We start from the raw sequence: 72,089 nt of genomic DNA, 5'->3' as shown, positions 1-72,089 counted from the left end.
ATATGATCTGGCTTCTGCAACTTGGTCTTCAGCTGGCAAAAACTTTGATATAGAACTTCTGATTGTGGTTTTTTTTTCCAGCAAAGGGTATGCCTTAATTGGCTGATTGTCGTATTTCATTTAAGTATGTTTATGTTCCACCTTTCTTCCTTCATGGAGCTCGAGGAGGTCATGGGAGCTGCAGTTCAACTCCTACAGAGGACACCAGGTTGAGGATGGTTGTCCTAGGCACTACCCAAATCCAGATCTGCTTAGCTTCAACAAGATAAATTTTGGAAAGATAATAGCCCTTGTGCATGAGCATTTGTTCTTGGGAAAGCACAGGCATAATAGGATATTACCCTGAATTCCCCCACAGCCTCAGTACCCTGGATGGCTGAGATACGGGGGTGCACGGGGGAAGGAGAGTAAGAGGCAATCCCATTGCGCAAAGGAAGCTCCATCACACAAATGGATGTCACCCCAAATAACTATGGTACTTCCGTGATGCAAAACAAAACTTGGGCATCTGAAAAACATTCTAAATGTTACCAAAAGCTGAAATCAAAGAAAAGAATAAGCTATAGCAATGCTTATGATATTGTTATAATCAGTAACAATGATGTGCATTTATGTATTATATAAATAATCTAAAGAGCCGTGTGGCTACGAAACAGTGTCTAAAAGTGCCAGATAAATATCTAATGTGAATTTCAGGGTTGTTACATCTGATAACACATTCCCCAAGAAATCAAGTGCTTGAGCACTTCTCTCTAGAACAGTCACCAGCAGAATAGGTGCTAGTTACCTGTGGTTGCACCAAGGGTGATAAGGGATTGTTTTGCACTGCCACAGTTTGAAACTAGCACCTTGCCTCCGTGCAAGGGGGGGGGCACGGAGGGAAGAAGCACATTTTCCAGCCCAAGTGCACATTTAAAGATACATAGTAATATGATGGCATTTTATAAGCAACATCTGGACCGCTAGACATGGGCTTCTACATCCACTCAAGTCCAATCTGCTCTTACGATGTATCTCTTCTTTCAAAGAGCATCGTAAGATGCCTGGGACCTCCTTCTCCACGAAGCAGTGCCAAGCCATTCAGTACCATGAACAGATAAGATAGGTGCCACATCATCAAAACCAATTCTTTTTTTTATTACCACAGCCATGTTTAAAGAGGGAAAAGGTTGAGCGGCACAAAGAGAAGAGTAACTCTGTACGTATCGTGCAGCGTTTGCCGCAGTAGTAGCCACCCCTCCTTCTGCATGTCTGTGTCACAATCCGGCTGCCTGGTGTCCCCAATTTATTCTGATCTGGAGGCTGTGACAGAGATGAACCCTGCAGCTGCATTGCCCATTTTTCAAGCTCTCCGGTGAGATACAAAGATTACCCAGCCATCCATATATCTAGTCATCTCCTGAATCCAAAGCATATTGTTCAGTATACTCGCCTACCTTCCTCTGAAGTAAAACCTCCACCACAAATGTCCTTTTATTAAGAAAACAAATTGTTGTAGAAGTTAGCAGTTCCGAAATGTGTTTTTGTTTGACTGGTCATAAATTTAAGGATTCAACCTCCCTCTTTTTAATTTTTAAATATTATTTTTGTGGTCAAAACAGTTTTCCTGCTTTAGCTTCCTTTCAGTTTTTTGGTTCTGCCAAGATAATAAATAAAATTCTAGTTCAGATCTGTGCCACGTGTCCTAGGTTTAGCTGTATATAAGCTAGGATTTATTGCTAAAATTTATGAGTTCAATATTGGGTGCTTTTGTAATTTAGTCGTAAACTGTTATTTTTGGACATGTATTTTTACCCAACTCTATAGGCAGTTTAAAATACAGCTGCAAGTTATTTATTGTAGAGTATGTGGAAATTATAAATGTGTATATACTTAGAAATGTATGTGTACAAGTACAGAATATATGTGTACACATATTTCTATGTAAATAAAGTTTGTTAAATCTGTCATTTGTTAGGCCAGGTTTCCTTCTGATTTTTGTCAGTACAGTATGAATATGTTTTCATTAAATATTGGGTCTTATTATGACATCTTATCAAAACTTATCTATTTATTTCATGTTTATATAGCCCAATAGTACAAGGCTCTCTTGGTGGTTAACAAAAACTTAGGAAAAGGCTGCCAATAGGTTTTTAGCTGTAATCCTGTACTCACTTCGCTGGAAGTAAAACCATTGAACTTAATATGACTTACATCTAAATAGATATGTGCAGGTTTGCACAATGTATTCTTGTCTACTCTAAGTAAGCCCTATTAAATTTAATGTGACTTATTTCTGAGTAATTGGGTACCAGATTTGAGTTTTACAACATATGTGCATGTCTAGCTAGAAATAAGCACTATTCATTTCAGTGAAGGTCATTCTCAGGTAAGTGGGTACAGGATTGCAGTCTCAAATTTATTTTCCTGCTCTTTAAAGTAAATTAATTCACTGTTGGCAACTGTTTCTTCTGGAGTATGTCTTCTTGAAAGACATGTGAAATCAACAACAGTGGCAAAATGTCAGAGAATCGTAATTCCCCACTTGGAACCAAACAAGACCAGACTGAGATGCATATAGAAAGAAGCAATTCCATATCTAATGTCCCAATATCCACAGTAGCAGTAGCTATCTCTCTTGCTGCATATCTGGGATGCAACATCTTCCATGTTCCTGCGCAGAAGGCTTCCCAGTTCAAAAAGTTGTAGGAGACATGCATAAAAATATATGGCAATCCTACTCCTAGATTATTTACCATGTATAGAAACAGAGTGAGTCAGAAGGGGTCTCCCAGGCCATCTAGTCTGACCCCCAGCTCCAGCTGCCTCCGCTCACGACATGCCCACCATGTGCAAGAATATGTTCCAAATCAAGTTTATGCAGGCAAAAATAATGTTGCATTCTGTACTTTAATTACATATGGTCATATTTTTTCCTTAGGAAACAAGCACTATCCCTAGGAATGGGGGAAAGTATTGGGTACATTGTCAATGACCCAGCTTGTATGTCAGAACAACCTGGGTTCCAACTCTGGATTGTCTCTTCCAACAACCCAGAGTTGCTAGTTTACACGCTATACTAAATAGCCCTGGATGGGACATCCCTCACACTGAATGTGAGAACGGATCCCACAGTGGATCATTCAGGTTTCAAGAGCCAGCCCTCTCATTCCTGGTCAGTTCACAACAAGCCATTTCTTAACATGCAAACTGGGTGAATACCTGCCTGGCCATGAGATGCTTTAACTTTGGGGATGGGGTGGGGGTGGATTCTATATAGCATTTTTGTCTGCAATATTCCTAAGTCTCCACCAACTTCAGTTTGTAATAAATAGGTACCCATTACCTATTTAATAGCCCACTTAAGAGGGCTAAGCAAACTGGTTAAGCCTGTCTGTACACATGGGTCTTCAACAGAAAAGAACCTCAGAAAGTGCTCTCTCTTGGAGAGGGCAAAACAACAGCAAAGAGAGACTAAAGCACCTTCCCCACTTCCCCAAGCTTGGCTAAATACCTGGAAGCCTGTAGCAAACCTGAGAGATCCCTATTAGCCAATCCCAAGCTAAGTGGGAACAATCTGCCCATTCCTTCTAGGAAAGAAGAAAGTTCCCACCAACATTCATCAACTTGTTCTACCCAATTATTGAGGATTCTACTATGACCTTGCGAGTGTGTGTTGTGTGTGTATGCACAACACATGGAAAGCCTCTTTCATCCATGTGCTATATGAACGAACAAGCTCACAATTTCATAAAAGTTTATATACCGCTAGAATGAGTAAAGAAATGCTGTTTTGGTGGCATCACGCTGCCAATTGTGTTCTGTGCTTAGGAACAGCAAAGAATCAACAGACACAGGTGCAAAACACTCTTCTCAGCTTGGGTGAAGAGACGGCTAAAGAAAACATACCTTTCCCTCAATCCTTAGTGGGGCAGGGAAAATTAGCTGAAGAGCTTATTAGGGGAACTCTTGGGATGGGGGTTATGGGCCATATAAACCATCCCCTGTCTTATTTTTAAATACAATCTTTAGGATAACCCACCTGGTATTTCATTAATTACCAGGAAATTCATTTTCCCAAGAGAAGGTTTGTGGTTTTCTGTGAATCTTTTAGTTGCTCCTAAAACCACAAGATGATACACTTCTGCATGCACAACTGGCCCACCTCCACTCAGAGGGAGATAAAGCACGTGTCCCTAATGACATTTCCTTCACCATCACACGATTCATTCAAAACTGGCAATATGCATTACTAAGTATAGGGAAGCTAATCTTGGCTAATCCTTCCATCTTGGATGTTCCGTCAACTGGTGTCCACACTTCAAGCCAGCCCCGCAGGGCTGCCTGTTTACTTTCATGAAGATGGACTATTCCCAATTCAAAGAAGTTATATAAACGTATAAGAATACATTTATAAAGGATGTGTTGTTTCATGCTTGCCAATTTTCTGAGTGAAAGTTCTAGAGTCAGCTTTATATGTTCAGTCCATTATGCGGAAAAAGCAGAAATTGGAACTTCTTAAAAATATTAATACACAAGAATGAAGCGCAGAAGCAGACAGTACCAGTTCAAAAGCATCAAGCAAGATATCTAGAATGGAGGTAGCTATTTGTTGAAGTAGGAAACAAGCAGCAACACTTAGCAGCTACTAGGAAACTCTTACCGATGCAGCAACTCAAGATTTTGGGTAGGGTTAAGCTGGGGCTGGGATATTTTGATTGGTTTTGTTTTGTTTTCCGTAGAGACACAATCTGTGTTTGTGAAATCTGAGCAAGGCCCTGCCAGGAAAAAAGATAAACAAACAAAAAAGTCTTGTCGGCTCTGGCAACCTTTCTGGGAAAAGCTTTTCCTTTGACAGCTGCCAGCCTTCAAAGCATCGTTTCCTGTGAGAATGGGCTGGGCCCACACTTTCTCACTGTTCCAAGTACCTAGACACTCATAAAAAGGATGGAGAAGTCGGGGTGTGTGAGGTCCACGTTAAAAAGAAGAGGATTTTTCTGCAAAGGAAGTGCCACCCACCTACAAGTCATCCATTTCACGTGATTGGTTGATGCGGCTGTCAGGGAAGGCAAAGTAACTAATTAAGTGTTAACTAATTAAGTATTTGTAGCCTTGTTTTATCACAGTTCACATTGCATCCTGCACTTGGATAGGAGGCACTTCCTGGGACATTGGCAAGGCAAGGCTTTATCTAACTCTGGACCCTGTAAGTGAGCCCTTATAAACGGATTTTTTAAAACTGCAATTTATGCAAACTTAAAGGCCAAACTAAAAATTAAGAATTAAAATGTGCAAATTGTTCCTAGATTCTAGGAAAAAGATCTGACAATTGCCAGAAAGTAATCACTACAGAATTTCATCAAGCTGAAATTAAAGGGAATTATCAACATCAATCATGTCTGTCCTATTTCTTGCCAACCACTAGTTCAGCAGTGGGGATCAGATCCAACTCTCCTGTGGGCCAAATCCAGATCTATGGCTTTCTTCACATAGTCAGCTTTTCTGCATCCGCTTTCCCCAGCCACTAATCTTCTCGTGTTTTTTCTGCTTTTTGGAAGTGTTCCTCCTTTTCAAGAGGTTGGAATGCTTTTTAGTTACTAGGAGTAAAAGCTTTAAGCTACAGTATGCTGGTTCTCTCTCTCTCTCTCTCTCTCTCTCTCTCTCTCTCTCTCTCTCTCTCTCTGTGTGTGTGTGTGTGTGTGTGTGTGTGTGTGTGTGGCCATGCCTACCATTTCACTTGTGGTCTCACTTGCCAATGTGATACAGTCCCTGAGAGCATCTCCAAAAGTATACCCAGCCCTTGGGCTGAAAAAGGTCCTTGGCCCACGCCTGAGATGATTAAGATATCACAAAAATAGCAAACAAAATACCAATGTTGTCTAGTCATATTTGAATTCTATACTTGTTTGTTTGTTGTGAACTTGACTGTACCATCGGCCGTGACTGCTTGGCCGAGATTTTTGGTAGTCACAGAGCCACTCTTGCGCTAATCTTTCGAAAACACATTTGTAGGTGCTGGTTGGTGCTGGATATAAAATGCTGAGCAAACACATCGTGGTCTGAATTGGCAAGGGAGCTCTGTGTATATTTACATCTTTAAGCACTATGAGAGCTTTCAAACTTCCTTCCCCCTTATGTCAGGAGTGTTCTTTAGAACAAAGCATTTGCTGGATTTCAGTCCTGGTAAGGAGCATCAGCACTTTCAAATTACAACATTGTGCTCAATTCTAGTTTTACAGTTTGTCCTTGCGGCTTTGACTTGTGATTTCATACCCTTAGATGCAAATCTAATTTCTACTTCTCTAATATTCTCTTGCCTCATTTTGAAGACTGTCCTCACTCTCTCGTCAGAAGTAAAGGCAATTAAGCTTTGGTTACCTTATCTTAGCAATTCCACATAAGCTGGGGATCTCCCTGAAAGGTGATATGTTGTAATTGGTTTCAAATTGGAAATTGAGCATGTAGAATGTGAGAGATGGTGGGGGCTATTTATACTTCCTCTGAGGAATTTTTTAAAAAGCAGTAGTGGGGGGGAGCAGAGTATCTCCTAGTAATGGAGAACAAGATTAAGATCCTGTGACACAAAGAAAGGTTTTCCATAGGCACCTTAAATTCTCTTTTTACACTCATTTTCTCTCTCCCATTGTTTTTTCTTTGTGTACATGTCCTCCCCTCTTGTTTTGTCACTTGTCAAGTACTGCAATCTACAAACACCATGTAAATATTTTATTTATTTATTTATTTATTTATTCAAAGTTTTTGTATGCCGTTCCCTTGCTATATAGCCTCGGGACAGCTCACACAAATAAATAGAACACAAATACAAATACAGATAAAACACCGGAAACACCCTGGCTGCACAATTAAAACATATAAATATTATATAAATATGAGTGAGTCTGAGTAGATATGAGTTTGCATAACAAGCATTTGCCTTATTACTTGCTTGCTCTCTGTCTCTCTCTCTCTCACACACACACACATACACACCAGCCATGATCTGTCTGATTTGTACATTCAGGGGACATGTGGCACCACCCTCACTGTGTGGCACCAGCTGATCCCACTGTCCCTACGCCACCTTTCTCCAGCCAAGAGCTTCCCAGATTTTTTCCATATACAACTTCCAGCATCCTCCAGCTAGGGTATTCCTTCTTCCCTCCCTTCTGCCCTGCTGGGGTGCGCCACCAGGACTTTGGGTCTGACATATCCTCTACCTTTGCTCCCACCAGAGTTGTTCTAGGAAGCACCTTTAAACAATGCTTGAAATGCAAAATAACACTCATCAGATCATGTTGGTAAACTCCAGCTAACATTTCTACCTTTAGAAACATCCCAGAATCACCATTCATTGAGTTTTTTTTGGTTCCCTCACATTTAGTTTCTTACTTTAAACACTAGTGGCATCTACATATTCTGATTTGGATTTGCTTAGTTATAATTTACAAAGGCACTATCTTTAATTATAAAACACATTTATTCTCCACTACATCATTAACAAAAATGGCTTAATTAAATGGCTCTTTGAATAATATTCAGTCACTAATTCCACATGTTCTTGTCTCTGGATGCTCTGATCCTAGGAGTTTGGGGAAGCTTTATATTTTAAGGGTGGCTGAATTCCAAAACTGGATTTTTGTAAATGAAGACAGAAAAGGCTATTATGAGCAATGAAATTGCCCTCTCAACAGCTGGCCCTCAAGTTTTCCTTTTAACTTTGCATTATTACCCCCTTCAGTCAATTTGCCTTAATTTTTAGGATCATTAAATCTTTGGGATAAAGGCCTCAGAGGTTTCTCTTCCAGGCAGAAGGATGAATTTCAAACTCATCATAAGACATGCTCATCTTCCCCCTGCTGAGAATCTAGAAAACACTGGTGATATCCTTTCGCATCATTTAAAAAGAGAAGCAAAGCTATCCTTCTGTAAGTAACAAATCATACCTTCTTTTATGCCATTCATGTAAGTTACATTTTGAAGGTGAACCTATATGTACTTTTCTCCATTTTCTCATTAAAGTGAAGGGGGCAAAAGAGTGTTTACTAGCATATGATTGCACTTGTCAAGGAACCAAGATTGGGTCCCTTGGAAATGCTATCTCTGACTACCTTCTTTCTTAAGATGGCAGCAGCTCTCACAAGAGACAGAGAGGAGGGTCTTCATGGGTTCTCTTGACACCATTTAAAGACGTAGGCTGAGATCCAAAGGACTGTGCAACACAATCGGAGGGACTTTTGTTCCCTGTGGCCGCTGCCCACGGCACTTGGCCAATCCCTCATGAAACGAAAGGATCGTTGAGTAGCCATTCAACAACAATAGCAGTTCAACAACAAAATTCGATGTGTCGAATGTTGCAGTGCACTCTGTGTGGCACCACTGCCGAAGAAGGTCCAGAAGAAGGTCCAGCAGCAGGACACAGTATCAGGATCCTGCAACCCCTTTCCCAAAAGGTCTGCACTGACTGCTGATCAGGCTCAGTTCAAGGCATTTAAAGGATTAAAAGGCTTGGGACCATTCCCCCAACCCTATTATTTCTATTATATGTTTAAAGCAGGCAGATTTTGACAATGTCCTAGAATAATTAGACTGTTCTTCTACTTATGTGTAAATTACAGCAGACAATGAGCTTGGGGGAAGTGAGTTACCCAGCATGCAAGATACTAAAACAAAAGCTACTTTTTCAGCAACTTGAGACTAGCAGCTCTCTCTCCTGTTGTCTCTCTTGGATTTGGGACCAGAGAGAGCCTCTGTCAATCAGAGTTGGCAATGCCAGGCCAATGTGACCACTGATGAACTCCAGTCCAAATTAAGCTCCATGACAAAATGTATTCTGTACCAAGAAAACCTGTAGCTGTGTACATTGGGAAACTTTACATAGTAGCACTTCTTCTGAAAGCATATCAAAAGCTTGTGTCCACTTATGTGAGGCTCTGGAGCTGAAGCATTGCTCAAATAAATTAAAATGTTCCAAAAAAAAGGAGTGCACTAGCAACATGTTGCATTGACTCCAGCCAATACAGAAAGCCTCGAAACACTTGCTGATACAGCTACAGAGCAAAGTGGCCTCATTTTTTCCCAAGGTTGCTTAGCTGAGCCAGAAGTAGATGGATTAAGTGTATACTAATAACTTATCAGGATTTACTACCCAAGTTGGTCAATGTATTGGGCTGCCTCCAATGGTGTCTTTGCACCAACAGAAAGCAGTTGGATGACTCTTTCCATCTCTTGATGAACAGGAGAGCTGCAATAAGAAACCTAATTGTACACCAGAATCTGGTGATCTGTGGCAGGCAAAACAGTTCTGATGTGCCCTACAAGAGTTTTCCCACCCATCACCTTGGAAGGTTCAATTCAGTGCACATATTCTTCTTTCCTGGTCTGTGACTGTAATGAATGGATGATGATGATGATGATGATGATGATGATGATGATGATAGATCCCTTTTCCACAGAAATGAACAGAATGCAGAAGCAACGCGCACATCTGTCAGAGCATCCACAGGCCTCTCGATGAGGAGCTTTACAGGGAGGAAAGGGAAGCACACAGGAAAGGAGGCGAGCAGGGTGGCTTTCTGGAGTGCGGCGCGTCCCTTCTCTCCTTCCCTCTGTTGCAGGCTACAGCCTGACATGAGGGTGATGGCCCCCGGCTGGGGGCTGGTGGAAGAGGAGCCTGGCTTCTTGCCCTGCTGCACTGCTCACCTGGTGGCATGGCTGCTGCCAGGTGGCTGCAGGACTGTTGGAGTAGGAATTGGTAGGACTTCCACCACCTCGGCGCTGGTGTTGGAGTGGAAGCCCTTTCAAAGGACCACTTCTCACGATGGACATTTGGGCACAGAACTTCCACTTGTTCATCACTACTGTTTCTGCCACCTGCTTTGCCTTTACCATCAACTTCAAACAGCCCCCCCCAGGCCCCCTCCAACCATACAGACCCCGATCTATCAGATAATGCCACTAGGCTGCATAGCGAGCAAGCAAGAGATTGCTGAATGGAGCACACCTTTTTGGTCAGTGCTGATCGGTTGGGACAAACGGGGCCTCTTCCTTGCTCTCCGCTCAGTCCTGGTTTTATCCTGCAGGAAGATATATATCTATCTTCCATTTCGGTAGAACACAACTAATTACAATATGTGCTCCCTACTCCAAGCGTTAATGTCTACATAAAACATCAGGCCATGATGAAGATAATTGAAAGTATGACTTTCATCAATATTTAATTAGCATTTGGCATGAGCTCATTTTTTTCGGTACAAATTTGACATCTTACAGCATTACACATATTTCATTCCAGACCGCTCCTTTTATTGGTGGGGCATGAGCAAATCAAGGCATGCATGCACCTTCCCTGAGGCTTAGAGGACACAGAATATGAACTAGGGAAAAGATGATTGACATTTTAATCTACTGCAGAATATGAAAGCATAATGTACAAAATGCTGGGAAAATGCATTTGGTTTTACAACGGAAGGAAAACACCTCACCAAACAAATATTTTCCATACATTTGCGGTTTTGTGATTATCGTGCTTGATTAGCTATTGAAAGCTACTGATTATTTATACAACTCAGTTCAGTAAAATGTGAAATAAATACACCTGATAGACATTGCAATCAATAAAAGTCAAATATTCCTGGTCATTGGTAGTTTGAAGATGGCTTCAGAGAAAAGCGGGCAGGTTCTCCATGTCAGAAAATTTGCAACGCATGATGAGAAGGGAGAATATTATTTTAATCAAGTTCTGGAAGACATATCAGAGTGGAGAAGGAAGAGAAGTTTAGTATGCATATACTCATGCATAGTTAGACATGACCAAATTCTGTGCCAATAAATATTTATATTCACTGGAAATCTGGCTTCTCTGAAGAATAGGCAGTATTTAGATTTGGAACCGCAGCACCTAATGTTTGTTTCATGTTAGCCCAATTTATTCCTAAATATGCACCTGTGAAGAAGATGGAGTCTATGCACTTAGGCAGCAAGCGCTACAATAAACAGAAAGTTATTACAAAGAAAAGTTTCAGGAGTAATTGAGATCGAATCTGATTTCAAGTTAGTGTAGTAGAAGGGTGAGATTGTTTGACTGGGATGCAAGAGATCTGGGTCTTAATTCCCATTTGGCCAGGAAGCTCATTGGGTGACTCTATACCAGTTGCTGACTCTCAACCTAATCTACCTCACTGGGTTGTTGTGAAGATAAAATAAAAGGAGGAGGAGTTTATGTAAAGCCACTTTGAGTTCCCTGTAGGAAAAAAGCAAAGATATCAATGTAATAAGTAAATCAATAGATTATAATAGCTACGACTAATTTGGAAGTTTTTAATGTTTCATTTTATTCTTTCAACTTTGTATTTTATTCTTTTATTTTTTGTGACCCACTCAAAGAACCTCCGTTATGGGCTGGGTAGAATTCTAGCAAGCAAGGGCTTGTTTAGACAGAAAACAATCCTACAATTCCCAGCATGTCCCAGTCAGCCATGGTTAAAATTTGCATCCTGTAAATAACTACGTATTTGTCCTGCTCCTTAACAAGCACATTCTGCCTAAAAGAGGAGGTAAAGTAAGGATGCATTTACTCCTTTCCTATTTATAAATGTTTATTTTTTAATTTAAAGGTACTCTGTTTCATGCACTGGTAGTCATCACAAATTTCTCTCCTTTTATAAGTAGAAAATGTGGTGCTTCATTCTTTTTGTTCAGTGCTTGAGAAGAGGATCATGCCCATTAAAAGATTATTGTTAAGAACATTTCCTTTCTATTAATTATAAGAAAACTCAATTGTCATTTTCTCACCAAAGCGCTTTAGCACAAATGGCAAATTAGCTCATGCATAATTGAGCAGGTCATGTCTTTCTGACATCAGGAAAACTTGCTTTCCAATTCAGGTAAGCTAGAAGAAACATCTGGACCATGTTAGAAAGACCCATTGTCAGAACAGAGAAATTTTAGGAACAAACCTGGGAAAAGAGGTATCCTGAGTTTTTTCTTCTCCTAATCTATAATCTAAGCTTCATTCATAGGTCCATAGATGGAACCAGGGCTTTTTTTGTCATAGAACGCACCGGAACGCTGTTCCGGCACCTTTTTTTCAATGGATTTTACGAAGTGATTTTGGCTAGCAGATCAGCAGCAAACATCATTAACAGAGTGGCTGCAGGCTGCTATTGTGTCTGCTATTGTGTCTGCAATCTGCTATCTGATAGTGTGAGATGCTGCTCGGCTTGGGATTGGTGTGTGTGCTTACTGCCAGCGGCAACATGGGTTCCGGCACCTTTTTTTTTTTTTTTTTTTACAAAAAAAGCACTGGATGGAACTGAGTTTTGAACATTCAGAGGACATACACAAAGCCTAAAAGATATGACAGCCCCTTCTCACCACCGCACAATAAAGAATTCACAGCACAAATGTTCCAGCAAAACGAACTGTAAGAAGGTAGAGCATGGCTGTAACATTGTCCATCAACAGTTAACATTTGGACCCCAAAACAAGGAGATGCCCTGAGCACAGTGTTCCCCACCACAATGAGAGGCAGCTCTATTTAAATTATAGCTTACCCCCTAAGATTTTACCTACATGTGTAAATAAGCATACACACTTTTTATGCACACTTGTGTCTTTTCTTTTTTATTTTTTTGGTGATAAATTTCTTCCAAGTAAACAAGCTGATCAGACCTTCTTTCTATTAACTACCTGGTCTTCTGGATCTTTAGTACATTTCTTCACCAAACAATTGTAAGATAACACAATGTTCAATGAGATGCAAACTTCTGCATGTGTGCATTTACAGGCACGTTTCAGAGCTGTACCCACCAGTGGTTAGGGCTGGCCCAAGACATTTTGATGCCTCAGGTGAAGAGCAAGATGGCGTCTCCTCTTATTACATGTGCGAAAGCCAAATGGACTGGCACGCGAGTCTGCCCATGTCGACCGTGGAGAATGTCTTTCAGAGAAGCCAAAGGCAGCAGTCTCGCTGAGAGGATGCCGAGCAGACCAGGTCTGTCTCCAACACCTCGCTGCCACCTTCTGCTGTCTGCCACCTGAGCTGCCTGCTCCGTATTGCCTACTGATCGGGCTGGCCCTGCCAGAAGGGGCTGCATTCTGGTTATGGTGCTGCTTGAAGCCGTGGGTCTCAGAGTGAACCACTGAAGTCCCACTGAAAGTAATGCGAGAAGTTGGCCCAGTATTTTTAATGAGACTTCAGCCCAACTAAGCACCAGCCCAACTGGTGCAATCAGGCAAAAGGGACTTTTGACTTCATCTTTCCTCCCTGTTAACTCTCTCCCCCATCATTTACTCCTGTGCATTTCACCCCTAAATTCTAGCCTGTTCGCAGATGCACCACCCTCAAATTTAACACTCTCACAGCAACCTCTGGGAAAGGGGGGGGGCTTGTGGGGGAAAGCATTAAAAAAAGAATTACTGTGCAAAAGTGATTTCATGCTCTATTTACAGTTCACAAGTGTTCAGTGGAGTGTTCCATTTGCATTCTCCGCAACAGACATCACAAATAAATTTGATTATTTCTGTTTAGAAGCCTGAAGTCAGGTAGCATTAGCAAAATTGTTCACATTTGCTTTCATAATTGCTCCCTTTGTAAGGTAGTGGCAAAGTCTGTCTATATAAAGCTGATAGCATTCCCATTGTTGGCACAGAGGCCTCACTCAGAGGCCAGTCTGGACAGATGAACGTTATTACTTTGGTGCCTACTCCCCAGTCACGTCCTTTTTAATCTGTCTTGCTTTCAAACGAAAAGTCAAAAGCAACCATCTTTTAATTTCAAATAGGATGCTCTTATGTAAGGCAGTACGAGAATATAAAGAAGTTCTTTCCAAAATCTTTCTGGAATGAATATATCTATATTAAAGAACCGAATAAGCTGCAGCTGCCCATCCAATTTCAATCTGACATCTGGCACAGAAAGCGTTTGTTCAGAGCTGCATCCAACAGAATTGTGGTGGGAATCTTCCAACACATTGCCTGATCTGTGGCAGGAAGGGGCTCTTCCAAACTGCATTTCACAGGCCTGGCGCTGTGTTTTATTTTACATTTTGTATTGTTAAACCGTCCCAAGACTTTGGTAACGGGACAGTCTAGAAAAGTTTTAAATAAATAAATAAATAAGGAAACGGGAGGTAGTAGAAAGCTCTTGCAGTCCACTTCTCTCAGATTTCCCATTTGCTTTGGGGGATGCACAATGAGCTGCAAAGAAAACAAAACCCAACCCAAGGCATCTTGTGACTTAGGGCAAAGCAAACAATAATTCACACCCACTCAAAAATATACCACAGTTAAGCCAAAGTATTTTGGTACATGAAGACCAAATACCAGAAGGCTGTCTCAGCATCCCCAGTAGCAAAAGACCATAACAACAAATAGATAACCAATCATCTCCTGCCCTTTTATGATACTCCTACCCTGCTATCTTGACGTGGCTGCTTCACTCTGCTTAAGGATTGGGACTACTTTTAGAGCGGACCAGTCTCCATTTGAAGGGCTTTGCAGTCCAGCTTTGGCATAAACATAAAGATCCTTCAGGAGAAAGAACTGGGCCTTGAGGTCTGCCCTGCTTAGCATCTGGACAGCAGAGCAAGAGGAGCACGTAGATCCCCTGCTCACAGCCTCCCAAACTGCCTGTCTTCATGCAACATGACAAGTAACCCTGTCTGGTTACCATGGTTCATGTGTGTGCATTTGGTTTATCATTGCCTACCTGACAGATGAATTGTGGCAAGTTCTTAAAGAGATGGGAGTCCCAGACCATCTTATTTGTCTCTTGAGAAACCTATATGCGGGTCAAGAAGCAACAGTGAGAGCTGGACACAGAACCACTGATTGGTTCAAAATTGAGAAAGGAGTTTGGCAAGGCTGTATACTGTTGCCCTGCCTATTTAACTTATATGCAGAGCACATCATGAGAAAGGCAGGGCTAGATGAATCACAAGTTGGAATTAAGATTGTCAGGAGAAATATCGACAGCCTCAGATATGCAGATGATACCACTCTCATAGCAGAAAGTGAAGAGGAACTAAAGAGCCTCTTGATGCGGGTGAAAGAGGAAATCACAAAAGTTGGCTTGAAACTCAACATTAGGAAAACTAAGATCATGGCGTCTGGTCCTATCACTTCCTGGTAAACAGATGGGGAAGAAATGGAGGTAGTGACAGATTTTATTTTCCTGGGCTCCAAGATCACCGCAGACGGGGATTGCATCCAAGAAATTAAAGGATACTTGCTGCTTGGGAGGAAAGCTATGGAAAAATCTAGACAGCATACTAAAAAGCAGAGACATCACCCTGCCGACAAAAGTGCATAGAGTCAAGGCTATGGTTTTCCCAGTTGCAATGTATGGCTGTGAAAGCTGGACCATAAGGAAGGCTGAGCGCCGAAGGACTGAAGCCTTTGAATTGTGGTGCTGGAGGAGACTCCTGCGAGTCCCTTGGACCGCAAGGCGATCAAATCGGTCAGTCCTTGAGGAGATCAACCCTGACTGCTCTTTAGAAGGCCAGATCCTGAAGATGAACTCAAATACTTTGGCCACCTAGTGAGAAGGAAGGACTCCCCGGAGAAGAGCCTAATGCTGGGAACAATTGATGGCAAGAGAAGAAGAGGACGGCAGAGAATGAGGTGGCTAGATGGAGTCACTGAAGCAGTCGGCATGAGCTTAAGTGGACTTCAGGGGATGGAGGAGGACAGGAAGGCCTGGAGGAATGTTGTCCATGGGGTTGTGATGGGTCGTACGTGACTTCGCAACTAACAACAACCAGACAGATGATCAAGTGGTTTTTATCTTATTGTGGTTTCTGTTCTGCCCACTCTGTACTCCTGTTGGCATGTAACTCACCAGCCACTGGGCCTGAAGTTCAGTCCCAAGGTGCATCACTCTCTTTCTATGTCACCTACCTCTTCTAATTCATTCACACACAGAGGCTGGATAGCTAGAGTTGTTCCTGCAGTTGCCTTTCTTTCCAGGGGACTCTGTAGTAGCTGCATACCAGGACCATGGAAACCGTGAATCTGGATTCAGACAACATGAGAAGCCATGGTGGTACAGAGAAACCACAGAACAAACCTATGTTGTTTTCTATGTTGTTTTCTGTATCATAGTTTCTAAAGAACCAACTTAACATGCTGAAATACCATGATTGGGTTCCGGCAACATAGCAGACCAGCAATGATGAGAAACCACCATGACTTGTTGAGTTGTCTGAACTAAGCCAATAGGTATGTATGGTATAGTGTTTCTGTTTTAATTATAATATATGCATGTATAGTATTGCTGTTTAAATTATAATATGAATTTCTAAATGTTTGTATGTGTGTGTTAGCATATGCAAATTGTGCAAATATTGTCCTCTTTTTTGGTGATGCTTCTCCTCACTTTTGGCAATTCATTAGTGGCCACTCTAAGACTCGTCCTGAGAGGACAAGATCACTTTGGTATTCATACCACTAGTGCCAATATTGGGCATCTTTATCAACTTTGACCAGCAATAGTTTCCAAGGGATCTCTTAGCTCTAGCACCCAGACTAACACTCGTGGGCTTCCAGGTGCAATCTCTGCAGTTCTGCCCATAAAGGATGAGTTTGGTTACTAAGCTTTAGGTGTTTTCTTCTCTTTATAAGTAGACTTTTGATTAGCATCAACCTTTCATACACAATGCAGTTAAAATATATTTTTTCATCTTCTCCATGTGTACTTCAAGTAATAACAATGCGGACTGCGCAGAAATGGATAGATTGACTTTATCATTGACGGAGAAAGAGGATACTGACTTCTATTGAACTTGGGACTCTTTCTATAATTGGCTGGAGAAACGGGACTTAGCGTAATTTGAATTTGATTTTAGAATGTTAAAAAAATGTGTGTGTGTGTGTGTATGTAGTAGGGGCTTGACCTAGTGAATCCGATGTATGTGATATTTGATGTTTTTATTAGTGTTAGTTTAAAACTTTTAATAATATATATATATAAAGTGATAACAATGCCAGTTAAATCTATTGCAATTCCAGGGTACACTATGCCAAAATGTGGACAAGCCAAGGGGTGTGTGTGTGTGTGTGTGTGTGTGCAAACACGCATGTGTATATGAACATGTACGTGTGTGCATTACTCCTGGAAGGTGCTAAAGATATAAGATCAAGCCCTCATTTGCCTACATATAGAAACGGGCTTAAGTCCAAATAATATGATGAGTTCCAACACTAAGTAAATTGCTAATCAAGAAAGTATGCTTTGAGTTGGGGGAAAAGGTTGCATTTGAAAATTTAGTAGGCTTATCAATAATGAGCATCAGAGAAGTATGCATTTAAACCATTTTTTATCTCCAAAAAAGAAATTTGACTTGCCCTGACAACAAATCTGTATAGTTTAGACATGCTAGAGTTTGAATATGCAAATTGAAAGAATGTATTAATTATCATTAGACGTTCCTTCACAAAAGACTAGGACTAATTGGAGAAATAATTTGGGAAAATTGAGCTACATGACAGAAAACATTAAGATTCATCAAGTTTCAATTCTCTAATTCTGTCAGCTTGTCAAAAGTAGGAGTCTGCGCTATTAATACCTAAAAGATAGGAAAAGATTTCATCTTCCCCTCCCTTGCTCCTCACCCCTATAGTACAATTTAAGTCCTTTTAAATATTTACTTCAAATTAGCAAGATCTGGCAGGGTATGTTTTTCCCCTCCTTAGTTGAGGGCAGTTATTGAAAATAAGTTTAAGAAATGTCTGTAAAACTTTGCTCAAGATGTAAACTGGAAGCCTCACTTGATAAGCAACTTGGCCAATAGAAATGCCCTAATCTAGAAGATGTATCACAGTAGTATCCATGCTCTGAATCTCAGTACAGCCCATCCTGGAACCTAAGATGAGCTCATGGGAGGACAGTTCCCTGTCTTCCTCTCCTTTGCAGCCCCCTGCATGCTCCCAAAAACCTCTGTGGTGGTGCCTCGGGGGTTCCTACTGAATAATGTGGATGGATGAGTGCTAGAAAAGGGAAATAGTATCATAGTACCCATCTTACACAGCCTAGGAGGCCCTCATCGCCAAGGTTCTACGAGAGTGAGGGGAGGCCACAAAGCCTCCGTAGTGGAGAACTTATCCTGGCCATTGTTTGGTAGGGAGGAATAGTGCTGAAATCTCTCTAGACTATCAGCACCTTCTTATACCATTCATGCAGGCATCTTTCTATCTTGTTTCACTTCACATTAATATGAAGTCATTAGAAGAACTAATCCCGAGTTTAAGTTGCCAGCATTATAAGGACGACAGCCAGCTCTTTTGCTCTTTGCAAAGTTGCGGTTGATGCTCTTGAAGTTTTCCTGACTTCATGGCGGACTGATCGAAGATGTTGGGGAAACCAGCAAAGCTTTCCAATGAGTTTGGATTCCTGTTAGCCTAACTAGGGATTGTGCAGCAGATCGACTTTTTCCAAGTCACACAGGTTCTGTGGACTTGTGGACAGGTTTTTCATGCAGGGGCTGAATTAAGTAGAACAAAATTCTGCTGAAAACCACAAATCTATTAACAGCAGCCAGAACGGAAGATGTTTGACCAGTCTTCTGTACATCCCCAGTCAAGGATAAATAAGCTGCGATTCAATCCAGTAGAAAGATGGAGATGGAGCTGGCCAGTCAGGCTAAGTGCGAACTTGCTCTGGAAGGGGCTGCTCTTCCCCAGAAAGGTCAGTCTAGGGTTAGGGTTTCCATATGTTGGGTTCCATATGTTGTCCCTGGATTTCTAGAAGGCAACATACTGCAGTATGTTAGCTGCAATTTTTGCTGCTCTAATCTGATCTATCATCCATGCCATGGTCACACTGAAGTTAGGGAGGGTTCTACCTAGTGCTACTTTTTAAGAGTAGCCAGTAGCTTCAATAGGGGCAAAATGTGGCAGGGAGTCTGCAAGGCAGTGCAATACTTCTCCAGAACTGATTGCATTCATTATCCACTGTTTTCGGGGCTCATTCCAAGCTTGGCTTTAACTTTTCAAACCCTCAGCGACATAGAGGCTGGCTATCTTAGCCTGCTGACTTGCTACAGCCCTGTCAGGTTATAAAGCTATGCCACAGAGGCCCTTCTGAGAGTATCGTTAGTCAAGAAATGCCACTTGATGGGCATAGGTGGGTTGCTCCCAAACAGTGAGGTGTGGATCCCTCGGCACTGTCCTTGGTCCCCACTGTCTCTCCTTTTATAAAGGTATGTCAAGACACATTTTTACACTTGACCTTTAAAATGGTTTTTAATAGATGTATCATCATTTTAATGGGGGTCTTACTGATCATTTCAATGTTTATATAATTATTGCTTTGAGCTATTGTGCTCTGCCTTGGTTATTTGTACCCTTAAGTCTGGGAAGGACAGCAGCACAATGGCAGAATGTATGCATCACATGCAGAATGCTTCCAGTTAAAAGCCCCATAGGGAAGAACTTTCTCCCAGATCCTTCCGAAAGCTTGGCCAGTTGGAGCAGTGAAAGCTGGGCTAAATGGATGAGGCATCTGATCAGGTTTGAGGCCAATTCCTATGTTTAGCTTAGCATTTAGTGTGTGCCAGACTTAAAAGTAGAGTGACTTTGGGCCAAGCACAGACTCTCAGCCCAACCTACCTCACAGGGTTGCCATTGTGAGAATAAGATTGGGGGGAAGAAGAGAAATATGTATGCCACCTTAAATTCTTCTGAAGAAAAAGGGGCATAATGTAAACTGGATAAACAAATAGCAAATAGAATAGAATAAAGCTCTTGACTGCAGACATAGCATCATGAAAGCATACTTATCCGGAACTGACTTGGCTCACAAATCCTACCACAGGATCTTGAATTGGCCTTTCTGGGTCCCATTCGTTTTGCCCCATTCAGTGCTGCAAGAACCCAGCTTGGTCCCAAAGCATGTCTATGGAAGTCACACAGAGCGGGTTCACCAGTCATCGATGGTTCTGGTTCAGCAGCAGCTACTGATTGCTATTGTTGGTTGTTGTGTTGCCCAAACCCAATCTTAGTGACAAACGGTTGTGGTTGTAACCACAATGAGACACGAGATGGTGTGGAGTTTGTCCCAGCAATAATTGCTTGTTGTGTCATTTGAACTCAGCCACGCAGCCAGCCAGGGACACTGCTGTCAGCTGCCCCCACTTGGGCACAGGTGTCGGAGGTGCCCTGCCTCCTGCTACCTCCTGCCTGTGAGATCTGCTCTTGCGCAGGAAGTAAGAACAGGCAACTGGTACAGTGGGGCTGCCCCATTCTTGGTCTATTTGTTGCTATATACGGTCATTTCCGACTTACGACAACCCTATAAAACTGAGCCCTATAAAATGTCCTCTCCTTGACAGTCCTGCTCACCTCTTGCAAACTCAGGGCTGTGGATTCTTTTATGGGATTGATCCAACTCTTAGTTGCTCTTCTCTTCTTCTGTCTTCAACTTTCCCCAGCATGATTGGCTTCTCCAGGAAGTCTTGCCTTGTCATGATGTGACTTGATATGATCCAGGACTCACTCCAGTATAATAAGAATGGATCTCCAAAGCATGGAATATTATGATGGTGCAAGCAACTTTTGCCAGGTTTGCAAGTCTAAAATACAGGAGACTCTCTCCTCTTTTTAAGAAAGATGGTTGTATTTTTTCATACAGTAATTGCCCATCTAGGAAAGCAGAGGTTTCCAGCACTATAAATGCATTTCCTTATAAAGCTGTGTGTGAACTGATGTTCTCCTAGGAACCTTTGATCACAAACACATATATGCTCCTCTCTCCCACCAATATAACCTTATGAAGCTCATACTGAGTTGAAAGTCTTGTGAATCAATTCAGTCCACTGATGCACAACAACAAAGCTGCTGTGTAGTTTGCATCTGCTTGGTTATCTTTGCAAAGGGGTCCAAGAAAGATAACTGTAAAAAACACATTGCAACATAAAAACCCATACTTTCAGGTGGTGTGAGACTTCCTGGACTGTACTGGAAACAGAAATATCTAGATCTAAATCCAGATCTAGATGTGAGAGTTGGACAGCTGTGCCCTGTCACCATTTTCTCCCTGTAGGACTTCATTCCCTTACTGTGCGGTCTCCTTCCAACCTCTGTTATCACCGACAGTGACTGGGGCGTGCCGACCTGCTGCCATATTTGAGTATGCCTGCCAGCTCTCTTTCACTTAGGCAACAGGCAGGTAGCTCAGACCTCTAGGAAGCTCTGCTTCGTTTCCAGAATTGTCGCTGCAAAGGTTTGCAGAGAGAGACACCCTTCATGTGTAGAGCAACTATTCTTGGGTTGTCCCTTATCATTCTTCCCAAGTCTAATGAAGAAAAACTTGAGGAAAGGTACCAAGAGGATTGCCTGGGTTGCTTCCCTTGTGAGTATAGTGTGTGTGTGTGTGTGGGGGGGGGCTCCTGAAAACCCTTTGCTATCTCATTTTGTATGGGGTTTAACCTGGCATTCAAGAGGTGTAAGAGGGCATGCAGGCTTTGCCAGTAGCTTTCAACACCTTGCTATTCCCTTACCCTTTCTAAAAATACCCTTCCATTTTTCAGTGTCTTTGTACACTGTGCAGTGGCTGCTGCCTCTATGGATTTAGGATATTGCTTTAATGTGTTGCTGCAAAATTCTCCAACTCCCTCTTTCCAACCTTCTGGATTACACCCATGATCGCAAAAGTTAATTCCTTGGTTTTCTGTCAGCTGATTGTTTCTTTTTCTCTGCCTTCTGTGACCCATTCAGCTGAAATAGGCTTCAACTGCCACTGACTAGTATGCTATTGACAAGGCTATAATGTATTGTAAGCTACAGGTCAGGGATTTCGTATATTAATGCCCCCATTCCTTTAGATCAGAAAGTGTGGAAAGCTAGGAGAATTGTTGAGATTCCTCTCCTTCACTTGAGGTTATCTGTGTGGGTCAAAAGAACATTTGACACAAACTTCTGAAGGCAAAAACAATGGAAAACATGCACAAATGTTTCAATTGCCATTTTTCTGGGAAGGGAAGTCTGTAACAAAAATGGCTTGAAGAAATGCGCAAATGCATTAAATTAATTGCAGTTCTTAAACATGCATTTTTAAAATATCAGTCCTAAGACTAGAAAGGAAAATCAGCCTTACATTCAGTAACTGCAGCATCTTGAAAATTTTCCAGAACAGTTTAGTATTTAAAATAGATTTCTATTCATATTAATGTTTGATCTTGAAGGTAACAGTTTGTTGAATATAAATGAAATTGTAGAATATGAATATGCTACAAATGCACAGAAAAAACAAACTGAAAGTGTTAATCACATGGACTCTTACTTCCTGCATATGGTATGGCACCTCAATTTGCTCATATTATTCAGTTTTCCAAGCCTTGCTTTCTCACTGCTGATTAATCTGTTTTTCCATAATTTTTAGGGTCTGTTCAATTTTAAACTAAAACCTTTACTGGATTTTAAATTTATCCCTATTTGCCACACCAGATTTCTGATTCAGATATGAACCCTAGTAATTCTAGAGTAAAAAGAAAAAGATGCAGCTGCTTAGACGCACATTTAAATTGCCTGCTCATGCCCTGAATCGCTATTCTCAAAGCAGTGTCCATCACACTGACTAGGCCATTCAATTTATCCTAGCTGGCAATCAAACTAGCCAAGAAGGACCATGCTGGGAATGACATATTGTGGCCTGGACTTTTCCAATGTCTTGACTCAGGTGAAATTAACTGTAACTCATCTGAACAAATGTGACTAGCAAAACCCAATTTGGCTTGCTTTAATATGTGATTCCTTGCTTTTTATGGGATCCCTTATGCCACTTGCTACAAAGAAACTGATTTTATAATGTGACATACTATCCATCTTTCCAAAACTTGTATGAATGTAAGGTATTTAAAAAAGATGATCTTGGGCACCAGATGTCTACCAAATGATCACTTCCAACTACAAGCAGTTTTCTATTAGGCTGTGAATAAATAAAATGGCAAAGCACACACTGAAAAATGTTATGATTATGTCTGCTGATGTGACTGTATCTCAAGGGAAATTACTTTGCGTGGCAAGATTGGTGTCCAAAAACAAGTTCCACAGAAGTTTTCTGAATAAGTAACAACTTTATTGTAACTTGATGTCCTGAAATGCAAAAATATTTTCAGCAACAAGGTACAAAAAGTATTTCACTGTTAACATCAGGCGGATATAAAAGGCGGGATGGCTTGATGCAAGTGTTTTAACATGATAGGTAATGTGAATAACTTCTAACTAAGACCAGGTTGAAGTTCTTCCAATGCTTAGATTCTAGAACAGGACTCAAAAATAAACCTTCATTCTGACATATCAAAATCCAGAATTAACTAGATTACAGAGTATGATTAACACAAACCACAGCAAACACTGACAAAAATAATGAGTGTCCATTTCAGAGAAAGTCCATTTGCTGCAAGCAGGAAGCAAGGAAACCAATGCAGTTATGTTGTGTACCAAAATAAACTCCTTACAAGTTCATAGGAAGCATAAAGAAGATTCAATCAGCCCAGCCAACAAAAATTTATCTTGGTGTAAACATCCAATATTTTAAGTCATACTTTATAACCTAAAACAAAAATCTCCAAAATGGTTACCCTGACATTTTCTATACGAACTTTACTAGCACAATACATAGCCTTGCCTTAAGGAACTGCTCTTTGATAAGAGGACCAACATGCGGCCTGCACCTTGCATTACTCACTGAAGGCAGACATAATCAAGAAATCACTGCCATCCCACACTTCTAGAATCACCAAAAAGCCACACACAAAAATGAAGTCTTCCTCATGTTAATAACCTTATTTTAGGACCCAGAGTCCACAGGAATGCCTGCAAAGATTCACAAGAAAATCTCTCTCTGAAAAAAAAAAAAAAAGCCTCTGTAGCTTCTGAAGATGAACACATTGATGAACATATACCACTCTATTCTGCATTCAGAACTTCCTTATGTATCAGGTCCTCTAGCTTCCTTGGCAATTTTCAAATCTTCTTCCACCCTCACCTTGCATTTTAAAAAGGCACTATGCATTCATACTCTAGCATGCAGTAAACGGACTGTCAAAATATGGATGACTTACTGGAAAAAATGCTGTCACGTAAGTTATTTAAGTGGAACCTCTTCCACTTAAACAGCAAACTGAGTCCTATTTTTTTTTTAATTGGAAAACAAATCTTTGTTAAAAACCCATTGCACAACACATGCAGGGTGCTCCCTTAGAGAAAAAGTTCGACAGTGATGGCTGATGGGTACTGAGGGGACAGAATTGGCAAGCCAAGTATGGCACTTAGATAATTATGCTGAAAATCCTGTTAAGTGGGCTGTTCCCTAACCCTTCCAAATTTCCAGTTTTCAGCTCAAAAATACATCTGTAAATAGAGTTTTCCACCTGCAGTACATTTACATCTATAATATACTTTATGAGAACAGGGAAAATAAAAGCAACTTGCAGTGACTTGGAGCAAACTGTTCTTGCCATCTCTTTTGGAAATATGAGATCACCATGTGGTTCAACTAAAGGAAAAAGATGAATTAGTGCACCCACTGGATAGACCAACATTTCACTCTTTTTGTGTCTTTTTATAGCCAATGGATAAAATAATACAGTAGATCAACAGTTGTGATCAGCTGGTAATGTCAAAATTAACAAGGTGTCTACCATACAATATAAGTGGCATTTTATAGAGTAGTAGATATTCTTACAGCACGGTGTTTGATATTTTTGGTACAAAATGTGCTATCAAGCTTTTTAAAAACCTTTAAACAAAATGTTTTATGGTGTTCAACGTGATTGCTATATCTACTCATATCAGAACAGGCTGAAATTGGACAATTACAGTATTAAATATTCAAGTCACTTTGTATATTATAGCTGCAACTTTCAAGATGTGAGGTTGCTTATCATTTGTTACATTGCAGCAGAAGTTTCTCTCTCATGGAGGGACACACATTCTTCTACCTTACCTGAAAACATGTGCAAGACCTTAATTTAAGGAGAAACTTCTGATACATGTCAAAAGCTATGATGCATTTCTGGAAAGAATGCCTCTGTACCACTTCGGTTCACTGAATATTTAGGCCCACTGAAACCACCAGGAGTGCAACTGAAATGGCCCATCTAACCATGTCACAAGGATGCCAGTCCAAAGCATGTCCTGACCTCACTGCAAAGAACATGGGTGTGTTTCAAGCTTTTGCACAGTGCTGGCTTGGGGGTATTTCTCTTGTCCCTAATCGTTCTTAAAGATGTTCTTAGTCAAAGTAATAGTTTGGAATAAATATGCTCCGGATCATTCAACATGTCAGGAAAGGTGACATCTTTTGAGAAGCTAAAGAAATCTTTATGGACTAAGTATGTGAAACTAATGGGCCAACTAAAATTTTCAGTTGCAAAATTCAGAGGAATTCCCTTTTCTTGGGACTAAATGCATTTTTCTCACGCAACAGATACAGCACATCACCATACTTAAAATAAAATTCAAACATAGTAAGTCAAGAAACCTTTACAATGTGCACTGCTGCAGACAAATCCTCCCAATTGTAAACAACAATTGCTAGCAAACACACGGGAAGTGGTGGCATTAAAGCTAAGGTCTGTATAATAAAAAGACTGGCCCATTACAAGCAGTTTACAGGTTGTTATATCCTTTTCACATTATGCAGAATTTCAATACCATCCACAATGCTAGTACAATAACGAATGCTAAAAACAGCAAGTCAGTGCTTACAAATACTGACATTTCAGACTTCTATTCTTCCTGCTAAGTGTGTGTCTGTGCAACTTCCACTAGTGTGAACAGGCTTGTGCGTACACACACTAAGGGAACATAGTTAAGCTTGCTCAAAGTGTGAAAATAGAATGGATTCTAACATGAACACTTAAGATATTCACTTTGAATCAACATCTCCAAAGTCATGCTTTCCTTGTTTGCAGTAACAAAACTAAATCCCATGTGGCTGTGGGCATCTTAATGTATTTCAAAAGTTAGGCCACAATTACTGTACCATATTTATCAAAACCAAAATATATATGTACCACACAACATACAAAAGTTACACATTAAAAGTGCATACTGAGAATCCATAATTTGGCCCATTTCTGAAATTTACATTTGGTCATTCTTATGCATCCTTGATCTTCCACGAATCCCACTTGAGAAATAACCATTTTCTCCCCAGCACATTTCACTTAATTCTTCTCCATTCCAACTTTCGTTCTGGTTCAGTACAACGTAAAATAGCAATGGATCACAAAGCAACACAGGCCAAAAGGGTTACTGTGTATGTCTTTTCACACTTGATGGAGACACTCTCATGGTAAGCATTTACAAATTCTAGTAAAATACATTTCTGGGCCAAGACATTGCATATTTCCCTCACTCACCTGAACCAATGAAAAATAAATTATATTCAGAGCAGTATATTGCCACAGCATGTCTGACTGCACCCTCTGAAGGTGGGCAGATGCACTCTTCATACAGTACTTGGACTGGAGTGCTTGTTGACCACTAACACAATTAATGAGAGGCTAGTTGAAACCTTCCAGTTACCACAAGACCAAATGATAATCTTCATTCTGGGATTTAAAAAAAGTAAAGGAAAAGAGGAAGATCCCTTTCAAGAACTGTCTTCATTTATCAGCATTACTGCATTATGGAGCTAGTGCAATCCTACATGGCCGAGTCAAAATGACGAGGCACCATTTAAAAAACAAAAACAAGAAAATCACAAATGAACTAGAGTAGTTGACGTTAAGGCCTTTCAGTGAACTGGAGAGTTATCAGTCTAATTTAAAGCTGATTATTTAAACCATAAAGTATCCATTCTTAAAAGCTTTCAAGTTCTGTTCTGCGGACAGGGGTAGCATATTCTGGCAGATGGTTTGTAAAAACCCCTCTGGACATGAATGAGGAGTTATTAATTTTCTATAGTTCATGGAAGATTTCATGACTGTTTTAGTCGTTTGCGGGGAATGCCAAACTGTGGACACTGTGCAGATGCTAGTGCTCGAAAGGCCTCAGCTACTAAATGGGGATGAGAGTGGATCATCGACTTCCAGCCTGCTGTTTCCATTATGTCTGTTGCTTGGCTGTAAATAAAATAAATTGACAAGAATCAGGTTCATGTTTAAAGCCAAATAAGACAACTGTTTGAGGAAGTAGCTGAGACTGTCTGTGATTGCAAACTTGTACACACTTTGTAAGTGCCAAATAACTGAAGAACTTACTTCTGAGTAAGCATGCTTAGGAATATTAGGTAAGGAACATTTTCCCAAAGGTTTCACAAACAGAATGCTTGGCAGCAAAGGACAATCCAAAAGAGTAATCTATCTCCGTGACCAACAAAACAGAATGAACTGAGAAATGTTTATTGCTGAATTTAGTCTCTTTGCTGTGGCATGATAATTCAAATTATGATTCCAAAAGCTGTCTTTAAGATCTTAGACAGCTGGGAATCTTGTTTAGGATTTCAGCAAATATGTTCTACTGTTCCAGATGAACATTAAAGAAATATCCTTTATGATTATTTGAAACATTACATTTACCATATCAAAATAATAGAAGATATTCTCTGCTAATTTCAGTGTCCTATCTATGAGGAAATAAGTGTCTCAGTTTATCACATAATTGTTTTTTTAATCTGCTTTATAGATATTGATGAGCATTCGAAAGTGGACAAAAAGGGAGAAATCAGTAACTGAATTTTGTCTTTATTTCCCTTGCAACAGAAAAATGGGAGCAAATCCTTATGAATATGGATGCTTATGTGGTAGAAAGCTTTAATTATTGATATTTGGTATTGTTTATTCTGTTTTGTTATAACTCAGAGTCAAGACAACAAACACCTGATTATGCACAGCTTTGATGTGTGACCAGTGTACGTACTTGCTGTTCCAGTTTTTCCCATCTTTACAACCAAGTTGCCTAAGGACACTGCACCTGTAGCACGAGGAAGTATCCAGAGATTAATTCTGGTGAGATCTCAATTCAAAGAATGAAAAAAAAAATTGAAATACGAGAGAATGTGTGCAATCAAGCTGATTACATACCTGTTAATGAAATCTATTGCTTGTGCTTTCAACTGTTCTGCACTGTGCAAATCTGCGAGAATCAAGATGTCTGCAACATTTTCTACTGAGAGGTTACTACACAGAGCTTCTTCACACATGATCTTCAGCCGTTCCAGTGCATACTAATGAAAGAGCGAGAGGGAGGGTGGATGAGGGAGAGAGCTCATTCTTATTCTTTCTCTTTCTATTGTAGTCTCAAAAATAAATGTCATACACCTGCCAGGAACTAGGAAGTACTGGATTCCTCACAAAGTATTGCCAGCAGCTTTCAATTAATGGATCTTGCCAACCACAAACACCTACCTGCTCATTAATGTACAAGAGAAGAGGAAGCAGTGTCAGCTGGCCATGTCTTACAGTGGTCGCATCTGTGGTGTTTAGTATTCAGGAAGAAACCAAGGTCGCTTATATGGTCCTGAATGGCCAAGACTGTGCCTGCCTTTCCTGCAGGAGCAGGCCTGTGATCACGCACACCTTCCCTGCACAAAAACAACTGCGATCGTGGCCATCTCTCCACTCGGGGGGTGGAGGGGAGATGGCTGCGATCTTGGTTGCCACCCAATGTGAGTTCGCGACCCAAGTCAAAATTTAAATGACGCTTTTGTTCGGGACTCGATTTATTTGTGAACCAAGGCGTTCGTGAGCCGAGGTACCACTGTAATAAGGACTCACTTAAAGCAGCCAAATCTCTTCTTTGTATCTTGCCATTGTCTTGAAACTGGCTGGCAAGTAATAGATCGACAGGTATCTAAGACTGGCAGTGTCATGCTGTCATACCAGGAACACTGACTAGTCTTTCTTAATGCAACACCCACTTCTAGAATAGCATAAGTCAGAGAGCTTCCTCCAAGCGCTCTGCTGAGCTGCTCCACTTCTGTGAGAGCTATTTTAACTTTTCCTGGTTGTGCCAGCCAGCACCATTCATTCTGCTTGCAGTCGTTCTAGGTGCACTGCAGCAGGATTGGATAGCCTTCCAAATCAGTGCAGGGAAGTAGCTGTCACTCAGGTTGTAAAGAGGGTCACTCCGCTCTCCAAAGAAACATACCCAGAAGGCTGGAAAAAAACCATTTGGCTAACTGCACAATCGATTTCTGTACAATTCCTCAATCTCATACACTTTAACAAATTACAACTGCATTTAAAATGATGTAACAGTCCAAAATAAGCACCTTCAAAGGTTTTGTTTAAATGAGATGCCAGGCTAAGTACTTACTTTGTCTGCTGCCGCCAACAAGCTGTCAGCCATTTTATCAAGGTTTGGAGCTTTCCCTGTATAAATGAATCTCATCATCTCTTTAAAAACTTCAGGGTCTACATCATTTATTTCTACGCGATTCTGTTACACACAACAGAAACATTTTGTCACAATGCGGAATTAAAATCTACCTATATGGTATTAATTCTGAACACTTTAATGCCAATACATATTTCGGCACCCATTATGATAAGTGAGGATCCTTAACTAACTTGAAGGTTGGTACATTCAAAAATGTGAGACCCCAGCTCTTTCTCTTTATATATAACTGGTTGGTTCTCCAATTCTGCACACATCTCAAAGACATCTCATTTGCAGCATGCTGAACAACAGAAACAGAGATACATGGAACTAAATGCTGCAATCCTAGGCACACAGCATGGTGATAGCTCCCACTGAGTACAGTGTGACTTGGTTCTAAGTAAACACACTTAGGATTGTTCTGTGAGAGTGATACATCTAACGCTTCTGAATGCAGAGGTTATAAATATTCTTCTTTATTCTATGTATCCAGTAAGAAGTTCCTTCTTCCATTCACATTCTAGTGCACCTGCATTTGGCTGAAACACCAGTTTTATTTAAATGTTTCTATAGCATTTTTCAAGACTTGTGGCTAAGAAGAGAAACAAAAGCTTCTGTCCCTTGATTAGTATGGACCCATTAACAGGGACAGTTTCTCCAAGGAAAGATTACTGCCATGGATCAGGAGAAAAAGCCATTATATCCTCCCAAAAAGTCCTGCAAGCTCAGTGAAAGGAGGCTTCTCCCTAAATACCATGGCCTGTTTACAGCCGCTTCTTCATATAGCAGCTCATGTCCAAGTTATGGTAATATGTGCAACATGTTGACTGCCCTTGAAGACTGTTTGGAAAACTTCAAGTGCCAAGGCCAGAACGTAGTTCAACATTACTGTTTCATGCTCCAAGTAACAGTGCTGGGTTTGATTTTTAAATTTCCAAAGGGCTTTGGATGAGAACCACCCAGAGAGCCTTGGCTATTGGGAAGTAGAAAAATGAAATAAATATTGCCGAGCCCTGGGGTCATCCTTGTTTTATGATTTCTATCACTCTCTGTACATATATTGGCATATATAAGACAGGCCTTATTTTGTGTTAGTGCCAAGCCATCATAATGCCCTATCAAAAGACATTTAGCTAGCTTAATCACTGGTCACCTTTCAGTAAGCAGCCAAAATTTATTTTCCAACAAATTTTTAAGGAACACTTCATGTTGATTCCTGACTGCTGCTGTTTTCTACACTGATACTGTCTATTTAACCATAATAATTATTATAATTTGGTACTTTGTCAACCATCTTGAGTATCTTTCAGAAAGCTGTGATTGAAATATGAAAAATAAACCACCTAGAATATGATGCATAATTTGACATGACACCGGAATCAGAAGTCAATCAGGGAACTCCAGTTGATTTCTAGATCTGTCTTAGAGTTAATCATTTTCTGATCTGGACATGCTGACAAATAATGAATAAAAAGAGAAGCAGAGGGCAGGGGGCAGTTTGAGAAGGAAGCAAGTGACCCTTTAGCTCACTTCCAATCCAGTGAAGGACCATGAGGACTGAGCCAGCTAGTACTGTATTATCAGAAGCATGAACGACTTGCACAAATGCTGTTGCTGAAGGACACTGGGGTTATTTCTCAATTAAAGGAAGCCCCGTCAATTGTACTTATTTATATTACTAATATTTTTAATCTGCTCTATAAGCATGGCTCTGAAGCAGCTTATGCATAAAAAGAGAAAATACAATTAAAATTCAACACATATAGAACCACAGTAGGCAGTTAAAATCCAATTTTAAAAAATCGCACAAAACATCAAGGGTTAACCACCTGGGGGAAATCCTGACCTGTGCAAACGAAGTTTTGACATTTTGACAAAAAGAATACAAAGCATCCAGTTAACTGCTTGAGTGCCATCACGGAAAACAATATACATTTTCCTTGGTCTAACTGGATAAATCTTGGCAATAACACCTTGGCAAATGAATAAGAATATTTCATGAGCATAGTCAAACTTTCCAATTTTTACGGATACACAGACAGTGTAGCAGGTGCCATCTTAGAAAAGACTTTCCCTCTTGCAAGAGAGGGAGGAATAATGAAATCCATGCTCAGCCACCATATCATGACACCTACTAGTCTTGTTGCAAATGCAGGCCCTCCTTGGAGAGCATGAAAACAATATGCATTTTTAGTATTTTTGATATAGCACCTACTAGCTACACTAACATTATAAATAAATACATTTTTGAAAAATATTTTCTACTGAAATAAAATATGGGACACTTTTTAGTTAATCTTCAAATCTGAGATCAGTTACCCTAACCAATTAATTGACTAGATGCTGAAGTTGTAATCTACAGAATACCTCAAGGTCTTCTGTAAACAACTCATTAATTGATTACAAGTCTGACAACAACAACATTGACTCACCTTTTTGCTTTCCTCCATTTCATGTTCAAACATTGCATTAAAAACGGGTGAACGAGCTGTAGCAAGGGACATAAGCATTAATACCATACCAAGAACATAATAATTTTATTAAATGAATTATGTAACAGAAATCAAAATACCTGCAAGAACTGATTTATGAGCTTGGAACTCTTGTCCTCCTACATGAAAACTGCAATCCGTAAATCTTGTTGTTTCCCAGAGATTTCCTAGATCTTCTGCAAGCCTGCATTCAGGTACCTTTAATGTGTTTGTACTGGACTGTCCTGATATATTCACTGAGTCTTGGACCACACTCACCTAGCAAAAATAGCAAGGTAATATGCTAATAATCATAATGTCACAGCTCTTATATTTCAATAAGATCTAGGTCAATAAAACATAAAATAGTATTTTGTACTCTCCATTAGTCAAGAAAGGAAGCACAGATGTACCTAATCTCACAAGCTCATAATTGCCTGTTTGACTGCCATAAGCACACAACTTCTAGTACACCGAACATAAAGGAAAAGATAAAAAATAGGAATGGATTATTCTTTGAAATCCACCGCAGATAAAACACAACAACATGCAGGATAACTGGCAGGTTAAATGGTCCTTTTGCTAGTTCATGGATCCAAATATAGACTGCTAGTTAGGTAGTACATTACAAACTAGGAGAGATAAATCTAGAACTAGTTCTGCTAACTAACCTCTTGTAGTATCATATGCAGGTGAAACTAATAAGGTATTTTTCAAAGTGATTGCAAAACAAAATGGAATGCAAGAGGCACAACTAAGTTTAAAAGAAGCTGTTGTGACCATAACAGAACACAAAAGGAAAGGCAGTTTCAAAGCTATTTCATCAGAGGTGCTCAAAATGCTAATGGACTCTTCCTTCTGGAGTCCATGTTGGGGAAGAACTACCCAGTGGCAGCGTGCATGCTTTTCCACAGAAGGACCCCAGATCAATCCCTGACATCTCCAACCGAAATGATCAGATAGTGAGTAAAGTCAAAGGTATCTGCCTGAGACCCTGCAGAGCCGCCAGTAGGCAGGCCAGAGAGTAAGAGCTAGATGAACAAAGAGCTTGCCCTGCTCTTACAGCAGAAGAACAGTTTTATAGTAAAATAATGAAACAAACAAACAAACAACTATGAATTCTATTACAACCGTCGTGACCCCCAAGGGAGTGCATCTTCCCAAATCTATGGATAACCCATGTCAAAGCCAAGGTACAAAGCTAATGATCAGACTTGTTATGCTTTCAAGCAAAATATTTTCAGATACTGACCAACAGTTTCCGAAGAGAAATGTGAAAAAGTGCAAAGATTGATTTCCGAGTCAAGTCACCTGAACCAGTGAAATGCAACATATTTCATTTTTGACAATCCCCTTCCCCCACACCTCCAGCCTTATTAACTATTTCTTATAACACTAGTTTGGTCTATAGAGGAAACTATTTGAATGAAGAATATTTTATACAGTAAGAATCCTTTCAGACCCAGACATGTGTTACATCCACTTACCAACTGGATAATTGTATTCATAACAAATTCATCACACAGCTAATTTAGCCTGTCTATCTAGCTAAAATAAGATGCAATATATTTGCACCATTTAGTCTCAGGGGCCACATTTCAATTATTCTTCCTACACAGCATAATGACACATAATTAAGTTGTAATCTTGCCAAGAAATTTTTGTACACATTTCTTGTAAATACAAAGATCAAAGCAAACTTATTAGCAGTTAGAGCATCTATCATCCTCCTAAGCCACTAATCAGCCCATGGCAGCCATGATAACCTGCCAGTGTATATTTAACACTCACTGCACTGGGATCATAACCTTCTTCACTAGATTCCATTTTTAAGCATCATAAGTAGTCTTACTGGATTTTACTAAGGCAGGTTAGGTTAGTTGCATAATTTACTGTGATTTACATATATTCTTCCCTTAGGCGAAAGATCTATTCTGTCACAGAATCTATATTCATTGTTTTTTTCAACTAATCTAAGAAACCTGCATACTTTCAAAAACTCAAGGGTTGCTACCATTTTGATAAGTGGCTTAAGTATGAAGCACACCATAATGACTTGCTTCTAAATATTGAACACTATCAAGAAACAGTTGTGACAGAAATCTTATCAATAAATGGCAAGTTCCAATGTCTTTTAAGAAAATAAAAGGACTGAGATTATGTGTACAGGACAGAGATTTTATTATATTTTGTAAAGTGGGGCATAAACTTCAATTATTCAATCATCTCTGATTAATTTAAACAGAGAGCCTGGCAAACAAAGCAGAATTTGAATCAGAGGAAGAAGTTTTCCTGCTTTTGGTCCCTATATATACCTTCTTTCCTACCTGGCTTCCCTATATGCAATCTGGTTAGGAAAAGGACAGGTGGGCCAGTGCTAGAGGTGCCATCACAGAGTACTGACCAAGGATATGGCACACTAACCCTGTCTTAAAACATTTTACATCCAGTCCTCTGATCATTTATGCCATCTGTGCTCAATCCAAAGAGTGCTGACTTTTAAATACCACCCTCAAAGAAAGAAACAAAACCTGATAGTTGATGGATGAACATGGCAGAACTGTGTGTTTCAACTGGACAGGAGCAGATCTGCTTATGTAAACACCAAATCAAAAGTAGAATTTGTACATAACTATTGCTTAGAATACCTGCTTAAGCTTTTACACAAATCATGTCTTGTAGGTATTAAGTCCTACATTCAGTCCCTGGTATAACCAGTTAAGAGATCTCAAAACATTGAAATGCTACTGCCAGTCAAAGTAGATTGTATTGGCCTGCATGGCAGAATGCTTTGAATCAGTCTATGACATCTCCTTATTTCACTGTATAATTCTCTTCCAATGTCATGAGATAAAAAACCCTAAGTTACAATACGAACATACAGATGTCTGGGGATGCAATCAAGATACTTCATATTACAATAACTCCTTCTGGTTTCATCACCTTGAAGAAGCTAGGGAAGCCTAAGTATTAATACAAATCATGTTTAAGCTATTTGACTGGATCTTATTTAGACATGTCCTGCTGTGGATTTCAATGCAACGCTGGAGGAAGTGGACCATAAGAATTGTTCAAGTGTTCCATCGCAACCTTCAAAGGCTAAATACATCCATTATGTGCCAACGGGATGAATGTTTTTGCCATTTTATATACATTTGAAGAAATCATCACCTTCTTTCAACCTGAACTCCATAAGACTACTGAAGTTTTTTAAAATCCCCAAATCCTTCTTCAATCTGCCTTTCACTTCAAGCTAAGTAGTGATAGTTGATCTATTTACAGAAAATCGATCTTGTATCAAATACTTAAGAAAACCATTAAACCTTTGATCAGGGTGTTTCTTTAACACAGAGGGGATGAACATAACATTTAAAGCATTATTCATTTCTCATTCATAGCCATGGAAACCAATATTCTATTTTTAAAAGCACTGGTTGATTACTTACCTCACAAAATAATGTAAGCTTATCATCTGGTAAAAGACCATTAGCTTCATCAAGTAAAAAGTCTCTTCGAATGAATTTTTTAAAACCCCAGTCTTTGCCTTGAACAAATCGATATGCTCTTTGGCTTTCTAGTAGCAAACAAATAAAAAGAATATGTTCAATTAAAACAGAGTTAAAGTTTAAAATAGTTGCACATGAGAAATGATATGTAAGAACCGAGCAAGCCCTAGTTTTAAGTCGATGCATTACTATTAATAATGTATGTCTACAAATATCGTTTGCTTTAAAGGACTATTCAAGTTAATAGTTGTTCCAGTTGTTGTGTCATAAACATGACCTAAAAGTTGCCATCAGTGAAGAGAAAATGTATTAGTAACTGAAGATGACTGGTATAGTACCAGGTGTGGCAAACAATGGGTTGGCTAGACGCAACAATGTTCTCCCAGCAGAAGAGAACCACTGGCAGGATGTATTTCCCTTCCCCTTCCAGTCCTTGCATGTCCCTGCCCCCAACTGGAGTTGGGAGAGACTACAGAAGATTTGGTGTTGCAGGACATGTACAAAAGGGAAGAGAGGATGGGGAAGTTTTACTCTACAAGTAGATCGCTGCTTGCACAGTGTTAGTTCCAAGCCTGCATCTTAAAATTATGATTTAAAAAGGAGTTTGCACATCATGCTCTCATCCATGATCCCAAACACTGTGCTGTATAATTTCCTGATGGAAGGGTCTCTTCTGATTGCAGATCTCCTTGCCACTGAAAATAGCTCTTTAATAAATTCAGGAGCAGTTTTTGGCACAGCACATACAGCTGTAGTCAGGAAAGGAAACTCGAGTAGCTCTGGTAGGTGGACAACCTTTTCATCTATTACTGCAATACTGTGAAAACTGGCAAAAATATTCAGTTGTGTAGAATTATTACACTCTTCTCTACATTGTATGAAAAAAGTCTGTTCAGTAAAGAGGTAATACTCACTAAAGAGGACTAGTCAATTCAATTGCTACCACTGCCCAATTATCTCCCTCTGCACTCCTAAAATAGTCATTTCTTAGATATATCTGACCCAAGGAGAGGTTTTATTAGGGGCTATAGTGAGCAAGAAGAGATAAGAAATTTCCCCCTACATTCAGAGCACTGAGTCATTTCTATTATTCTGGTTCTAAGCTGATACATCTAAGGAAAAATTTGTATTTCCTAAAATACCAATAAAAATATTTTGTAAAAACCAAATGCTGGCAGCAATCTAGATCTTTGAAGATACTAGGCTATATCCAACTGTGACTTTGTATTAGAACAGTAGAAATCTTCTGTTCACTTATGTCCACAGTTTCCATTTATTCCCCATCGACACTCCTGCTTCACCTTCTGCAGCTCTTCATTCCATTCCCCAAATTCCAGGAAAAGCTTGGGGGAGAAAACAGTGGAATTGTGGGATAAATCTAGTCTATTAAAGAACCATATAATGAAGGGCACATCAGATCTTACAAAGTAGAAAACAGATTTGATGCAACGTGAGCCTACAGCAAAAGAATAAAGGCCAAAGTTGCTCTGATTCATAGTCTTGTGTGATATATACAGTTGTGTGTGCACACTACAATCTAGATTCACACAAACATGGTTATGAAAATCCCTCAATGAAAGCAGGCAGCAGCTTCCATTTGCTTGTTTGGGATTAAAGTGAGTAGGAAAAAAATCCAACTATGCACACCTATATTCAGTCATAATGCCATCAGGTTACAACAGACAGAAAGATGGAAAGTGTAGCTCTTCCATCTGATCTACTGAGATCAGACCTTCCCTATCTCTGCTTTCTCCGGGAAACTACCCTTCCCTCAGGCTACAGGAAAGAGGGAGAAAGATGGGGGTGGGCAGGATTCCTCCATCAGCTATACCAAACAACCTGAACAACAATCTCTCTACACTGTTTACAACCTGGCTGATCATAAGAATTATAACTATTTTAAGAATGCATGCCTGAGTTTGATTTTTTCCTGTTTATTCCTTACCCCTTTTTTCTTTTCATATCATGTTATTTAGATTGTTAAGTCTGAGGGCAGGGACCATCTTTTTTTTATTCATCTCATGTAAGCTCCTTTGGGAGCTTTTTGGCTAAAATGTGGGATAAAAACGTAAGTGGGGATCTGGGAATGAAAAAAAAATCAGGAAAAATATGTGTAGAGCAGATTTTTAAACCAAATATTACTGCAATTGTAGAACAGTTTTCTTAGAATTTGCTAAAATACAGAATAAATATTCTACCTGGCAACATTTGGATATTCGTCAAAATGTCCTGAAAAAAAATATTCTAAGAAGTTACATCACAAATTTAAAAAATACAATTATTAGAGAGGTAAAGGTAAAGGCTTCCCCTTGACGTTAAGTCCAGTCATGCCTGACTCTAGGGGGCGGTGCTCATCTCCGTTTCCTAGCCGAGGGAGCCAGCGTTTGTCAACAGACAGTCTCCGTGGTCATGTGGCCGGCATGACTAAACACCGAAGTGCACGGAACGCTGTTACCTGCCCACCGAAGTGGTGCCTTTTTACCTACTTGCATTTGCATGCTTTCGAACTGCAAGGTTGGCAGGAATTAGAGAGTTAGAAAACTACAATTATACCATTGCTTTTCACCATTGCTTTTACAATAATAACTATCCAAATGAATGAACAAGCAATAAAACTCATATCTGAATGTAAACAACCACCTTTCCTGCCATTGAGTTTAGACATACAAGCAGCTATCATAATTGAAATTGCACAAAGAAAACATAGATGATATGCAGTGCTGATAAGTATCAAATTTATGAATGAGTAGAAGCCTTTCTTGAAAGGTCTTTTTTGTACGCATGAAATGAGAAGCTTCTAGAGGTATAAAAAGGATAAAAGTTTGGATTATGTCAATTATATCTATTTCTCTTTGGTAAGTAGAAATAGGCAAAATCCAAGAATTTATTCCTTGTTCCATTATTTATATCTGAAAGTTAGCTATTCATGCTTAAGAATTTTAAATACACTTACCCATTGCTTTTGTTTCTTCTCTTTTGGCATTTAAAAGAGAAAATTTAAATTTTGCTCTTACTTCACTTTTTGGACAACTAACTAGAAGTAAATATAATGAAAGGTAATCTTTGCTTTCATCATCTAACCCTTTTGGATTTACCCTCAGGCACCTGAAAAGAAGAATAAGCAAGTCTTAGAAACACTGACTGGGCATCAATGATCTCTAAGGTCCTTCTTGCTTTCTAAGATCCCTAAGCAAAGTTCCCAACAAGTGGCTTATAATTTAAATAAAATTAAATACTATTACATAAAATCACATAAACAGAAGAATACCAAGGCATTTGGCATTCAAAAATCAAACTAGCTAAAACTCTGTGCGTGTGCATGGGTATGTATGGAGAGACGGTGTGCATGATACAGTTAGAATTGTAGCAGTGTACTGAAGTCAAATTGACTGAAGTCAGGGGAGAGCAAAGTAAAAAGAAACATCTTTGCATTCCCTTCTTGCAAATGCCCATGGTAGATACTTCTGGCATTCTGATAGGAGAAACTTTGCAAGACATTGCCCAAACAAGGCTGCCCATTTCAGACCTCCATCAGACTGCATTGCCTACTTGCTCACATCTGAGTTTTTTAAATCAAGATAAAAAAGCATTTTTTGTGCTTAATATTTTTAAGTGGTGAGGTGAACCAGTGACAGTCCCTCCTGTGTGTTGCTTCAGCAGTTTGGAGAGACTGCCACTGAAGGATGCAAACAGTAATCTGCAAAAAAGAAGAGAGGAGACAGAAGCCTGCATAAAGGGCTTGCGATCACAATGAGGAATACCAAGCCAGTGATTGCTCCCTTTGCCAGTGAGGCTTTCAGTGGAATGGCTGTCACTGGTGGCCCAGGTGGGCTTGGCAAGAGCAGTAGTGAAGCAGCAAACCTACTGGAACAACTGCAGAAAGTGTGCCGACATGAAGAGGGTAAATGAGGCTTTCTGCAGCAAAGGCCCATGGGATAAGTACCAGTGGTTGAAACTACAGAGCCTGACTGAGGGATAAGTCATGGCCAACTGCCAAGCAGGTTGTGATCAACTGCTGGGGTAAATGAAAAGCCAGACACCTACTGTGCCTTATTCTCAGGGTGGCTTAGTGTGAGGTGTACATTTGTCCAGTGAGAAAATCACGTGTGATGAGACAACCATGTGAACCATGTGGTTGCTCAGTGGAAAAAATTATATTCAAACCCGTTCCCTCAGTCCAAATCACTGTTCACACCATCACACTACTCTATTATATCACAAATTATGTTTCAAACAGTGAAATCTAAAGCTTCCTGAATTGTGGCCAATAAGCCCTTGCAGTTTTTCACTGATAAAACAGTGAAACTGTTTTAACAATCGAGGAGGGATATAGTACTATGAACTCAACTTGATTCACGATATGTTCATAGAATCACAAGACTGTATATGTAAAGGAAAATGAAATGACTAATACCATCTTACCATTTCATTTTGTCATTCGGCCCTGATGAAAAGGTAGAGCTCTTTAAAACTTCACCCATTTCTTCTCGGCAGAAACTAAAGTTATTAATGGTCCACATATAAGAAAATTTTACAACTTTAACCTGAATAAAAGATGTAGACAATCACATAAACTTGCCAGGTTCACTTTTCTCCAGCTTGTATTTTTTAAGAGCAGTTTCTGAAGAAGAAGGCTCAGCTGCATAATTTAAACTGCTAAATGAAAAACCATTCCCTTGCAGAATTAAGAATCATTTAAATTTATATTGTAGAAATGGTTTAAAAGGCAATGTTTAACAATAAGATTGCATTAGCTCAAGGCTTCCAAACCTTGGTCCCTCCAGATACTTTGGACTACATTTCCCATCATTCCTGACCATTGACCATATCGAATGGAGGCTAATGGGAGCTACAATCAAAAATCTGGAGTATCTCTCTCCAGATACAGGTTGGAAAAGACTAGGTCAGCTACAAATTTGTTTTGTTACATTTGAGCAAGCTGCTTAATTCTTCAGAGGCCCCTTCTTTGCTTCAGGAATATTGTTTTGCTGGTAATTGTGACAGACAACAGGGTCAATAAAACTTTGCAATTACAATATACTCATTCTTGGGAAATTTATGTTGCTGGTCCAGGTTTAATGAATCACAACTGTAACATACAAACAAGGAGGAAGAAGAGGAAGAAAAATAAAAGCTTGAAACAGGTTTGCTATGAAAAGACCCAAACTTTTTATTAACCAAGTATGGCATTTGTCGAAGGAGTAACTTTGGTTCTGAAACTTGAATAGGCAGAGGTAGATTTGTATGTGTATTTTGCGTGTGTCTGTGGTTTTACATGATTTGTTATAAAACAGAATATAACTTCTGTAAATTGTATGTTGCATATATTTTTGTTAGAGCTGTTAACTGCACTTGTCCAAAAACATAGCAGTATGGATTCCTCAAATCATTCATAATGAAATGGCTACATGATGAGGTACTATATGTTTTTCAGGGTCAAGTTAAAGACTTACAGATTTTATGAGCATCATGTTCCTTCTAATATTTTAGCAAACAACAACATTTTATCTCTTGCCTACAGTGATCTATTTAGTGCATTCCCATGCACATTTAGACAGAAAGAAGCCTACAACTCCCAGCATACCCCACCTGCAAGCTATTTCTGTCCAGACTTGCACAGGATTGCCTTTTAATATTTTAATGTGAATCTGTAATTGCACTGGATCCTTATTTTGGTAAACTATGTGCTTTTCTTGGTTTGCTAGCCTTATTTCAATTTTTTAAACCTTCTGATTCTTCTTCTTTTTGTAACCAGAATGGCTGGTCCATTCTTTGGATGATCCTTCCAAGCTTGGCACTACCATTATTGTTAGGGACTATATCTATGATAGTTTTACTTCTTAAAGCTTGTACAAAAGCATTATCTTAGTTTACCTGCGTGTAACACCAGCTTTCAGCTACAGGCCCACTGGACATTTCTCCAGGTGGTAGAGGAGTGGAGACTCTTGACATCCCCACTTTATTGCAGAGTTTAACAGTATAAAGGCAGCAATTTAACCGTCAGTATTCTTCCTACACATGGTCAGACAAGCAAAACATTAGTATTATCTGAAAACAGTTATTATTTAGGTAATAACTACACATAAGCACATGTGAGGACAAATCATTGGTAGAATTGAATAGAGTCATTCCTCTTCTCTTCTGGACAATGGGCCCAAACCTCCTGGGAAAGAACTGTGGGCACTGTCACAAATTAGCTGCCATGGCTAATTCACTACATGACAGTCTTCGTAGCCATGGCCAACAGCCATTTCATTGAAGGCATATTGGTAAGGCTGAAAGACAAATAACATACAAGGCAAGAACAAATACAAGGCAAAGAGTGATGGGAGACTGGGTACCCAAAATCCATAATGAACCCATAGTTATTCAGAGCACAGAACACCCTTTTCACAGAAGGCAATCCAAGTGATTTTTTAAAGTCATCTCTAAATAAAAGTCTTCTAAAATAAGCTTATTCACTCCCTAAACTCATTAGTCAGAGTAGCTGACCATGTTCAGCCAACCATATATATGTTTGATCTTTGCTCTTCTTGGCTTTTGAACTCAATTGACTGCGAACTGGATGCACTGCACACTAAAACCAGAGGCATTATTAGGGAAGACAATTCCTGCAGCAAAAAAGAAAGAAAAAGCCTGTATGGGTGACTGAAGAAACACTGACAATGCAAAAGGTAGGCAAAAAGCAAATGTAAAAGGTGACAAGAGTTAGGTCAGAAACCTGAATGCAACATTTCAATGACTCTCATATACAAAAATAAATACTGCAATGGCCACTGCAAAGAAATAGAAGAGAACAACAAAAGAGAAAAACAAGAGCTTCTCTCAGACAATCTGAAAAATCAAACAAAAATTCCTAAATCAGGAATTCTGAAGGACTAACATACTATCACACAACATATAGTTAAACCTGGAATTCGCAGCCATGGGAGGTGGTGAAGGCTACCCATTTGGATGGCTTTAAAAAGGGACTGGACAGATTCATGGAAGAGGAGGCTATCAGCGGTTATCAGCCTTGCTGACTATGTGCTACCTCCTTTACCAGACATGGTATGAAAGCATACAGAACTTGCTGAGGAGCTTGAACAGGTGGAGATCTTGCACCCATCCTGCTGGAGGATCCTGAGGGAGGATCCTCCCACCATGTGTACAAAGTGCTGGACAGGATGGACCTTTGATCTGAGTCAACATGGCTTTTTATGTTCTAATATTCCATCTGACCAAAATATAATAAAGAGAAGGAAAAACAGTACATGGAAGAACTATACAGAAGGGATAAAAGGATGACAGACTCATTTGAAGAAGAATTATTGGAAGGTGCAAATTACCTTGAGTAATACCTCTGCAGAGACTGAATAATTTTAAACACTAAGAAGAATGTCCCAGCAAATATGGAATGCAAAACAATAGTTCAGATTGAAAATATTCAATCTATATTCCAGCCTCCCAAAAAGGAGATATTAAGGAGTGCAGTAACCTTAGGGCCACTGTACTAATTTATCATGCAAGCAAAAGGATGCCTAGAATGCCCTATAGGCAGGCACCTGCAATCACCAATTCCTAGAAAATTCCAGGGCTACTCTAGGAGCGAGGCTTCCACTGCAGCAACCATACAGTTTCTAGACTGCTCTCCCCACTTCTTGGCAATGACAAATGATTGAGCTTGGGGATACCAGACAAGGCTTGGGATATTATCTGCAGCCTGCACTTGATAAAAACTCTGTGAGATGTCATCTTGGAATGTGGAGTGAGGTGCCATCAATATGTACACTAAGGCATACCTCTCCCTTTCATCTAATACAGGTGAAACAGTTGATGTTCCGAACCAGTGGTTGGAGAAGAGTCTCGACTGGATGAGGGCAAATAAATGGACACCAAATCTGAACTAGCAATAAATGTTATGGAGTACGTTATTTGTCCTGTTAAGGGGCATTCAACTTGTTCTGATGGAGCTTGCATTCTGCCTAAAGGGGCAGGTATATACTTTGGGGGTATTCTTAGAGTTGCAACTGTCACTATAGACTCAGGAGCCTTCTCATCAGCACAGGTCAATATACCAACTAAGATCCCACCTGGACAGAATTAGCCTTTCAACAGTTATGCTCCAGTGATCTTATAATTTTGCAATCTATTATATGTTGCACTGTCCTTGAAAACTGGGTCTAGAAACTTCATGAATGCAAATAGAACATCTAGACTGCTAACTGGGACTGGCTAATGTGATCATATTGTGATGGTTTGGTGGACTTCTTCGAACTGCATATTCTTTACTCATGGGAAGGAAAAGGACTACAGACTGGGAGTAGGCCTGTGATGGCTGGCTAACCAGCAGTGTGCCTATGGCTCTGAGATCTTTTTGGAAGTTGGGAGCAAAACTAAACTTTGGTTTGTTGGGGAAAAACTCTGGAAGATGAGCAACAAATGTAATGTTAGGGCAAAGATGCACAGGCCTATAATTTAACTGAAAAACTGTTACATTACAGAGCCATTACTTTTACGTGTGCCACCTCCCTAAGTGACTGAACACCATCCCTGTTGCACCTACCCCATAAAACCAGCCATTGTGTGTAACTACATGTCAGAATGATTGCTGGAACCCACCAGGGGTTATAACCCACAGTGCTTCTTCATCTGCACTGGCTGCCAGCCAGCTACAATGCCCAATTCAAGGCTGGTTTTAACCTTTAAAGCTCTGAACAACGTATCTTCTCATATGTACCTACCTAGCTAAAAACTTTATATTCTGAGAGATGTTCCTTAGGGTAATGTAGCCCAATGCTATTTAGGGCTCTAAAGCTTAAAACCAACCCTCTAATTGTGAGACACTCACAGAAGAAATGGATCCAGTGTTAACAATTAAACCATAGGCCTACGCAGCTTTAACAGTATGTTAGGCTTTCTTTTTTCAGGACATTTCCCCAACAGTGTCAGAGTTCAGGTTGTTCTAGACTTAACATTGATGCTCTTCTTCTGAGAAACACAGGACACTGGCGCTTCAACCAGCCCTCACAACCCTGCTCCCAGTAAGCAGTCTTTTCTTAAAAACCATCCTTGCTTGCATTTAGCAAGCCCACCCAGCCTAGTAGTTGTCGTGCTAACAAGAATGAGGCAGCTGGGACATTTTCAGCTGTGCAAAAGAAGTCTTGCTGGTTACACTGATTTAGATAAGGTACCTGTGAGGGTTGTGCAGTGCAACTGCAGGTACTCATGGAGGACATCAGTCCCAGTTCAATCCAGCCTTTCACCTAGTTATGAGACTGAATCATTCTTTGTCACCCTGATGGAGGTCCTTTATTTTTTTAGAGGAACAGAGGGAGTGTGATTTTGTTAATCCTACTCAATCTTTCATCAGCTTTCAATACCATCAATGATCAACTCTGTGGCTTCCTAGATCAACTCTGTGGCTGAGGTAATGGGGACACTTTGTTACGGTGCTTCCAGTCTAATCTGTGGTGTCAATTTCAGAAAGTTATGCTGGGCAACTATTCCTCAGGTTCTTGGCAGCGCAGCTACAGGGTTCTGCACATTCCTATCCTGTCCCCAATTAGTGATTTAGGGCCAAATGATATTAGTATACTGATGACATACTACTCTATTTCTGTGGCTACTGAATCTGGTGATGCTGTTCAAGTTCTAGATCACTGTCTGGACCCGGTGATGGGCTAGATGAGAGCAAATAAATTGAAATAGAATCTTGGCAAGATAGAGGCAATGTGAGTGACTGGTTCCTGACTCAGGTTCACTGCTTGTTCTGGATATGGTAGCACTCTCTGAAAGAGCACGTTCGAGGTCTGGGAGTAATCTAAGATCCATCACTGTTGCTGAAGTCCCAAGTGATTGTAGCAACTGAAAATACTTTTTTCCATCTCCATCCATTTTCCATCTCCATTTTTTCCAATACCATCTCCAACTGGCTTGCCAGCTGCAACCTCTCCTGGACATGGTGCAGGATTACTGCAATGTAGTTCAGTTAGGGCTGCCTTAAAACTGATCCAGAGAAAGCTCCAAACAGAACAGAGGGGCCTCAGGTCCAGACATGATCCCCTTTTCTCAGAATGCCGCATTTTAGCACCTGCCAAGGTCCTCAAGTCAGATGCACACACCCCACTGATGGTAGTGTTCCTTTCTGCCAACCCACCCACTACATCCCTGAGGCTAATAGATCATGCCATATCAACATACAATCTGTAGAACCTGTGGTCAAAATTTAGTTAATTAGAAAAGTTAATTTACTATGTATTGTATTACCTGTTATATACAATTCAGAAATGCATTCCTCAGAGACCTTTTTAAAGTGTTACTGGTTTAACAGATTAACAAAATTCAATATTTGCTATTTGTTCAGATAAACATGTCACATGACAGCAATATTTGCAACTATCAAAATAATCAGATGAAAGTGCACACAATTGATCAGTTCTAGTACTCTGACATGAAAACGTGAAGTAAGATTTTAACAATGTTGCTCCTGCAAACATAAACCTTGCTTCAATATTTTTATTTACACAGTTGTTGTAATACCAAGCATGGATCCAATATTCTCTATTTAGACACTGGGCCAAAACTTTATCTACCCAGTTATTTAAAAGTTAGTTTTAATATAAATCTATTCTATTTTAAATCAAGTACTGCTGCCAAGTTCTAATGTATTTCTTTTGTATACCATCTTGATATTTTTTTGAAAATATAAGACAGTATATAAAATAAATAAATAGATAACCAACACTTGGCGTACTTAAAATAGGTTGTGATTTGCAAATTTTGTTTTTAAATCTCAGGCAATTTGTGTGAAGTATTGAAAACAAAAAATTGTACAAATTTCATGAGCTTTAAAAAAAACTTGAATATATCAAAGCCCAGGTTAAAAGCAGAAATCCAAGTGCAACTTTGACTTGTGTCAGACTGAGTCAGCTCTAGTGGGAAAATAAGAGAATCAAAGGGCCCAGTCAGGAACAGAACCCAGAGGGAAAACCCAGAGATGCATCTCCCAAATGGCTTCTCTGCACATTCCTCAGATCTTGCTTCAACCTATCAGTCATGGGCATTTAATTTGCATTTATTAATCTGTTTTTTGTGAGGCAAACTTTAGCAGAAAGGAGCAATATTGGAAAGAGAAAAAAGACAAATTCTCCAATACCCAAATTCCTGTATTTCCATATTTATACATGAAAACTTATCTACTTGCAGTTTCATCACAGAATAGAGATCTAAGTATTGTAAGAAAAGCTTTTTCCCCTTTTCTGCTTTTTTGCTACATCACCTAAAGAAAGTGGTGAGTATAATGGAATAGCACAATTACACAAAAGGTAAAAGACAAAAGGTGGTTCATATGCTTTCTCAAATAATACTGAATTTTTCTTGTTCAAAAAACTCTCTCCAAAAGTGTTGTTTAGAAACAGAAGTAAAACTAGAAGATAATGGTTGTCTGAACAACCTGTAAATAACCATGAGTAAGGGAATGACAAATGCACAGTAAATGCCTCAGGTAAAGGTTTCAGTCATAGTTGCTGGTTGTTAAGACAACTGCTTGATTTTTTCCACTTTATCTTATTTTCTGGTTAGGTCTTATTTTTGGGGAAAACGGTATACCTTTTTATTTGCCCATCATTTTAATTGTTAGGAATTTTAATCAGGTTTTAACTTCACAGTGGCTTTTTGGATTTGATTTTTTTTATTTTTGATCTTGATTTTGTTTTGATTTTCATTTGTGAATTGTTATTGGTTTTGTGTGTATATTTAATTATTGCTACTTGTTAAATTATCTGTTTCTGATTTTTGTAAGCCGCCCTGAGACGCTTTTGTATGTAGGGCGGGGTATAAATATTTTAAATAAAAATAAATAAAAACTGTATACAGGAATATTTTAAAATGAAATCATATAAAACGTGCAGTGTAACAAATAAATGCAATGATCAATTGTAAGACTAAGTGTAAATAACATTCTATTGAGTTAATTAACACGTTTTCATGGTTAAATTTGCACTCCTGTTTAGGAAATATTCCCGCTGATTTAATTCATGCTCGGACAGAACAATCCTGTGGTTGCCCTTGTTCCATCCAACAAGACTTCAAAAACTGCCATGACTTCAAGAAATAGAAATCTGATTGGATCATTTCTTAGCTCCTTGAAACTATGGGTGAATGCATCCCAATGGCTATTTTTTGAGGTTACACAAAGGCAATTCTGGAACTGTTTGGGGAAAGTTAAAAGCAGATGGGATGATGGAGAGGGGAAGCAAAGGGAACTAGGATACTAAGAACTTAGTCTCTGCTTTGCCTATCCTGCGCACATGTTAGTTCAGCTAGATAAGCCCAAAACATGTAACAAAAGAACCCTCAGTCTATTAAGCAGCAATATTTTAGGACTGTGCTCTAAATCATTCATTTAAACAGTCTTTATTTAAATTAATTGACTGTGTTTTACTGCACTAACAGATGGGCTTGACATAAGAGTCCTAGGCATGTGTAAAGCTGAAGAACCTTCTGATTTGCAACTAATTCTGCAGTGCAGTTGTCAATTAAAATCATATCCTGATTAATTTAAGGTCAGGTATTTGTGAACTACTCTTAGTTAACTTCTCTTTGACTTGCTGTATAAGTCTCATTAGATTTGTCTGAGAATTCTGACTTGCAGCATCTCAATTAACCAGATAGATAATATAGAAAACTTGTGTGTGTTCTATTGCTCTAATTTTAGAACAGAAGTGAAACTTCAGAATACAATTTCAGACCACTTCCATTCTGGTGTTCTGTTGAGCTTATGGATTATTGGGGGAATCTGACTCAGTGAGAGATTATCTTTAAACCTGCTAGAGAAGACTAAAATATGGGGAAGTGGCAGTACTGCAGACAAACTAGCCAAAGCATAGAGTGCCGCTGCAAATAAATAGTTCTACACCCTTTACCATACACAAAATACAGCAGTTCTAGGAAAGAAAAACACATGTGCTTGTAATACAAAACTGAACCATATGAAATAAACTAGTAGAGAAGCTAGAAATACAACTTGTTGCACACCATGCAAAACTCTTTTAAATATGTTTAGTGTCATATTATGACGTTAAGACTGCATGTACTCAACCAAGCATTGTGTTACAAAATCCTTAAATCCTGCAAGCAGTTTTGTATATAGCTCTTGAAGCCTTTTCTCATGTGGACATATTTACTGGTAATTTATTTGCTGTGAATCTTTTCATAATGGCAGACAGTGTGCAACTATATATCCAGATTTTATTTTCCTCTATAATTGTTTTATGTTGGATAAATTGCTTGAGCATAATGGTTGTTTGAAGATCTACTCAAGTCTTTTTTTAATATGACACTGTAACAAGAGAAATATTCATTTACTTGTTCCTTCTGTTCCAATCATCTATCTATCTAACATTAGTGAACTGTCAAAATTTAGTCATATATTAATAAACCCGCTGGAGCAGATTTGGATGGTAGATCCATTCCACCAGCAGTGGCCATTCCGCTTGCAGACGGATCAGTTGGATACAATCCCACTTATTTAATTCCTGAGAATTTCCCTTGGATATTATAGTCTCTTGCCAACTTGATATCAATTCCAATTTGGTGGCGTTCTCTTGAAAGATTTGCAATTTTTCCAACAGTCTTGTAACATGTGAAATAGATCTTTATGACTTCATCAATCATCAGTGTATACAATTTTATATATCATGGTGCATGTTCATCTTAATCCTTTTTCTTTTATACTTATATACAATACATTCTCAACAAGAGCAAGAAAATATCTTTAGGTCATTAGACTAGGCCTGCAAAAACCCAGATTCAAATTTCCACTCAGACATGAAGCTCTTGATCTTGGGCCAGTGTCATTGTTTTCAACCTAATGACCTCAACAGAGTTGCTGTGAGGGTAAAAGGGAAGCTAGATTCATGTGTGTCACCCTGAATTCATTGGCAGGAAGGTGGGATAATAAATGATATAATTCATGTATTAATTAATGCTGTGGTATTCACATCCAGTTTTCTATCCTATTCCTGCAATATCTCCTCAAACTTCTCGTATTTTATAATTTATCTTTCAGTTTTTTATTTCATATGAAAGTCTGCTGTATCTATATGTACTCTTCCCCTCTGTTAAATATCTAATTACTAATGACTAGTTGGTTTGTGCCCATCATGCAGAAATATATAGGAGAATTTCTGGATTTGTCTTAAGTTAATGTTTTGATTGTAAATGTACTGCAGGATTTTGCCACTGTTTGTGTTTCTCCTTGAGATCCTCAGATCGATTCTAATTGGCATGGGTTACCTGTAACTGAAGTACTGCTGATAGTGTTAGTAGGATTTGTTTGCAAGGAGTACAGCATTCCTCATTAGAGCAATTTTATTGCAATGTTTAAACCTCTGCTCTTTTTGGGATACCTTTTTGATCAAACTTCACAACAAGCTTCTTCCTGCTCCCAGGGCATTAAAGTGCATTGAAGTAGTTCACTGCAAACATCTGAAAAACAGCTGTTGCATACATCCTCAGATCAGATCCTTCTTTAAAAGCCTCCCTGTGCTGTTCTGTGAACCATGAAAGAAAGCTTGATGGGAGCTGACAATTGTGAAGTACTCTGACAGCTATTCATCTTAATCTCACTGCTACCTTGTACTTTTCTGAGCTTCTGGTGCATGTTGCCTTTGATCATGAGTGGGGAGACATCCGTCTAGTACAATACATAGCACAATGGGACTGCTAAGTATTAATAATGCTAGCACAAATGTTAGGAATTAAGGTAAGAGATCACCTGAGGCCTATTCAGCCCCTTAAGGTTTTGAGTTGTTTCCATAAACAGAAGCTGCTAGTGGTCTCAAGAACTGATAACCCAAACTGAGACTGTGCTTTTGGAAGTCCACTGATTGCACATCAACTGCCATACTCTGATAGTTGCTACAAAGGTAATTCGAAAAAAAAAAAAAAAAAACAGCCTACAAACTACAGGTGGGATTTCAACAGTGCTTTCATATGTTTAGTTAGACCAGCTGTATAAGGAAGCTTTTCTCACACTTCTTGATAATGTTTTTGTCATGATAAACATGGGCACCATTCATCCAAAGTTATGCACTTGTAAACACTATTTATTTTAATGAAAGGCATTTAAACATGTACTTATATTCATCATAGATTTCAATGGGATGTAAGTATTTTAACTTTGACTAAAGAAGGGGTCCCTTTCTGCACCAGTGGGGGTATTAAGTAATTGGAGAAAATTCTGTTGGCACCCTCTACAAAATGCCCAATCAGTGAATCACCACTTTGGCTTTTTTCTCTTGTGTCTATGGGTCTTTGGTTGCATCTTATTCAACACAACCTTTTGCTTTGTGTCTGTTGGACACCACAGTATCTCTTTAACAAGCAACTGCTGGAGAGGCAGTACAGCTTGTTTTCCATTTTTGTCCTTGCTGCCTGTGAATGAGCAACATCTCTGCCAAGTTTCCTTCCTGTTTGGAATATGATTAAACAAGTAAAATTACTACAACTGCAGAGAGGCATATACTTCAACTACACATCAAATTACTACAACAACATATATAAGCAATGTTAGCCATCCTTCTTCATCAAAATACTCCAAATCCATACAGTTGTTTTGCACATACAGTGTGTAGCTTGAAAGCATGTGGTATCCAGACACTAACAATGCAATTTTAATATAGCAGAAAGAGGTATGTCAGGCTGAGACGTTAATGTACAAGGTAGAGATAAGGTACTCTTAGAATGTCAGTGAATGAAAGGGCACTTCCCATTTGCGGAGGATCTGAGATCCAGCAAAAACTCTTCCTTAAGGAAGGCAGGCAGAATGCTTGCCAATTCTCCCAACAGTCCCTGAACCATTTCCGCACATTCTGAGGGTGGCCACCCTCCAGAAAAGCTTTACAAGTGGCTACAAGGGAAAAAAAGGAACTGGCATAAATTGCCTTTTCCTCTTTCCTTTAGCAGAAGTGTCCCATGAGTGTAGTTCTGCTCATAGGAAAGCTGGATCCAAGTTTACAGGACTTGGATGCTGGTCAATTAATTGCTTATTTGATTGGTCAAACACTATTAATCACAAGGACATGTACACTCTTATGAAACCAGCAGAGAACTTTTTGTATGGTTAGATAGCAAATAGCATGCTGGATTACTCACTACTATCTAAACATGTGTGTGTGTGTAGGCCATCTATAACTGCTGATACCCTCCTAGGCGGCTTACAATACAACTTGTAAGCCTTATCCTCTTTCGTACCCCTTTTAAGAACAGGTGCTCTGCAGGGAGGTTTCTTTTATCCTCTTCCCAACTGCAAAAGCTTCTAATAAGCAAGTGGAGGCAGGCTGGAACAGGAGCACTGGGTTTAGGAAGATGAAGGGATCTGCATGATCACTGCAGTCCACCATGGCTAAGCTTTGTGGTAGCTTGTGAGGTATGCTGACAGCTATTTGGAACATTCAACCCGTTGCAAAGGGTTGCCATTATTTGTTGTGTTACCCAAACCTAACAACATATTGTTAACCCTCAACCCATGACTGTAGAGGAGTCTGAGGACTGCTTAACCTTCAAACAATCTCTGTCTGCAGATTCAGATGACATGTCAAACCTTGGCAGCTATTTCCAGGGCCTAAATATTCAAAATGGCTAAAGGGACATACCACAACCCATTGCAGCTTACATTTTTACATGGCTTACAATGGCTTTTTGTGTTATTCTGAAGGGGTCTAAACCATATTGTTTGAGGGAAAGACAACTCAACTAAAAGTGAAAGTAATCAGCCATTGTATACACAATATTGGTGGGAAGAAGGGGAAGAAGAGATGAAAAACACACAACTTCATTTGCACAAATCATGGGAACTGAAAAATAGTAACAAATGATTGCCTTAAAGTCTACTTGATGAGCACAAATCACATAATCCTGGGGGAAAACTGAAATGTAGGTAGTAAACTAAACAAAATTGACAATGACAAGGGTTTTTGTTTTTGTTTTAAATTAGAATGTAGCATAAAGCAGTAAGATGATGAAACTGAAAGGATATTTACCAAGGGAATAGGCTGTATGATAAAATATTAAAAACTGTGTACATAAATGTATTTAAAGTTGTAGTTTCAGACCATCCTCCCAAAATGACAATGTACACACACAGTACCGTGTTTGCATATCTTGCTTCTCAGTGCGCGCAACTATTTAATGCACATTTCTAGTCCCCGATTTTAAAAAAAGTCTGAGGTGATATGTTTCCAATTGCCAGATTGGAAATGCCGCAGAAATCCTTTGGGTTCAAATGAGATTTCCAGGGATTACACATCTCTACTGGGAATCCTACTATAGTATTTAATTTTCAGGAAATAAAAGGAAATGTTTACAGGTAGAGTGTAAACATTCACATTTAAGATATAAGATTTATTCTTCACTTTCATAGAAAACTTCCTTTAATTCTATGTATCTGGTAGTGAACACTGATTTAGTTTAGAGATTGATGTTTATTTAGATTTATTATTAACCATAGTTTTATTTAAAAATAAGGACTAATTGTTCTAAAAATCCTCAAATATTATTCATCTGCAAATTTACCAATGGGTAAATTTCAACAATAAAGTCCCTCTGCAACCCTATGCCACCCCCTCCTCCGGTGTGTGTAAGGCAGGGAGGGAGTGAGTTGTGGGAAGAGAGTAAAGGAGAAGAATGTATGCCTCTAGATTAAGAAGAAAACATAGTAAGGGGCAAGAACAAAGGTTCACTTATTGAGTCATATTAAAGAAGCAAGAAGCAAAGCCAGCAATGTACCCCTTGCAGAAACCCACAATTCATCAGGACATTGTATTCTAAATATCGATCCATTCATCTCAACCTGCACCCTTTATGTGTATACCTGATAATTATGATAAAATAGCTAGTTATTAAAATCAAAGATTAAACAGGTTAACTGCAAGTGTATATATGCAAACTGCAGGGATATTTATTTTGAATGAAGGTTTACATGGCAACCCCCTGAACCTTGTTTACCTTCTACTTTAATAGATCAATCTTTGAAATGCAGATAAAAGACAAGGCCAAGAATATAAACCTGATTAATGCATTATGCAATTTGTTTTATGTAGCCAGAAGCAAAATTTCAGTACATAATTATAAAGATCCTAAAATCCAATTTAAGGTCCTTGTAACTTGCACATCAAACTAATGTTTGGGGAGGCATAAATTTGGAAGGAATAGAATGAGCTAAAGGAGATCTGGGCATTATGGTTTCTGCTAATCTTAGAGCTTTATCACCAAACCAGACCCCTTGCCTCATCTTGCTACCTCCTTAGCTATTAAGTTTAGAGCATTTTGCTTGCTGTTGATAAATGTCTATATACCCCTGCAGCAATAAAAATCTTTGGTTAAGAACAGCTGGTTAGGATTGGAAGAATGTATTAACCAAATGACAGTTTTGTATCCAGAAGCCTCTATGACTGTAGCAGGGGATTTTAATGCCCAAATAGTATATAACAATGATACCCTGTATGCTTTTTTGTAATAAATTCCTGCCAGAAACAGAGGTGACTTATCCACTGCCTCTTAGTCTAAGGATAAGGGCCGTAATTATGCTGGACTTTGTCTTTTACAAATACTAAATAGGCTAGAATTAGTTATTTTAATGGGAGTGTAGAGGGAGATAGCCATGCTGAATTTTTATTTGGTCTTGAAACATCCACAATTGATCATTTCATATTGTTAAATTTGGTGTCCAATTGTAAGATGGGCAAGTGTATTGAAAGTGACCATCTCCCTCTGATGGCAATATATATCGGCAATATATTGATATTTAAATATTGGCAATATATTGACCATGTGACACAGAAATAGATGTTAAACTTAGAGGCAGAAGTAGAAAACTGAAGTGTCAAATGTTAGGTGGTCAGTCAAGTTGAAGAATGCTTTAAAAGAATTACTGTATTGATAAATAAGTCTTTGCAATCATAATGCATTGAGCATTCGGCAAGCATTCCAGAGGACAGGGGACTTGTCATTATTGTCCCAATTTATAAAAGGGGGAAAAATCTGATCCTGCTAATTAGAGACCTATTAGTGTCATGAACATCAGTAGCAAAATATATGCTAGCCATCTCCATGAGAAACTCCAAAATTGGTTGGAGCATGAAAACACAGTGGTAGATGAGCAGGGTGGGTTTAGGAAAAGGAACTGCACAGTTTATCAGGGGCTTGTCGTTTAACATCTTATTGAAAACATATACCTCTCCAATTGCTGGATAGTGCACTTCATGCAGCTTTTATTGATTTGACTCAATTTCTAGAAATAGACTGTGGAAAAAATTGAAGTAACAAATATAGACAAGTGCCTGTTAATACTTATCTGGTGTCTCTACAAAAATACATGCATGAAGATGTGGCAGTTTTGGTCAGTTAACCAGACTTACAGCAACTTTTAATGAAGTACAACAGGACTGCATACTTGCTTCTACACTCTGGTCAAAGATTTAGCGGAGGTAAATTCTCATTCTCCCAGACTGACAAATAGATTTTTGTCAATTCTTCTGTATGCAGATGATGCAGTTATTGTCAGTATTGTCAATTTTGACAATCACTGGCTTGAGCCACCTCCTAAGAGCTTTGGATACTGTCAAAAGGAACTGTTGGTATTTAACTATGCTGAGTCTAAGGTAGTAGTTTTCACTAGGAGGAGGACTAAGCATAGATGGCAGATAAATGAGCACCCCATTGAACAAGTTACAACATATAAATATTTGGGTGTAACTTTTCAGTGGAGGCTCATGGAAAACACAAATCATGTCAGTGTAAACACTCGGAGGAGCTTTAAAAAAATTCCAAAGGGGCAATATTTCCCCTCAGCTTTGCAGGTACTTACAGCAAGGTGCTCAGATGCTACATGGCTCATAGATATGTGTTTATGACAACTATAGCCAATATAAAGTTATACAAACTAAATTTCTGAGAGCCATATTTGGAACTCCAAGCTGCATACCAAACACACTCTTACATCTAGAAGCAGGGCAAGTTTCCATAGAGGCATGGGATGGGTACATTAGATAAATTTCTAACTGAAAATGCTCTTTTTTCCTGAAGAACTGGCCCCATTAATACTAATTGATGGTTTCCAGTCCAAATGGAAAAGAACGTTGAATAAGAAACCACACAATCTAGGATTCTAGATTGCCCGGGTATCTGGTCCAGCACTGCTCACGGCTGGAGGGGAGGGGAGGGGGGGTCGCTTTGGTATACCGAGCCTCCATCTCCCTCACGGGACTTCCGGTCCCTTCGAGACCAGGGCTGGAGTGTCTCTATTTGGTGTTGGGCGACCGAGACAGACTGGGGATTCTGTTGGTGTACCGCGCACCCTTCTGCCCAACAGTCTCCCTGCCTGAGCTGACGGAGACTGTCTCGGACCTGGTGTTGAGGACCCCCAGGATGTTGGTCCTGGGGGACTTCAATCTCCATGCCGAGGCTAGTCTGACCGGGGCGGCTCAGGACTTCATGGCCTCCATGACGGCCATGGGGCTGTCTCAACATGTCACCGGCCCCACCCATGAACGGGGACACACTCTGGACCTGGTTTTCTCGACGGGGCAGGAAGAGGGTGGTCTGAGGGTGAGTAATTTATGCTTGACTCCCCTGTCATGGTCAGATCACTTCCTGGTGAGGTTTATGCTCGAGAGCGACTTCTCCCTCTGTAAGGGTGCGGACCCGATTATGTGGGTCCGCCCCCGGAGCCGGATGGATCCAGAAGGATTCCTGAAGGCCCTGGGGGAGTTTCCGGCTGACAAGACGGGTGCTCCTGTCGAGGCTCTGGTCGAACTGTGGAATGGGGAGATGACCAGGGCTGTAGACACGATCGCTCCTAAGCGTCCTCTCCCACCGGGCAGAGCCCGCTCTTCCCCTTGGTATACTCCTGAATTGAGGGCGATGAAGCAGGTTGGGAGACGACTAGAGCGTAGGTGGAGGAAATCACGAGATGAATCTGACCGAACACACTTAAGAGCCCACTATCGGGCCTATGCTGTGGCGGTGAGGGCGGCAAAAAAGAGATTCTTTTCCGCTTCCATTGCCTCCTCACAATGCCGTCCGGCGGAGCTCTTTCGAGTGGTGCAAGGCCTGGTCCGTCCAGGTCCAAAGGAAGACCTGATTCCACCCTCAAAGACCCGCTGTGACGACTTTGCCAGGCATTTCAGGGAGAAAATCGCTCAGATTCGTCACGAGCTGGACACCACTATTGATTCAGAGGTTTCAAAGGAGACACCAATGCTGCCGTCTGGTCCAGATTTATTGGATGAATTTCAGTTATTGCGGCCCGATGATGTGGACAAGGTGCTTGGGCGAGTACGTCCAACCACTTGCCTTTTGGACCCTTGCCCGTCTTGGTTAATAAATGATTCCAAGCACGGGATTGGAACCTGGATCTTGGAAGTGGTTAACGCTTCTCTGAGGGAGGGTCGGGTGCCGGCCCCTTTGAAGGAGGCGGTAGTCCGACCGGTCCTGAAGAAGGCGTCACTGGATCCAGAGATGGCCTCTAATTATAGACCAGTGGCCAACATCCCGTTTCTGGGCAAGGTGTTAGAACGAGTGGTGGCGGGACAACTCCAAGCACTCTTGGATGAAACTGATTATCTGGACCCATTGCAGTCCGGCTTCAGACCCGGGTACGGTACTGAATCTGCCTTGGTCGCCCTGTATGATGACCTGTGCAGGGAGAAGGACAGGGGGAGTGCGTCCCTGTTGGTTCTGCTGGACCTCTCAGCAGCTTTCGATACCATCGACCATGGTATCCTTCTGGATAGGCTTGCGGGATTGGGGGTTGGAGGCACTGCTTTGCAGTGGTTCCGCTCCTATCTCAATGGCCGGTTCCAGAAGGTGGTGCTGGGGGACTATGGCTCTGCGCCATGGCAGCTATGCCATGGAGTACCGCAGGGGTCCATTTTGTCCCCTTTGCTGTTCAACATATACATGAAACCGCTGGGAGAGGTCATCAGGAGGTGTGGGCTGCGGAACCATCAGTACGCTGATGATACCCAGCTCTACCTCTCGTTTTCCACCAATCCAGGTGAGGCAGTGGCTGTGCTGAACCGGTGCCTGGCCGAGGTAATGGGCTGGATGAGGGCCAATAAACTGAAGCTCAATCCAGACAAGACGGAGGTCCTGTTGGTTGGTGGATCGGGCTTCGGAGAGGGTGAATTGAACCTTGTCCTGAATGGGGTTGCACTCCCTCTTAGGGACAAGGTCCGCAGCTTGGGAGTGCTCCTCGACCCAGAGCTTTCACTGGAAGCTCAGGTAACAGCAGTGGCGAGGAGTGCTTTCCTCCAGCTTCGGCTAATTCATCAGCTGCGCCCCTATCTGGAGAATGACTGCCTTGCGACAGTGACACATGCGTTGGTGACTTCCCGTTTGGACTTCTGCAACGCGCTCTACGTGGGGCTACCCTTGAAGACGGTCCGGATACTTCAATTGGTCCAAAATAGAGCTGCCAGGCTGCTGACGGGGACTGGATGTTATGTTCACATGACTCCAGTTCTCCGTCAGCTTCACTGGCTTCCCATTGAAGTCCGGGCCCAATTCAAGGTGTTGGTTATGACCTATAAAGCCCTAAACGGCTTGGGTCCTGGTTACCTGAAGGAGCGCTTACATCCTTATATGCCCAGCTGCCCCCTGAGATCGGCGGGAGAGGCCCTTCTCCGGGAGCCCTCCATGGAAGAAGTTAGGAGGGTGGTTACTCGGAGGAGGGCTTTCTCAGCGGTGGCGCCTAAGTTATGGAATGCGCTCCCCAGAGAGGTCCGCCTGGCGCCGTCGTTATTTGTTTTTCGGCGCCAGGCGAAGACCTTTTTATTTAAGCAGTATTTTAAATGTTAATATTATTGAATTTTATTTGGCCAGGGCGGCTTGTTTTATAGTGTATATTTGTATTTTATTGTATATATTTTAAAATGTTATTTTAAATTTTTTGTTGTAAGCCGCCCCGAGGCTTCGGCGAATGGGGCGGCATAAAAATGTTTTAATAAATAAAATAAATAAATAAATAAATTCTCACCTAATGTTTTCTTGGCTAGTATTCAGCAGTGAATATGGGATATTGAACTGCAAAATCAACTAGCCCTGGCTATTAATATATCCTGCTTTTAGAGACTATGAGAGAGCACTTCTGCCTGAATTATCTGGTGACTCTATATGTTCTTAAAATGAAGAAGGCATTTACACTGGCCAGATTTAATGTTCTACAATCTGCACAACTAGAAGGAAAATTCAAGGGGGTTCCCTACCGTAAACATTTATGCCTCTGAGAGGTGGGAGGAGTGAAAACAGGTGGACATGTCTTATTCGAGGCTTCGGCGAATGGGGCAGCATAAAAATGTTTTAATAAAAAATAAAATAAAATAAAATAAATTCCATCACTCCTTTTATTGTGATCTTTGTTTTAGTTTTATCACTCTGTTATTACAGAAAATACTTGGTAGAGCTGACTTATTTTAGATAACATATCTTTTATCAGAGCAATGTTCCCAGGTCACAGCAACAGTGGCTATTTTTTGTGCAGCTGCTATTGCTTGTTGGAAGGTGATGTTATTATAATATTTCTAGAATTTAAATGTTTATTGGGATTGTATACTTCGATATCCTGTTTTACATGTGTTGATGCTTTATATATATATATATATCGTCTTTTATGTTGCTCTTCTTTGTGCTGCTCTATCAGTGAAACAAAATATATATGCACACATTGGCAAGCTTTTGTGCTGCTGCCAATAGTACCAATAAATTGGGACTATGGTATCAGTGCACTGTAATAATTTAAACTTTAAATTTTACTGAATCTACTGATTTTATTATATTTCAAAAATTTAGGCATTTTCCTAACTTCCTTTTATCGGTGTTGCGTTGTAGTGCATTTTTATACTGTTTTAACATTCTTTTGTTTATTTTACTGGAATATGACCAAAATAAAGTTATTCATTCCGTTTGGAAAATGTTGGTGAGTTTTCTGCAATTTACCCTGCCTCTGCCCCCACAGCAGCCCACTTCACTAGCAAAGTCCCCTGACCCTTTGGAAAGTCACTTTGGGGTTGAGAGAGTTAGGAGGCATGGAAATCATTTTCCACCAGTCTCCTTTTCCATGTGTTTCTTGGATCCAACACATAGTTCATTTTTGACTCACACCAAGTTCTATATTTGGTGACTTTTATTGAAGCCAGGAGTAACATAGCTGGAAACTTTTAGTAAATCAAGCTCATTTTGGGACCACGTATATAGCATGAGAAAGCAATAGGTCATATTGTATGGTTCCCAACACTGAGACTCTAACTTCTATCACCTGTTGATCATTGGTCATGTTGACAGGAGTTGACAGGAGTTTGGACTCAAGTTTGGAAACCACTATCCTAAAGTGAGTATATTCAAAACTGGCACAAATACAAGTCACCTGTCAAAGTTTGACTCCATATATACTTTTAACTCATACTGTTTGGGATCTTTTGATAGCTAGAATTTGTGCTCAAGTAGCACACAACAAATTAAAATTCAGAGTTGCTCTTTCTTTCTGACCCTTTACACAGTAAGTAAAGTTTATTGCCAGTCAGTATTATATGACTTAATAATACTAAAAGCAATTCACACTAGAATCAGTCATCTACATTTTCACTTGCCATGATAACTATACCACTAGTTCTAGTGAGATAAGCCCCAGATCTTTTCTCAGCTGTGGAGCTAGAGAGGTGATTGGGGATCATTAGCCTAACAGTTGCACACTAAGCTCTGATCCTTTCCCCACTCCAAAACAGGAGGAAGACTGGGGCTGTTTGGCCACACCACTGCAAGGAGCATTTTGACCACACATGACTACAAGCAAGTTGCCACATAATGAAAAATGCACTGTTTGGCTATTTATGTTTAAATCTCAAATTCATACATTCTTCCCCTCTACTCCCTCCCATAAATTACAGTTTAATATACAAGTCTGATTCTAGGGCTCATTAATTCTTTATCTTCTTGTGCATACCAATCCTACTCATTCACCTTCTGGTTTAATCAAATGACAGTTTGTCCAATTTGGATTCAATGGCAAACCATGTCTTGCTCAAACCAGGAAACAGAAAAAAAAATAGTAAGAACCAGAATAAAATGAAAGACAGCAGCATAATGTTCAAAATATGGTTTTCCATTACATATGAACTGATCTAGTATAGGAAGGCTACAGATCTTAAGCAGAATGTATAGGCAATACATGAAATTTTATATATACAGAAAATAATTTTGCAGCGTTATAAATAATTCAGGATCCAGAAGACAAGGAAAACAGGTTGCCATGATAGCTGGGAGGATCCTGTGTCTTAGTATGTCTTAACACAGCAGTAAATCACATGCAAGACAACTCCTGAGTGCTCCCATTGCTAGCTCTCCCAACAAGCCAGAGTTCCAGGTTAAGATGCTATGCTAAATAACCCAGGACTGGAGTGGGCATGGGATGTTTCCATTGGCAAGAGGAGCCAAACAGATGTTTGAGTCAGGCTGACTAGCATGCCTGTTTGTTCATGGCAAACAAGAGGCAAAAAACAAGCCATACCAAATCAGTGTGTGCAAACTGGGCCATGGTGACTTGTTTTTTACACCTTTGTGAAGACGAAATGAGGCAGGTCAGGACAAAAGAGACAGGAAAACAGAAATGCTTGTAGCAACTACACTGAATAACCTCTTGCTTATCTCTGGTTTGATCAGCCACTAAAAATTGCCTAACCTATTTCCCACCCCCCAAATTATATATTCTTAAGAATTAAGACTGGCTTAGGTCCTTCCACTTTTCTTGGGCTTCTTGGGGCAGGGCCTTTTGGTCAACTAGTTTCTGTATGTCTTGCTTAAAGAATGTTGGACATCAATTTAACTAGGACTTTGTTATTATTAGGCATGAAATAATGCTAATCAGAAGGCTTTTTCAAACATCAAAGTTGGACCCCCATTAGCAAAAAATAAGCAGAAGGTTCACTTTGACAGTATTAAATTTACTTTCCTATCTATACACTAGTGATGGAAAAGAGTGGCAATAGTGTTTAATACAAATTACTGCACTTTAGATTTCTAGACTTTTACAAGAATGTTGCCCTGGACACCTTCAGTGCTTCCAGAGAGTGTGATGAGATACAGGGCAATTTCTTCTCCTTCCTTTAATGAACATAGTCAGATATCTGCCAAACACATCTCCCTGTTGTTTCTTCAAGTCAGGAAAGCCACATTTCAGTTTGCTTTTAATACTCCACCACAGGAGTGTGGAATTAAAAGAAAAGCCACTAAATTAAGTCACTTAAAAAAATCTATTTCAACTTTCTTCCCAGAACTCAGGAGGGTTTCTCTCTTTTGATTTTCACAACAAACCAATTAGGAAGGTTAACTATAGATAATGATTTGTTCAAAGCCACTGTGAGCTCTGCTTCAAGGCTGAATAAAGATGACCCAAGCATTTCATTCTGGCTACCACACTAAATTGGCTCAGAAATGTTTTGCATAAAGGCAGTCACGTGTGCATATACTAAAAGAATATAAGATATCTTAAGTATAATAAACTGACTTGGTCAATTAAATATATCTCCCTGCTGTGAATTCCTTATATCCCTTAATCAATGATACTGTTACAACTATAACGTATTTATAGCCCATTATCACACTTCAAAATTGAAGATGCAAAGGCTAACAATAGACATGTATCATAACAACATCCATTACCTAGTGAGGAAAAGAAGCAACTGAAATTTTATTTGAAAAACAAATGGCAAATCATTCTGCTCCTGCATCCATTAAAGTAAGCAAAAGCTACCCATTCATATGGCTTTTTTGTCCCCATAAGAATTTATAGAGCATTAGAAAGTGAACAAAACAGATGATGGTGCCATCAGTAGGACACTGCACACTGAATGGACTGAAGTTGCATTGAAATAACTGGTAAATTTCAATATAAAAGATGTCAACCATTGCAATTCTGGTGTCAGCCTTCCAAGTTTAGCTGAATGTGACATCCGTAGGTATTATACTGGTGCAGGAGGATGCAAAGTGTAAACCTACGTACAAGAATATGCATCAGATGGGTGTACTTGTCAAAAAACTGAAACTTGCTTCAGGTTCTTACTGAGTGTATATTTTATCTAATCTAAATGTGTATCTATGGAATATTTAAATGGAATGGCCACATTTATTACCACATGCTGGAGAACAGCTCCAACAAAATTATCTTTTGTGCAGTAATAATATGGGCAGATGAAGTATATGAGCCTTTTTGTAGTTTAAGGTCTTGAAGAGAAACTGTGATCTGAATGTCACTGCCTTCAAAGGTAAGGTCAGTGTCTACCAGGGGCAGATCATTATATTCTTTATATAATGCTCTCTGAAGGAGGCTTGCTGGGCTCAATCCTCCCAAGTTCTGACATGCATAGCTAAAATCTTCAGCAAAAGTTTGGGTTGCAGATAGATCTTAGTATTCTTTGCTATAAATTTTTTCACTTTTAAGTTTTATTTGTATGCATTGTTGCTTGACCATTAGATTGTATCATAGTCTTGTACCTTTAAGTTAGTATGATTATCTTGTTAGTCACTCAGCTTGGTAAAAAATAAAGCAGATCTGATAAGTAACCTACAGGAAGAGGTGGCAACTGCCAATTCCTTCTGGCAACTGGCAATTCCTTTACAGTCATAGAGTCTTCTGCAGATGTGCTAGGAATTAGCATTCTTAGAATTCAATAATTTTTGGGCAAACTTTTCTCCAAAATACAAGCCACTTTGTATGCTGGAAATGCAATCAGTTTTCCTTGATTTTGGCATACAAGGCAATGAAATTTAACATACTTGCGGTGTATAAAAAGTATTAATTAGAATTTAATTAATGCCAGTGGGAGATCAAAGCCTCCCTGCCAAAGAGGAGGAGACACATAATTTGTAGTAAAGAGAAGTGATTCACTGACTACAGTGTGACTGCAGCAGCATATATGGCAACAGCATCACTAGATTCATTTCCTGTATAGGAAAAGAAGGTCAAAGCAAAGCAAATTAATTTGGACCAAATAGATTCTCATACTGGTTCTAAAAAAGCTGAAGTTGCATTCAAATAATGCAACTCTCTCTCTTGTAAATATGTTTAAGACCAGGATGCCTGGCAGTCATTGTGAAGATCATCTGACTACTTCAAACTGCTTAGCAATATACGGTTGGAGGATTACAGACTTAATCTCTGGCTCAATACATTGCCAATCTATACTTATATTAGCTGCTATTCTATTTTCTTTTCTCCTGGAATTACACAGCAATCACAATGATCACCTTCAAAGCAATGAAAAAGGAAAGTTTTCCATAATGATATTTTTATACATCTTGCCACTCAAATCTGACCCATGAATTTTGATCACTATCCATTTGCACTACCAAATACATCAAGTGCATAACACTCTGTACTACTAAGTATATACCCTATATACAAAAGTTTGGCTTACAGTCATACAGAAATCATCAAATGCTATGCTATACTATCCAAGTCTCTTCAATACCTTTAAAAGGATTAAAACATTTCCTTTTGTATCAATTTGAACTGAACTTGATTGCAATTATAATATTTACATAAATACTTAAAACATTGGTAAATCTTGCATATCTAGGTGAATAGTGATTTTTTTTGTTCAGATTATCTTTTAAATGAATGCAGTTCAATTGGTGCAATGGAATATTCTACTTCCATTAGTGGTACCACAGTAACATAGACGAGATGGCGCATTATAACGCAGCCTTATAGACAGCAAACTGCATCAGGCTTCAATTGTTATTTTAACTTGTAGTTTAGAGCCTTGCTACCCCTCAGATGTTTTGGATTATAACTCCTGTCATCCCCCACTATTGGCTATGGCCTGGCCAAGGCTAATAGGAACTGTTGGCAAAAAAATATCCGAACGACCACAAATTGTGCACCCCTGTATAGAATATGAACCAAACTGACTTAAACCCAAATATTTCAACTTCATGCCATGTTTTAAGTTTTGGCAGGATTATAAATCAGTAAAAGCACAGTCTATTTCAAACATCATTCTCAGGCTTTCATTTGATATAAACTTAAGGTCAACAAAACACAAAGCATACCCTGTATCAGAGAAGATAGAAAGTAGAAAGATTTCAATGAGGAAAAAAATCCATTTTCAAAACCCATTTCTGAAACATAAAACAGCTTCATTTCTCCCTATAATATGTAAAGTATGGGAAGCATATGCTATTGACTTATCATGTCTGTACATTTTTAATAGCACTCCATTAAAACTAATTTCCAACTAGAATCTTGGTTTTCTTTGTACATTTATACCACATCAGACACATTTTATTTCCTTCTTAAATCATATATTTCAGTTCAACTTCTTTTAGTTATTGAAAACATATTATATACTATGTAATATGGTTCTGTGAATTAACATGAAATATTTATTGAAACATTTCTTTAATGAATAAGTTAAGCATACTAAATCAGATAATAATCAACAGACCAGTAGAACATCTTCCAGTGAGAGAAGCATAATCAAAGACAAAAATATGAGCTGAACTACCAGAGCTGATTTTTAATACTAAGTACTTCAATCAACTGAGCACTGAAATTATTGGTCTTTTAAATTAAGACATACAGATGGCTGACTGTCAGATTACTAAGAAACACAGTAGTAGAAAAAATGGAACAGAAATAAGTCTTTTTAGAGCAATTCCAAAAAAGACATGCTACAGTTAAGCAGTCATACATATGCAAAGCAGAACATATTCAACAAACTTGTTAGGGCCTATTTACATTAATAGCACAGTTAGCAATCATGTTGTGTTTTTAAAAGGGCACACAATTCTCCTCAGGAACATGGTGTGTAGGAAGAAAAGATTTAAGCCTTTCTTCTTGAGAAGTAATGCAGCTAGGTTAGGATTGATCTTAGGGGATCTCAATGTGCAATGTTCACACAACTAACACTTCCCTAACTCCCCCCCTCAAAAAAATAATGTGTTTTATAATTGCTTTGCATTCCTGGTATGCTACAGCAAAACGAACAAACAAACAAACTTGTCTTCTAACCTTGATTTTTCTTTTAAATACTCTGAACAAATGCAGTTTTGCATTTTTAAAAAAATCATTACTGCAGGAATACAATAGTTTGCTTCTGTTGCCCAACTGCCCAACTAAGCAGATTTATTTGATGATACCATTTTGTCATAGAAAAGAATGATGACCATGATGACCATGAACAAGTTCAGTCTGATAGCCTTAACAATACTAAAATAAAGAAAAACATTAAGACAGAAAGAAAGGATGACCAAATGAACTAACACTGCGGACTACCAGGTACTGATGTCTGTTTGCAACTGTACCCACTAATAGCCACTCTCTGGAGCATCAATTGGTAGCTCCATGGCCTATGGGGCCTGGACCTCAGGCCCAATGTTCCACGCTAGGATGGTATTAGTTTAGTGTTAGTTTTTTCCCCCCTAAAGATGCCATCTGAATAGGGACATGATTTTCTTTCATAGAATCGAGGGAAGACAAACTGAAACACCCTTTCCCTGGTGTTTGAACGTTAAAAGCCAACAACATGATTTCTAATCCTGTCATATGCATGTGCAGTTAAGCCCCTCATTAGTAGGAACAAAGAAGAAATCAAATATAATTACTTTCCCTAGGAAGCTCTCATTCCACCATTGGATGCAAAGAGGCCTGTCACCTGTGTATCTTACTTCTTAATGTTTATCATTTCATTGAGGAGTACCTCAACTAAATTGTGAAGAAGACTAAGTTAAGCCTTTGTTCAGAGTATTTTGGTACTGAAGAATTTCCCAAGGCCTCCACTGAGAAAAGTCTAAATTGCCCATACGTATTTTCCAGGTATTCTGTCCTTGGAACAAATTGGTAATAGTGTTCACTTAAGATAAGAAAATTTCACTGGCCAAATATTCTAAAGGATGATCATCTTATGAATATATTGGACACAAGATAAGTAGTTAACAATATCCAACTGAAATAACACACAAAGGTTGGATGTCAGCAGAACACTAAAGTTAATTCACAAGAGTCCAATGTGAATTAAAACCAGTAATGAGAATACTTTTAAAAAAAGCAGGAAGAAACCCCACAGCAGAGACACTCCGATATTCCCAAGAGCACCTTGTCAAAACTAGATAGGAATGGTTAATAGCAACACACACACACACACAGGGATATTCTTTAATATATATGCTATATATAGGGGCCTTTTTTAGAGCTGTATCCTTCCATTACACAGATCAAGCCATGCACTAATAATAAAAGAGGACATCCTGTCCTGACTTCCATGCTGGTAGTTCCTGCCTGCCCTCTGTGTCGTCCTTCCTTCTTTGACTAATGCACTTTCTCCAATCCAATCCAATCCATTTCTAAGGCAACAGACAGAGCAACCATGCTCACTTTCCAAATCTGGTCCTGACCAGTTCCACATAGGCAATAAGGGCTCAGACATTTATGAAGAGGTCTGGTATGGAAGACACCCAGAGCTCATAGGCAATCTTGCTAGGGGGGCTATTTGTGTTTTATTTATTTATTTATTTATTTATTTATTTATTTATTTATTTATTTATTTAAAGTTTTTCTATGCCCTTCCCTTACTAAAAAGTCTCTGGATGGCTTACAAAGGACAAGTTAAATTATGGGCTCCAGAAAAGGACTAAAAGGCTGCAGAAGAAACCAGAAAGCATGCACGCACACACTCTCGCTCTCTCTGTCGCATTTCCAGTTCCTCCATATATTCACAAATTCTATTATCTGGTGATGGTTTCATAATTGGCAATAAAGATATACTAGAAATTGATAATAAGGCTTGGGAGCTCCTTTTTATATTTGAATTCTATTTTTAAAGTCTTTTTAATAAACCTTTATATTACTGAGGATGTGTAAAGAATTTCTCTGGAGCCCCTAAACTGCTTGTGTAAGGATCCACCCACACTCATGATTTTGAAGTGATTAGCCCCATGAATTTACTAGGATTTCTGTGTCATACTAACAGTAGTAGTAAGCCATGGGTTTCTGTGTCATACTAACAGTAGCAGTAAGCCATGGAAGTTTAGTTATTGCATGAACTCATGGTTTACCCAACATACAGTGTCACTGTGGATTGTTGTCCCCCTCAAACCAGTATACCAGGTATGCATTTGAAAAGCCAGCATACATACAACTTCCCTGTTCAAACTACTATGTTTTGGCCTGCCTAAAACAATGTATGTTAAACTATTTTTTAAGTCCTACTTCTGAGAGTTGTGAGAAGCCAATATTAGCAAAAGGGAGAAGTGCATTTTTCCACCCATTCCTGGGTATCAGGAATGCATGTAAAAGTTGAATGGCCACCCAGTCCTTCTAAGAGGAGCAAGCAAACCCCTAACTGTATCACCGAGAAAGAGGAAGCAAGATGCCTACCCTCCTTTTGTGAATAAAGATGACTTGCATCTTCTCTTTGACTTGACACCTTACCCTTGGACAAAGCAAAGTAAAAAATAATCTTATTTAGAGTCTGTCTGGGTGAAGTCCAGGGTTGGTGCCCATTGCACTTTGATAGCCATCACCCCCAGGTCATTGCCCAGGCTAGAAATGCCCACTTCTGCAACATCTTAAAATCCCCCGTGCCAACATGCATATTTGGGATGCAAATTTCTTTCATAAAGCAGGTGGTCCATTGTGACAGCCCTCCCACCATGTGCTGTCTGAGCACTTTGGAGGAATTATCACTGACAACAGCACAGCGCCTCATTCACCACTTTTTATAACCTTCAGTAGGACTGGTCATTCAGGTTTAGATGACATAAGAACCCATCATGGATTGAATAACCCTTAAGTGGCTTGTTGGTAAAAACAAAGGCACAAACAGGCCACGCTTCAGCAAATACTTCGTGCTAACATGACAGGACAACCCACCATGTCTATTACACATGATGAGCTGTCATGCTGTGCACTTTGTATGACCTCCGGTTTGGCCTGCTTTCAGCTGCATCTGTAGTTAGTGCCCTACCCTTAGCTTTGCCAAATCTCAATGGCTATCAGTTACCAGGGGAAACCAAAAATTATATTTTTCAGGCCCATGCACACATTTGAGAATTTGAGAAATTGGCATGGATACCATCACAAAATAGCTGCCATGGTGAATATAGATGGTCACATAATGGCTGCTAGGAAGACATAGCCAAACTAAACTTAGCCAAAGAGATGGTAGCAGAGGAGAGAAATAGTAATGCCAGAGCTGGGTGAAGAAATAACATGCCAAAGGAGAAGAGGTGAGAGAAAGGGAAAGACCAAGGCTAGACAGAATTCTCTGTGAACGGCTGTGACCAACCCAGAAATTTCAGCTCTTGTGTGGTAGAGAAATTAAATACACGCGCGTGCGCACACACACATAATCTGTCCAAGAGCTTAAGATAAATTATGGACTTAGAAGAATGAATAAGCAGGATAGTTGCATGGCTTCTTCTCTAACCCTTTCTTTTCTGGATTTTTCAAGAAGTTCTGGTACATCAGTAGTTAGTTCTGGAAGAATCCTGGCACATGCATCCTGTGCTAATTTTTACAAGAGCATTAGTTAGTGTGCTTGTACACCATCTCTCTCTCTCTCTGTGGTATATAAGGAGCATTCCCACTATCTACAAGAAAGAAAGAGACCTGCTTTGTGTCTTTGCCCACCTGCCCAAAGAGAACAAGCAGGTGCACAAATGGGGAGAAGCAGCTGCTCCTACAATTTCCTCTAGTTGTTCCCTTGTATTCTTCCCCTGGATGGCATTTCAATTGAGAATTCAGTCCACCATACTTCATCACTAGGAGGCAGACAGAAGGAACAGTTTTGTATCTCACCCATTTGGGCAGGCCTGCTGGGCCCAAGGAAAGACACTTAAATGAAGGGAAGTGTTTCTGAGTGCTTATGGAGGAGCAAGAACAAAATAATAATAATGGAACTTAATTGTTAGGGCTTTTCTGTTTAAAAAAAAAAAACTCTGGAGGTTGTCTATGAAACACCAGAAAACCCTGTTTTTCTGAGGATGCAATTCTCTGTCCACTTAACTGATAAAAAAAATCTAAGTTATATTAGTTAGATTTCCTTCTGAATGCACATGCAGGATGGGACCACCCCTGGAGAAGAAAATCTTTTTCAGCAGAAGAAATTTGGTGGAAGAATAGGGTAGGAAAGAAAGTACAGAAAACACACGCCCAGTAAGTTACATTCTAGGAAGGTTTCAGATGTTTCCTTTTAAAGCAACTTAAAAATCATTTTTTAAAAATTTACAGAATATTTCATTCCAATAGACAATATATAAAATGAGAAAACAGTCAGCAAAGAAACGGGAGTAAATGCAAGGCATCAGCCCCCGCCCCATTTTTTTAAAAACCACACGTCAGGCAAAGTAGGTGCAGAAACGCCCCGGCGGGGCCTGCCCCCCGTCGGCCTCGGGGATCCGAGGAAGTTCGGGCAGGGCAGGGCAGGAGGGCCTCCTCCGAAGAGGTCCCCTCTCCAGTCTGGGCAGCCGTCCTCCCCCCGCCCCGACACTCTTCCGCATCTCGGCCACTCTCGGCCTGAGGGTTTGAGGGAAGGAGGGCGCGGACGAGCAGCCTCGGCGGAGCGGGGGTCTTCTCCTCCATGCCCCTCGGCGAGAAGGGTCAGCGAATGGCGAGCCGCCGAGGGGACCAATCACCACCATCCCCGCAGAGGCATCACCTACCCGAGTTCGGCACCGGCTGGGGCTCTCAGCGGGTCTCATACTGACGGCGCAGGAAGAGGGGCGCGGGCGGAGGGGCAGACGCTACTTTGTGGCCCCCAGTGATTGCGCGAGGGGGCGAGCGGGAGGGGGAGGGGGATGTGGCGGAAACGGCGCGTCCGGGCAGAGCCGTTGGCGGCGGAGCCGCATCTCTCCGTCAAAAGCCTCAGCCACCACCCCTCAGGTGGAGAAGCGAAAGCGCGGATTCCACTCGGCCCGCCGTCGCCCAGGCCCCTCCAGGCTCCCGTACACAGGGGAGGAAAGGAGCGCGCGGGGGGCGCCCCTCGCGGAGAATGCGGCGGAGGCCTGTTGCTATTCCTGCGGTTACCACCAATTCCTCACTTCCGGGAGCGACACGGCGCTGCTCCGCGGCCCCCAGTGATGGCGTGAGGGGAAGGGAGGGAAAAGGCGCTTGGCCGCAGCGGAAGCGGCGCGTCCGGGCACTGCTGCCGCCGGGGGAGCCGCGCTTCTTGCTCGCCGTCGGCCCTCGAGAGCGGCGGCGAGGGCCGGGGACCCATCGGGACTGTCCGCGCCGAGTGCGAGCCGGGGCCGCTCCCGCGCACGGGACGCCACCCGCGCAGAGAAGGCGGCGGCGGCTTGTTGCAGTCCTCGCAGCTTCCCTGCTTCCGGGAGTGACGCAGCCGCCCATGCGTGAGGTCACGAAGCAGCAAGAACAAAACCATCATCCTCTGGATAGTTGAAGTCCTGTCATTCTGTGAGAGAGGCTGTATAAAACGAGCGCATAGCAATAGGTACTGAGTAAACGAGCTCTGTTTCTGTCTAAGAAGCAGGCCTTGTCCAAGATAGGTGGTTGCAGGTTATAGCCTTTCAGCAGCATTGAGAGCAAGGACAGTATGCATGCTCCAGGAATGCTCTTGAGCGTAGGTACTGAGGTATTATAGGTAAATGCCTTGGACTGAGGGGTAGGGGTTCCCTTCTATTTAAGAGACTAGTCAGAATGCCTAGGACAAGTAGTAAATGAACCAGAAGTAGCAGTTCCATTTTTGCACTATCAACTAGGGGTGCTCAATCAAAAGATAATTGCAGTTTATTCAGATGTACAGGAAATGTGTGCTGGTAGCCCGGAAAGGACTATGAAGACATTGAATCACTGTAGATAAGCATACACAGGAATAAGTGTTAGAAAGCTTTCGCTCTTGCAGATCTGCAAGTTATTAAGTCCACCAACACATTTTTAGTGTTTTTTGAATTATTTTCCATATAATCAGACTTACTATTTGTAGACCGTGAGGGTAGCTATGGTATGACCCATATTTCCTGAAATCACTAATTTCTATATGCAAATTTTCAACAGTTCATTTTTTCCAATATTCAGTTTGGGCCAAGCTCGAGTATATAGCTGCATCAATATCTTGAGTTCTTCGGTTGAATCAATTTTAGGGACTCTGATCTCAGTTTAGAAATTTTTTCCAGTATGCAACAGAACAACTTTGGAAATACTTTACTTTCTAAACGTGCTTTGTTATTTCTATTTTTTTGGAAATGTTTTGCCATATAGCCAACTTTTAAGATCTGATTTGTTGATCAATACTTTACTATGATCAAGACTAAGGAATTACATAGTTTAGCACATTTTCACGATACAGGGTACTCTGGATCACATGAACAGTAATGAACAAGACGGATGTTATATTAGTTCCTCAACTAACAATAGAAAAACAGATATTTTCCAATTATTGCATCCAAACTAATAGTGGCACTGAAAAGAATGAGAAATCTTAAAGATTGGCTGATGCAAATAGACCACACTAGTTCTTGGCACCCATGTTTTCCAGTCTTCTAAGCCTGAATACACTATAGTCTTTGCAAAAAAAAATAGTTATGCTCCTTACTTCATTACATAATAAACAGAATTTTAGATGTAGATATATGGAAGAACACTTGTATGATCTTGGGTAACAGAAAAGCTACTGAGGCTGCTCTTTTGCCTTTGGACTGATGGGACTGAACGCTGGACAGCTAATTGCCAATCAGACTAACTTCAGGGTAGCCAAACAAACTTCAAGTCCCTAAGAAATCATGGGTGCAACACAGAGTTGGAGGGTGGTGTGGC

At 40.0% G+C, this 72,089-nt stretch overlaps 1 protein-coding gene across 2 annotated transcripts; it reads right to left on the bottom strand.

The window, feature by feature from the left end:
* Nucleotides 1-23,028: 23,028 nt before the first annotated feature.
* Nucleotides 23,029-70,349, bottom strand: SPOPL (speckle type BTB/POZ protein like). Of its 2 annotated transcripts, XM_044437941.1 has the most exons (11): nucleotides 69,980-70,349; nucleotides 41,156-41,293; nucleotides 39,704-39,825; nucleotides 38,235-38,386; nucleotides 35,222-35,349; nucleotides 31,877-32,054; nucleotides 31,737-31,792; nucleotides 29,242-29,364; nucleotides 28,008-28,150; nucleotides 27,844-27,897; nucleotides 23,029-27,047 (listed from the first exon to the last, which is right to left on the bottom strand). In XM_044437941.1, exons 2-11 carry the CDS (start codon nucleotides 41,231-41,233, stop codon nucleotides 26,903-26,905), a joined length of 1,179 nt encoding a protein of 392 aa, XP_044293876.1. In that variant the 5' UTR covers nucleotides 41,234-41,293; nucleotides 69,980-70,349; the 3' UTR covers nucleotides 23,029-26,902. The 2 variants fall into 2 exon arrangements, with proteins under 2 accessions (XP_044293876.1, XP_044293877.1); XM_044437942.1 differs by lacking the exon at nucleotides 69,980-70,349 and having other exon boundaries at nucleotides 39,704-39,778; nucleotides 41,156-46,863.
* Between the last annotated feature and the right edge of the window lie 1,740 nt (nucleotides 70,350-72,089).

The sequence above is a fragment of the Varanus komodoensis genome, unplaced genomic scaffold (genome assembly GCF_004798865.1).
Source record: "Varanus komodoensis strain SLA01 unplaced genomic scaffold, ASM479886v1 scaffold32, whole genome shotgun sequence".
Lineage (NCBI taxonomy): Eukaryota > Metazoa > Chordata > Lepidosauria > Squamata > Varanidae > Varanus > Varanus komodoensis.
The sequence above is the reverse complement of the archived record's forward strand: the minus strand, read 5'-3'. Positions and strand labels throughout refer to the sequence as shown.

Coding starts and splice junctions, on each gene's coding strand:
- SPOPL (XM_044437941.1), bottom strand. CDS start 41,233: ATGTCAAGAGTCTCCACTCCTCTACCACCTGGAGAAATGTCCAGTGGG. Junction 38,387..39,703: donor CCGAATGACAAAATGAAATG/GTAAGATGGTAT, acceptor TCTTCTTTTCAG/GTGCCTGAGGGTAAATCCAA. Junction 35,350..38,234: donor AGAAGAAACAAAAGCAATGG/GTAAGTGTATTT, acceptor GTTTGCTACTAG/AAAGCCAAAGAGCATATCGA.